Source organism: Tiliqua scincoides, chromosome 1, assembly GCF_035046505.1.
Source record: "Tiliqua scincoides isolate rTilSci1 chromosome 1, rTilSci1.hap2, whole genome shotgun sequence".
NCBI classification, from domain to species: Eukaryota; Metazoa; Chordata; class Lepidosauria; order Squamata; family Scincidae; genus Tiliqua; species Tiliqua scincoides.
Window position 1 is genome coordinate 303540489 of NC_089821.1, and position 72089 is coordinate 303612577.

Genomic DNA, 72089 nt, shown 5'->3' on the forward strand with positions numbered 1-72089 from the left:
AGTGACTGAACCCCCCAAAGAGGGTCCATATGGTGGGACGGCTGTACTTATAAATATTTCAAATGTCAATGCACAAAGCTCCAATCAGACCAAGCTGTTTACTTGACTTTGAATAATTACTAGAACAATATTTGTCATACTAGAATAACAGATACAAAGCTAACCATTAGACACCCCCCCCCATTTTTTTCTCCAACCAGTATAATTTATTAGCCTTAAAAACTCATGCATAAATACGCACAGAATTGCTGGAGAAGTCTGAGTAAATTACACCTGGGGCAGGGATTCCAGTCTACTTAACAAGGAAGGAGACTTATGTAAGTTAGCATTTTCTTTCCCCCAGGCAAGGCACACCTGGGAGGACAGGTGAAGTGTCTCTGAGTAAACAACTTTCCATAGAAGCTACTGCTCATGCCTATGGAGAAAACCATTTTACTGGGACAGGAGCCACTGATGTGGCAGAGGTAAAACTTGATGTGTGCCTTCAGCACCGACATAATTCCCAATTTCACCATGAGCACATGGAAATATTTAAATGTTAAATGCAAATTCAGGTCCTGAACATGAAACCGTTTCCTAAGTGAACACTCAAGTACACAGTACCAGCATCTTCAGATTGTTTTGCTATGGGGAGATATCAAAGAGGAACGCTTTGAAGCTATCCACCATTAAATAATAAATACCATGGCCATGCCACTTCAAAACAAAGTATTGCCCAACACTAAATACAAATCCATGTTAAAAGCCAGATATTCCGAAATACTGTTACCTATACACTTATTGATTACTGTCAGTTATCAAATATCAAAATCAGTTGGCAACACATATTAAATGCTAGGCACACATAATCTAAAAGGACATGACATAATTCAGAACAAACAAGCAATAGAATGTCAAGGAAAGAGGGTAGCAGCAGCATAGGAAATCCCTAGAAAGTAGGCAGGTCTATAGCTAACAACCCAATCCTCTTGAGTTGTTGCACTGGTGGAACATGACTTCCACCAGTGTTCGCAGTTACACAAGAACTATAAAGCACTTTGCAACAGTGCTACTACCAGGCATGCTGGCACAAAGGCCTGAGGGATGCCCACTGGCACATGACCACCGGATCAGGTAAGTCCTGTGCGGGGCTAATGGGGAAGAGATGGGGTGGGGTAAGTGGATTGGACCTGGCAGAGATTGGCGACACTGGCATGTGTCATATCCTAACCCCTTTCCCGGACCTGATAAGCCTGCATGGATCCACTCTGACTTCCCACAACAATATCGCTGGCACAGGTCTGAGTTGACCCGTTGTGGCTGCTGGGGCTTACCCTGGGGCTAACCATTACCCCTTACCCCGAGGAGACCTCCAACAGCCCAAATTCCTCCATGGACAAAGAAGTCATCAAGCTGGGGTTCTCTAAAGTAAGGTTCAGCCTCTGCCAGACCAACCAATGGAAAGAGTCACTACATTTGTGTCAGTGCAGAGGTGTGAAGTGCAGTGGTGAGAATATGGCAGCTTTGATGCCTCCCACACAGTTACAGTTATAGACTGCTTACATTACATGTTGTTGAATGTGTTTTGAGTTGCAGCAGTTCTGTTGCAGCATTTGTGGAATGAAATATTCTCTTCAACTTTCCTCAATTCCTATTTTGGTTAACCATAACCATATAGGTTAACCATGGTTAACCTATAACACTGCCTGCTTCAGAAGTTGCAGAAAGGATAACAGTTGCTGAGAAAACAGACAGATGAGGCTGGTGGAGGGGGAGGCCTTCAGCAAAATGCAGTAGGTCTGGGAGCTCAGGTGGCTATCTTGGGCAGGGATGTCACAAGTGCATGTGAGTCCACTGGCATGCCTAGGCGGGGTCAAGGGGGGTCAAATACACCAGGACACCACACATGCAGGGGCACCACCGCCTCCTTCATCCCCCCCTACTGCCTTTCTCACCCCCATCTGGAGGCCTTCAGAGAGACTTAAAATGACACTTCCAGTCAGCTGAAAACTGGAATTGAGGTTTAAATGCCCCCCAGAGGCTTTAGAAGGCCTGTGGCGAGCTAGAGGAGGTTGCACGTGGTCTCCTCCAGCCCTCAGAAGGCCCCCCCCCGATGAAACTGTAGGGGAGAGACACTCTCCTCTGTGGGGTGGGACATTATGCGGTCCTGGCTCCAGGTGGCACAGGAGCCAGGATCGCCAGTGCGAGAATATTTTCATTGGTGTGCTGTTGGAGGACGCGTTGTGGTAGGAGCTCAAAAAAATTGGTCTGATTCCAGACTATGCTTCAGTCCTGCCACTGAAGCTAAGCATGTCTGGCTCAGAGCACAGCCTGGACGGGAGACCGTCTGCAAACCATATGTAAGCCACTCAGAGGTCTTTGGAGAAGCATGGGGATACAGATGCAATCCAGAAATAATTCTCCAAAGCCCTAGTGCCAACACCAGAAGAGTGACTAAACAGCTCTTTGTATAACAGCGCAGGAGGGGGTAAGCAGATCAGCCCTAAGCTCCCCCGAAAGGTCTTGCTGGCCTATTGCTGATAATGGGCTTAGTTCCTCCTTCCCAGGGACGGTGCTCTTGTCGAAGGGTTAAACAACTCCAGGCTGATTTGCATAATTTAATCCTCCTTTGCCTCCCCCTCCTCTTGTCTGGGAGTGGAAATCGGAGGCTGCTTTTTGGAGGCAGATCAGATGTGGAGTCGTCTCAATATAGCCATTAATCAACTTGAACCCCCCCTCCCCACATTGGTCTGCTTTGGGTGACCTCTAAACGACTACCTCCATCAAAACTTCCATAGCGTTCCACTGAAAGGCTGCATCAATTGGGCCGCTCTTGGACATAATTGCTTCAGTTTCATACCTATTCACAAGATAATCCTGCTCAGGCAGTCCTTTGTGAGGTTACTGTGTAATCCAGCCTGGTAAATACGGGGAATTTCTTTCTTGGCTATCAGGCTTCTGGGCCATTTCCCTGGACCATCGTAATTGGTTCGAAAAGACCCAGATACGTTTTTTGTTGTTGTTGTTGTCATTGGACTGTTTGGGAACACAGTCAGGCTGACAACCCTTGCAAAAACAAAGCAAGAAATACTCTTTCTACCCTTAAATAGGCTTTTGTTTACACTGGGGTGATGGCTGATCCAGAGTGCGGCATTGCCGGCTCCCCTTGAGACCAGTTGCGGCTTTGCTGCCCAAACGGCTCTGCCAATCTCATTTTGCCCAGAGTAGCCAGGAATGTCAAAGGTGGGGAGAAAGAATTCTTATTCTGCATGCTCTAGCTCTTTGAAGTTAAGAGGGCTTATTGAAGGTGACTTCCACCCAAAGCCCCCACTCTTGAAAAGTAGCCTTACTAAGGGTTTTACCAATCGTCATACTCTGAGTCAGGAAGGCATTTGCTCCCATTGCATCGCAGTGAGTAGCAAGGCATCACATTTCTCATAGACTCGATGCCAGCATGAAAAGGAAGAATTCAGGGGGCATGCACAGTTTCCTAAATGTCCCCTCTTAAACCTTGCTGTGCTGGTTCACTGCTGTGCATAGCCCCAAGCAAACATCAGCTTTGGTGACTTTCTCATTAAATGGCAATCTTCTTCTGAGAATCTACGGGGTGGAACAACTCCTTTCATTAAAGTTTGGACTTCTTGCTAGTGCGTGCCCCATCTCCCAGAGACCATGGATAGTGAATGAAGAGTTCTGTGTAGGTCTCCCAGAAGCATGGGGCTTCTCCAGAAGTGTAGCTAGGGCATCTAGCACCCAGGGCCCATAAATTGTTAATACCTTCTCATATTCCCCATGCCCCCCACCTCAGAAGTCCTGGAGGCCTCCGAAAAGCACTTCTAGTTTTTAATGAAAACCAGAAGTTCCTAAGACCTCCCGGAGGCCTCCTGAGGCCCAGGGAGGCTGACCACAGCCTCCCAAGGTCTCAGAGGGTCTCTGAAACGTACCTCTTGATAGCACCTCAAGGCATGGTACCCGAGGAAATTGACCCCCCATGTCTCCCCTTAGCTATGCCAATGGGCCTCTCCATTGTATCAAACTGTGCTGCTCTTGTTATCTCCTGTAACTCCATTTGTTCTGCCAGAAGAGAGAACCATGTGCTCCAGGAGTCAATTTTGGAAAGGAGAAGATGACTGACAGCATGAACAATCCTTTGGCTTCCCTCCTCTGCCTTCTCTAATAAGAGACATCCCCCCCAGCAGCTGGCTTGGCTGTTTGAAAATGCAAATGTCACCCAATCACTATCGAATCAACAAGCCTTTGAATCTGGGCCTAAAGCACTTTGACTTCTGGCACTCCTCACCTAATTAGTGTATAAAACATCCATTTGAACAGATCCTCCACATAATTAATCTGCAATTGTTTTAATGAACATTCTCCTGATAGTGTGTCGTGCATCGCCCTGGTTGTCAGCCGACCGCACGTCCTCCACTCTGGCTTGCACATACGGAGGAGCTGGGAGGGGCTGTTGCAGACAGCGCAGCAAATCTAATTTGGAGGTGTGAGACTTAACCCATAGACATCAAACAGAGCCTTTTAGATACCATCAGTGGGGGGAAATGAGCAAGGTCAAAAAAATGTAGGGGGAACTATTGCTAAAGGTTTGTGAAAACCAAAGAGCTGCTTCGGGCAGTAGCATAGCTAGAGGGGGGGCAAAATGGTCAGTACTGCAGGTGCCGCATCACACCATGTAAATGACCCCTCCCACTCACTGTCGGAGCCTTTCCACGGCCACACACAGATGCTCGCTGAACCAAATTGTGTCTCCAGTATGTCGCGGTCGGTGCGGCACCTGCTGTATTTACTGTTCCTCCCCCCCCCCGCTACACTACTGGCCTTTTGTCTTCTACACAAAAGCAGTTGCTCCCATCTACTGTTGCAGAAGCAGAACAGCTAAATGCCAACAGACAAGGTTTTGGCTGACTAAATCAATGTGTGAAATTCACGAGCACCTCTTTGGCCCCACAGTCCTTTCTTGGCCCTCTGGTCCACAATACCTAATAGGCTTCCAGGTCCCTATGATGGAGAGTTTCAGTCCTCAGTACTGTAGCTGGACATGCACCAGGGCAGTGGCAAACTTCTCCTTCCCCGCTCCGTGAAGGCAAAGGTCCATGAAGCCGCCTTCCACGAGATGCCGCCCCCCTATCTCAAAGCTCTACAAAGCCTTGTGCAACCACAGGACCAACTGAAGAAGCATTAGAACACTTCCCCATGATCTTAAACTGCACTTCCAGAAAATCAGAAGTGCCGTTTCCGACCATGTTGGAAGGCTCACTAAGGCTTTCCGTGCCGTCCTAAGGTCGTGCAGGCTCAGCGCCTGGGGCACTTGCTCCGTTTGTCCAGTACTGGGGTCTGCTGCTGCACCAGGGGCAGTGGAGACAAAGATGTGGGGGCAGCTCAAGGAACTTAAGAATGACCTGAATGCTTTCCCTAGCATGATACTGCATCTATTGAGAAAGTACAGCTGGAGCAGATAGGCCCAGGAGGGATTTAGGAAAGTGGTGGCTGTAGTCCAGCTTGAATCACTTGCAGTTCCTTTCTTCAACTGGCAGTCCAAGTACTTACTGCAGGGAGTAAGATATTACTAACACCCCAATCCCAACTAACGGCTCCCCCACACGGCTGCAGTTGCGCTAACGGAGATCCTGTCCTTGACCCCCTTGACTGCCCTTTAACCTACCCCACTCCCCCCTGACTCTCCTCCTCCTGCTTCAAATTGTCCCACTGCCACCGTACCTGCACTGGTGTGAATCTGGGAGCTGCTGGCATGTGTCTACTTGGCAGTGGCATCGCTGGAGAGGGTGCAGGGAGTGTGGGCCGCACCGGGTGATGTGCACAGAGGTTGACACCACCACCGGCCAAAATTTTTTAAATGTTGGTATTTTTTAATAATGCCAGCATGTTATATATCATTTGATGTGTAATTTCACGCAGAATGCAATGAAGGAAACTGCATTGAAATATCTCAATTCTATCAAAGGTTATAGCCAAAAAAAAAAAACCCAGCAGGGGTGGGGCAAGCGTTCCCAGATTTTCCCTAGAGCAACATTCAAAGTGAATCTGGATCATCCTTCTCCTCGGGTAGAACACCAAAGGCTTCATGCAATTTCTCATAGTAACGATGGTTCTTTTGCACAACCTTGCTCATTGTTCTGCATCAGCAAAGCACGGAATCCGCCATTCAGGCCTTCCAAATCCAACCCTCTGCGAATGCCAGGGGACGTGACACAATTCCGACACCGCTTGGCGTGGTGTGCGAGTTCCGTTTCATTTTGCTGGAGGAAATGGCAAGTCAGCCCGAACTGAGCAGCATGATGGCAGGTGCATGGTTGGGCTCCAGCATGCTCTGTTGATGGCCATTCTCTGCTCAAGACCCCAGAAGCACACAGCTGTTGGATCCCCCACAGGCAAGTCTATTCAGAGGAAAGATCAACCCACGAATGGCTGCCCTGTAACAATGACAAATAGTTTCATGGCAAGTTGACGTTGCCAAGCTAGCAAAGGGGGGGGTGTGTGGATTGAGAAAGGCAGAGAGAAGCAGAGTTAGGAAATCCATGCAAATGAGCTCCACACAAGTGCGCTCTCCATATTTACCACTACTACCTTGGCAAGTGGCTGCCTCCTCTCAGAGCCCTGCTGCTCCCTGGAGTGGCGAGGACAGAGGCTGCAGGCTGAATTAACAGGCAGCAGTGCCATGCTGGCACGCAGGGATGGAGAAGGTGACAGACTGCGGCCTTGCCTGAATATTTACCGAGCCACTAATGAGAAGGCGTGTTGCCAAATCCAGGCAGAATGGGCTAGGGAGATGCTGGAACGGCAGGCCCCCTTCTTGGTGCTTCTGAGGGCTGCATCCCACATGATTTTTGTTTTGAATATTTGAGAGCATCCCCTTGAAATACAAAGATGTGCAACGATCTGCAAATGTATCTGAACAGAAGAACAGGAAAAAACCCTGCCGATCAGGCCAAAGGCCCATCTAGTACAGTTTCCTCAAGGAAGGAAGCCCACCTTGAGGGCCACTATCTCACAGTGGCCCACCAGATGCTCAGGGAGCACACAAGATGGCAAGACACCTGCATCCTGGTGCCCTCCCTTGCATCTGGCATTCTGACATAGCCCATTTCTAAAATCAGGAGGTTGCACATACACATCATGGCTTGTAATCCGTGATGGACCTTTCTCCCATAAATCTGTCCAATCCGCTTTTAGAGCCGTCAAGGCCAGACGCCATCACCACATCCTGTGGCAGGGAGTTCCACAGTTTAATTACATGCTGGGTGAAACCGCCACTCAGTTTTAGCGCTTCTGGTGTTGTGTGAGAGTGAAAAGAACGTCCTTCTATCTACTCTACCCATCCCCTATGTAATAATCTGGTGTAACATAATGACTGCATGCATAGTTAACAGACAGCTGCACTGCAAGTTTTTAAAATAATACTTTGGCTCAAACTTGGAAGTTAGAGGGTGGGGCAAAAGGTTTCCACAAACTGTACCCCTGCCATCAATCTTTCTGTTGCCTGTTCATGTGTTCCATATGATTTGGATTATTATGAGCCACTTGAGAACCCTTTGATGGGGCCAAAGGGAGATATAAATGTCACATAAATAAAAGGAAATTTTAAAAAAAACGGAAAGGGGAAGTGGCCTTGGGCAACTGGACTCTGCTCAGATCAGACATGAACAAGCTTGAGGTTTTCCAAATGCAATGCTTGAGACAGATCTTGGTTGTCTTTCTTCAGGATAGCCATCGTAACGAGACAGTTCAGATACGGTGTGAGCATCAACCGTAAGTTGAAGAAGAAATCATAGACTACAATGGTTTGGCCACATCTGCATGATGAACCCACACATCGATTTTGGCTGCCGACTTCTTTGGCGAGAGCGACCTCCCTACTGAAGGGTTCAGTGGGCCTCACCAAAGAAAATGTGGCTCAAATACATTGAGGAAGGATCTAAGACTACCTCTCAGCTCCAGTGCCTCTTTGGCAATACAGGGGGTGATAATGCTGAAAGGCGCCTGAGGGGGGCCATGACTGAGACATCCAGAATTGTACAGGGGATGGATAGAGTGGAAAGGAGGATGTTCTTTTCCCTGTCACATGTTACCTGAACCAGGGAACATCCACTAAAACTGAATGCTGGGAGAGTTAGGACAGACAAAAGAAAATATTTCTTTACCCAGAGTGTAATTGGTCTGTGGAACTCCTTGTCACAGGATGTTGTGATGGTGTCTGGCCTGGATGCCTTTAGAAAGAGATTAAGAGGAAAAGGAGGAAAAGTCCATCATAGGTTACAAGCCATGATGGGTATGTGCAACCTCCTGGTTTTAGAAGTAGGCTACCTCAGAATGACGGATCCAAGGGAGGGCACCAGGATGCAGGTCTCTTGTTCTCTGGTGTGCTCCCTGAAGCATCAGGTGGGCCACTGTGAGATACAGGAATCTGAACTAGATGGGCCTTTGGCCTGATCCAGTGGGGCTCTTCTTATGTTCTTATGATGTTCTTTACAAGTTCATGCTCACCAGTGACATAGATGCAACATAAATATGGTGACTGAAGAAGTAATAGCTGCTCACTTCCACTCTTTTGATAGGTCTCAGTTTGATGGCAGTGATGACACTGCCGGCTCACTTACTGCAAGAACTTTATTTATGTCTTATCTGTACATTTTGGCACTGTGGTGAATGCCATCATTCTGCCACTAAACTTTGAGAGCTGGGATGAACCCAGCACTTGTAGTCAGGAGGAGATGTTAGTGGAAAGGTATAAACTGCTGAAGCTTCAGGGTCTTCAGAATGATGCCAGAAAGGCAAAGTAGCTCCTAGAGTGCATTTCTTTAGGATCTCACCCTGGACACCAGCCCAGTAGCATCGCTAGGGTGTGTGTGGGGGGGTGCGGGCCGCACTGGGTGACGCGTACAGGGGGAAACACCACTACCGGTCAAAAAATTTTAAATCCTGTCATCTTTGAATAATACCATCATATTATATATCATTAAATGTGTAATTTCATGCACAATGAAATGAAACAAAGTGTGTTGAAATATCTTTATTCTAACAAAAGTTATAGCCAGAAAACCAGTGAAGGTGGGTACTGGTATATCACCACACACACACCCATGGCGCTGCCCTGCCTACTGCATGGGAGGAGGTTTGTCATGGGGATGATACACTGGCCTCCTGTACTGGGTGTCACAAACCCTAGTGAGGTGACTGTACCAGCCACAGCCATAAACAAATGGTTGGCAACCTTCAGTCTCAAAAGACTATGGTCTAAGCCTACAGCACCTGGTATTCCCTGGCGGTCTCCCACCCAAGTACTAACCAGGCCTGACCCTGCTTAGCTTCCAAGATCAGACGAGATCAGGCATGTGCAGGGTGCAAGTGTTGCCAAAAAAAGTGGCAGGTCAGGGCATCAGTGGAACTGGCTGCCTTCAGTTTGAATATTTTCAGAAACAAAACCTGGGAAATAACTAAATTTAGCTTTTACAGATGTTTATAACCCTCTCCTGAAAATGTAGGAAAGCATTATATGTTCTGCTCTGAGCAGCTCAGAGATGGTTGTGAGAACATAATGGGCAGATGGGCCAGTATAGGAATTCATGCCAAGATAAATTCTTCTGATTCGGTCTTTGCATTGCCCGAGGGGGGGGAGGTGAAGGGAGGCGGGGCTGCACAGCTTTTGTAAAGGGAGAACCAAATAGGCATGGAGCTAAAAGAAGCCGGAGCATGTGCAGAAAGCGCATGGCCTTGACCAATTTGCATGACTATTTGCACCAAGTGGATCGTGTATCAGAAACAAAATGGCAAACATCCACCATCATGGCTAATATTTGAATATCTTAGGAAAAAATGCAGATGTGCTTTTTGCAGAACACTTTGCTGTATGAGGAGCCCCTTCCCACAACCAGTACTGCAGCATCGAGCCAGTCCCTAAAATGGGTTACAGGCATGCGCTGCTTAACAACTGTTTACTTAACGATGGACCACATATATGACGGTGGTCAAAGCACAATAAAGAGGCTCTTATTGAGGCAGTCAGGACTTCCATAGCCTGCAGCAGAGTGTCTGTTTACACAACAGAGAGGCTCTTAATGCAAAGAAGAGGCAATCTATCTCCAGTAGCCTGTGCAGCCAGCTAGTGTCTGGCAGGGAATGTCTGTTTACAAAGGCAAGAGATTGGACTGAATATTCACTTAATGACCTAACTGCATAACAATGGGGATTGGAGAACGTATCCATCTTTAAATGGTGCTCACCTGTATTTGTTTGCTTTTATTGATTTGGCATGTAGGATAATGCTGATGTGTGCCTGCTCTTTCCATTCATTTTGCCATGCAATTGCTTTTTCTGTCTTCAATCTGTCCACTGCTTATTTCGCTCTCTTTCTACTCTCTCCCCCAGTGGCATAGCTAAAGGGGGTGCAAAGCATGACGTTTTGCCGGCACCTGAACGCGGAGTGCAAGCAGCCCCTCCCCATTTCAGGTGGTGGGCGCAAAACGGTGGCAAATGCGTGTTCAGGTGCCTGCAAAACTTAGTGCTTTGCACCCCCTTTAGCTATGCCACTGCTGTGTCTTCATGTATTTATGAATTTGCATGCCACCCTTCAGTAGAAATATTTCCAGGGCGGTTCCCAACACAAAATCAAAACAAAATCAAGACCCTGGGACAGGTTAATGCAACAGTAAAAGAGCAGATCAAAGCAGCAGCAATGAACAGTTTTTCTTCAGTCAGAAGGACCCTGTCAGATCCCATAACTATGCATGCTAATAAGCAAGGTCTTATTAATTTCTAATTTTAGAACTCCCTAATTTTAGTTCTGCCTCCGGGAAAGCAGAGTTCTCCCTTTAAAGGCAGCATTGGAAGCATATTCTCTAAATAGCACATGATATTGAATTCCAGAACCTTTTAATAATATGCATTTCATTTACAAATGGATCAATATAGAAGGGGCAAACGCACGAAACAAAGATTGTTCATGGTTTTATTACCTTTTGATTATTTTCTCCGGGAGAAATTGTTGTAATTGTTAACAACCACATTTGAACAAAAGCTGCTGTCGGAAACTTACAAAGAATAAGACTTAGCTTTCCAAGTAAACAAGCCATAAAATGCCCCCAAAAGGGGGGGGGGAACCTAGTTATGAAAGCTGATAGAAAATCAGCTTTGCAGGGGGGGGGGAGGGATGCATTCCAGGATATTGCATGAAGTGCCAAATGTATGACTCTCTGCCTGTTATGTCATAGGTGTGTTGTTATACAGTTAATTTCTGTTTAATTCAAGTTATGTAGGACGCACACACTTATACAAATACCTGCCTGGAGAGCGAAGGCCTAGACCAGTGTTTTTTCAGTCAGTGGTACAGGTACCACCAGTTGTACTTGAGGTGGTATATGATGGTTCTTGTGGGACATCTGGACCCCTGCCACCCAGCAGTGAAGCCAGTGGAAATGGAAAAGGTGCAAAAGAGAGCGACTAAGATGATTACGGGGCTGGGGCACCTTCCTTATGAGGAAAGGCTACGGCGTTTGGGCCTCTTCAGCCTAGAAAAGAGACGCCTGAGGGGGGACATGATTGAGACATACAAAATTATGCAGGGGATGGACAGAGTGGATAGAGAGATGCTCTTTACACTCTCACATAACACCAGAACCAGGGGACATCCACTAAAATTGAGTGTTGGGAGAGTTAGGAAAGACAAAAGAAAATATTTCCTTACTCAGCGTGTGGTTGGTCTGTGGAACTCTTTGCCACAGGATGTGGTGATGGTGACTGGCCTGGACGCCTTTAAAAGGGGATTGGACAAGTTTCTGGAGGAAAAATCCATTACAGGGTACAAGCAATGATGTGTATGCGCAACCTCCTGATTTTAGAAATGGGCTATATCAGAATGCCAGATGCAAGGGAGGGCACCAGGATGAGGTCTCTTGCTATCTGGTGTGCTCCCTGGGGCATTTGGTGGGCCGCTGTGAGATACAGGAAGCTGGACTAGATGGGCCTATGGCCTGATCCAGTGGGGCTGTTCTTATGTTCTTAACTACAATTCCCAGAATGCCTTGCAGGTCTTCTTGTTGTCTGGTGTGCTCCCTGGGGCATTTGGTGGGCCGCTGTGAGATACAGGAAGCTGGACTAGATGGGCCTTTGGCCTGATCCAGTGGGGCTGTTCTTATGTTCTTATGTGTGCCCTAAGACTCCTTTGAAAAGCAAAAGATTGAGAACTGCTCCTCTAAGGAGTCTCAGAAAGGCATGATTTGAAGTTCTATCAAATGTAAAAAGCTTACAGAACTACAAAGCCTCATGATGCAACATCTCAATGAGGAGATCTGAACATGTGGGAGAGGGTTGGTGCAGCGGCCCTGCAGGCTTGGCAAGGAAGCATCCTCACTGCATCCACGGGGTTTATGGTTTGGTTATGAATTAGACTGCATGGATGTGCATGGTTAAAGGGCAGTGTTTCTTAAACTGCGGGTCAGGACCCACCAACTGGATCATGAGCCAATTTCAGGTGGGTCCCCATTCATTTCAATGTGTATTTTATTTGTAATATATTAGACTAGGAGATGCCAAGGTATGTGACTGCGTCTGGTGAAATGTTACAAATGTGTACTTTTAACAAGCTACTGTATATATGTTTTTAACTATGAAAATCAATGGGGCTTACTCCCTGATAACTATGGATAGGATTGCAGCCTTTGGGATGTTTGAGGAATTTTTTTTTTTTTAACAGATCAGTAACTGCTTGGAAGGGTTAAGAAGGTTCTTCCTTTATTTTAAATAATTTTTAACAAGCTACTGTTAAAAATTTAAATAATACTGTTAAAATGTATATAATTTTTTAACAAACTAACTTATAAACTTTTAATTTACTTACTTACTTACAGCCCAATCCTAAGTCACGCTGGAATGAGAAGGCTGGCTGGCCTGCCGGATATCCGATGCAGGTGTGGGGTCGGCTGCGGCTCAGCCTGGGATAAGGGGAATTCCTTCCCCTTACCCCAGGTAATGTCACAGCAGTCCCAATGGGGCTACTCAGATCTGCACCACCTCAAGAGGTGGCACAAATTTCTGGAGGAAATCCATCATGGGTTACAAGCCATGATATGTATGTACAATCTCCTGATTTTGAAGTGGGTTACCTCAGAATGCCAGATAGAAAGGAGGGCATCAGGATGCAAATCTCTTATTGTCTTGTGTGCTCCCTGAAGCACTTGGTGGGCCACTGTGAGATACAGGAAACTGGACTTGATGGGCCTATGGTTGGATCCAGTGGGCAGTTCTTATGTTCAACTCCCCAGGCCTCAAAAGACCTCTTAGAGGCCTCTAAAAAGTACTTCTGGTTTTCACAAAAAAGCGGAAGTATCTTTCAGAGACCTCTAAGACAACCACTCAATGTGTGGAACCAGGGAAATGTACCCCTCTGCCCCCCTTAGTTATGCCACTGTGCAAAGTCAAGAATTTCATGAAGGAGCCAATGAGACAATACCATGTATTGAAAGACAATATGTGGCTGGAGGGCTGCATTTGGATTGTCTGCTCCCACACACATTTCCCACAGCACATCCTTCTCTTATGCAATATATAGATCTACAGTGCTATATAAAGAACAAGCAAGGATGTGCAGAGGAAGAGTAAACCCTTGACCATTATTTGTCAATGGTAGGGTGACCTATTTGTCAATAGGTGACCATTTTGACCAACAAAAATGCCAACAAATTAAACAAGTGTTTTGCATGGACAAGGGAATGAACAGCCAAAGCACAAGTTCTTGGATCAAACTAAAAGAGCCACAACTTTATTAATATACAAACAGAAGAATGTGGCTAGACAGGGCCTGGCGCGCCACAAATCCCATCCCAAGAGTCTGTCACATTCATTTTGCAGCAGATGCTCTATATTATAGGCCCAGTATCTCATCATAAAAAAGTATGTTCATTAAATCACAGCCCCACTGCACTGCTTCATCTTTTATTGGACTCTTTCATGCAGCAGAGAACAGAGCTATGCTCAATAAATTCAGACAGTAGAACTGCAACCCAGGTTTTGGGTGATATTTCAGAGAAGACAGATTCACTGTAAAAAGAAAAAAGGAAAAATAAAAAGGTGATTCCCCTCCAAAAATTAAAAAAAAAACAAAAACACAAAAAACAATAAACCTAACCCAACACCAGGTTAGGACTGTGTACTTGCCTTTAAGTACAGACTGTGATCTCTGTCATTTCAGTACCATAGCTTCATTTAACAACGTATTAAGAGAAATCACACACCCAAAGAAATCAGTGCAGATGCAGGGACAGCTGGAGCTTCAGCCAATAAATTATTTCATGGATTTCTGTGCGAACCAACCGTGTTTCAAGAGTGGCTTCCAAACCGAGAAATTGACACCATCGCCATGAAATCACAATGCACAAAGCAGTTCAAACAACAAGGGGAAAAAAGGGGGGGTTGGTTTTGCCAGGACTAAAGGAGGGTTGGTCAGAAGGACTATAATGTGATCTTGCAATGGAGTGATGGAGAAGAGCACATTTGCCCCTTGTGCCAAACTTCTCTATGCACTTTCAAATAACTCACAGAAGATTGGGACAGCACACTATGCTGCAGCATTTCCATGAGGTTAATTTGCTGCAGTGGCATAGCTAAGGGGGCAGGGGGGTACATTGCCCTGGGTACCACACCTTGAGGGGGTGTTTAAGAGGTATCCTCAAGGCACTTCCAGTTCTCAGCAAACACTGGTAATGTCTTTTGGATGCCTCTAAGATCTCATATGGGGGGGTGTTAAAAATTTTAGGGGAGTATTATAGATTTATGGGGTACCCCTGGGTAAAAGATTTTTGTGCCCCTGTGTAAAGGTAGCCATACCTCAGGACTCTTATCACCAAGAGTATTCAAGCCACTGAATACAGGCTGAGCATATATCTGACAATCCCAGGCTATAGATTCCACACAAAATTGATTAGAAAAGAATTTATTCCACAACTAACTACATAAGAGAGAACTAAAGGTTCTCAGTGATTAAGTATAAAGATAGGCACAGAAGCAGCAAAAAAAACCCCAAAAACATCTCCTACCAGAGTACTGCAGAACCCCAGATTATTATTTAAAAATCTACAAATTTCAACATTCAAGCGAGTAGGAAGCAAAACCAAGGGACAAACCGAAGAAAAGACCGACTCCCAGTCCCATTTATACCTCTTCTCCTGAAAAGCTTATCTTGACTCTATGACTCAGCTAATACTCCAACTGACAACCATAAGAACATAAGAACAGCACCGCTGGATCAGGCCATAGACCCATCTAGTCCAGCTTCCTGTATCTCACAGCGGCCCACCAAATGCCCCAGGGAGCACACCAGAGAACAAGAGACCTGCAAGGCTTCCTGGGAATTGTAGTTAAGAACATAAGAACAGCCCCACTGGATCAGGCCATAGGCCCATCTAGTTCAGCTTCCTATATCTCACAGTGGCCCACCAAATGCCCCAGGGAGTACACCAAATAACCTGCATCCTGGTGTCCTCCCCTGCATTACAATCTCTGCGCATGAACTGGAGGTTGTCCATGACTTTGTGTACCTTGGCTCAACGATCTCCGACACTCTTTCTCTCGATACCGAGCTAAACAAATGCATCGGTAAAGCAGCTACCACGTTTTCCAGACTCACAAAGAGAGTCTGGTCCAACAAGAAGCTGACGGAACATACCAAGATCCAGATCTACAGAGCTTGCGTCCTGAGTACACTTCTGTACTGCAGCGAGTCATGGACTCTTCGCTCACAACAGGAGAGGAAACTGAGCGCTTTCCACATGGGCTGCCTCCGACGCATCCTCAGCATCACCTGGCAGGACAAAGTTCCAAACAACACAGTCCTGGAACGTGCTGGAATCCCTAGCATGTATGCACTGCTGAAACAGAGATGCCTGCGTTGGCTCGGTCATGTCGTGAGAATGGCTGACGGCCGGATCCCAAAGGATCTCCTCTATGGAGAACTCGTGCAAGGAAAGCGCCCTACAGGTAGACCACAGCTGCGATACAAGGACATCTGCAAGAGGGATCTGAAGGCCTTAGGGATGGACCTCAACAAGTGGGAAACCCTGGCCTCTGAGCGGCCGGCTTGGAGGCAGGCTGTGCAGCATGGCCTTTCCCAGTTTGAAGAGACACTTGGCCAACAGTCTGAGGCTAAGAGGCAAAGAAGGAAGGCCCATAGCCAGGGAGACAGACCAGGGACAGACTGCACTTGCTCCCGGTGTGGAAGGGATTGTCACTCCCGGATTGGCCTTTTCAGCCACACTAGACGCTGTGCCAGAACCACCTTTCAGAGCGCGATACCATAGTCTTTCGAGACTGAAGGTTGCCAATACAAGGTGCCCTCCCCTGCATCTGACATTCTGACATAGCCCATTTAACCTGTAATGGATTTTTCCTCCAGAAATTTGTCCAATCCCCTTTTAAAGGCATCTAGGCCAGATTCCATCACCACATCCTGTGGCAAAGAGTTCCACAGACCAATCACACGCTGAGTAAAGAAATACTTTCTTTTGTCTGTCGTAATTCTCCCAACACTCAATTTTAGTGGATGTCCCTTGGTTCTGGTGTTACATGAGAGGGAAAAGAGCGTCTCTCTATCTGCTATTCTGTCCATCCCCTGCATGATTTTGTATGTCTCAATCATGTCCCCCCTCAGGCGCCTCTTTTCTAGGCTAAAGAGGCCCAAACACTGTAGCCTTTCTTCATAAGGAAGGTGCCCCAGCTCAGTAATAAACTTAGTCGCTCTCTTTTGCACCTTTTCCATTTCCACTATGTCCTTTTTGAGATGTGGCGACCAGAACTGGACACAATATTCCAGGTGTGGCCTTACCATCGATTTGTACAATGCCATTATAATATTAGCCATTTGGTTCTCAATACCTTTTCTAATGATCCCAAGCATAGAATTGACCTTCTTCACAGCTGCCGCACATTGGGTCAACACTTTCATCAACCTGTCCACCACCACCCCAAGATCTCTCTTCTTATCTGTCACAGACAGCTCAGAACCCATTAGCCTATGTGTGAAGTTTTGATTTTTTGCCCCAATGTGCATGACTTTACACTTACTTACATTGAAACACATCTGCCATTTTGTTGCCCATTCTGCCAGTTTGGAGAGATCATTCTGGAGCTCCTCACAATCACGTCTGGTCTTCACTGCTCAGAAAAGTTTGGTGTCATCTGCAAAACTTAGCCACCTTGAGCCACTGCTCAACCCTGTCTCCAGGTCATTTATGAAGAGGTTGAAAAGCACTGGTTCCAGGACAGATCCTTGGGGCACACCGCTTTTCACCTCTCTCCATTGTGAAAATTGCCCATTGACACCAACTCTCTGTTTCCTGGTCTTCAACCAGGTCTCAATCCAGGAGAGGACCTGCCCTCTAATCCCAGATTGTGGAGTTTTTTCAGAAGCCTTTGGTGAGGGACCATGTCGAAAGCCTTCTGAAAGTCCAGATATATAATGTCCATGGGTTCTCCCGCATCCACATGCCTGTTGACCTTTTCAAAGAATTCTAAAAGGTTAATGAGGCAAGACTTACCCTTACAGAAGCCATGCTGATTCTAAGCAAGGCTTGTTCGTCTATGTGTTTTAACACATAGACCTTCTAACAATTACCTTCTCTACAAAACCTTACAAAACCTTCTCTACAAAACCTTACTCTACATAGACCTTCTAACAATCACCTTCTCTACAAAAAAGCCAGACAGAAAGAGGGCACCGATTCTAGAAACTTACTGCTTTTCAATCTGCCTTATATCTTTCTACAAGATCCTACTTGACAACCTTATGCCTAATTCCTATATCTTGACACTCAGGGTGCAAGATGCCTTACAGCCCAATCCTATCCACACTTTCCTGGGAGTAAGCCCCATTGACTCTCATGGGACTTACTTCTGAGTAGACATGCAGAGGATTGGGCTGTTAGCTACGCCATTGATTTGTTGCCCCCCAGAATTGAATTTGAGATCTCCTCTCCAGCTGGGGGTTAATGCTTTGACCTGCATATCCCCAAATAGAAACTGGTTGATACATAAATAAATGCTTTAAGAAAGTTTTGTAGCATTTAGCCAAGTGATTCGTCTGTAAGAATGTGATGAGGCAACTAGCTCAGAACTCTTGCATTCATAAAACAGGCAGGTAAGGTTTCAAAGTCAGAAATTGTTTAGAAAAAAGGAAAAAAATAACCAAGTTTTAAATAAGCAAAAGTAGACATCAGAAAAGTGACCCTGCCTGGAAAATACTTACTCTGTTTGCCATTCTATTGTTTGTCTGGAGGGGCATGTCTGCAATGTGCAGTTCAACTCCACGGGTGCTGAAACCAACATGCCTATTTCAGTTCAGCCATGATAAAGAGTAAGCAAGACAGTGGCATAGCTCGAGGGGGTGCAGAGGTAAAAATTGCACAGGGCTACCGGCTGCCGGGGAGGGGGGGGAACAGTCTGGCTGCCTGCCCATGCAATTGCCCTCCCCCACACTTCTTACACAATGTGCGGGAAAAATGGCACCTTTGCGAGAGAAGCAGTGGGGATCTCAGTCTTTGGCTGCTTGCTCGCCTTATTCCAGAGGCTTGAGGGGCAACCGGGGGTTGTTCGTGGCAGGGAGGGAGGCGGCAGAGCAAGGGGAATGAGCATCCAGAGATTCCAGTCACCCCTAGTGCCTCATGGGGGGTAAGAAGGAGGGGGGCTGGGTGTGGGGGATGGTTTTTTTTTATTTTTCAATTTTGAAAACGGATGTGACATCACACCCATCATTTTTAACTTTGCCCTGGTTTCCAGGGTGGCTAGCTATGCCCCTGAAGCAAGATCAGGAAGGGCTCACTGCGGCATGCAAGGGCCTCCCCCCCGCCTTTGGAGCCATTCCAGGTGGTGGGAGCCAAACCGATGTGTGAGCCTCCATTTCACTCCTATTGCCTAGAATCGCCAGCAACTGTTACCCTGCACGTGTCTGATCTTGTCTTGTCTCGGAAGCTAAGCAGGGTCAGGCCTGGTTAGTACTTGGATGGGAGACCGCCTGGGAATACCGGGTGCTGTAGGCTTATACCATGATCTCGGAAGCTAAGCAGGGTCAGGCCTGGTTAGTACTTGGATGGGAGACCGCCTGGGAATACCGGGTGCTGTAGGCTTATACCATGATCTCGGAAGCTAAGCAGGGTCAGGCCTGGTTAGTACTTGGATGGGAGACCGCCTGGGAATACCGGGTGCTGTAGGCTTATACCATGATCTCGGAAGCTAAGCAGGGTCAGGCCTGGTTAGTACTTGGATGGGAGACCGCCTGGGAATACCGGGTGCTGTAGGCTTATACCATGATCTCGGAAGCTAAGCAGGGTCAGGCCTGGTTAGTACTTGGATGGGAGACCGCCTGGGAATACCGGGTGCTGTAGGCTTATACCATAGTCTTTCGAGACTGAAGGTCGCCAACTATTTTTTGAAGGGGGCGGGGCTCTTGCATGCCACGGTGAGGCTCCCTGCAAAATTTAGTGCTTTGCACCCCCTCTACCTACACCACTGGTGGAATGTTCAATTGTTTGAAAATAAGATGGGAGTTATTCATTTCATCTGTATTACTTCTGTCCAAACATGTTATCATTTTGGTTGAGGGGGGTGGAGGTGGAAGCACAAATAAGTTCTCAAACCGGCCAGCAAAATAAACATGTTTCCTGGTGTTGTCCAGCGAAAGACAAGAAGCGAAGGCTGAGAAGAAGAAACAGACAAAAACTTGGCAGCCAAGAACTTGCAGCAAGTCCGCTGTTTATTTTGATTTGCACATTAGCCCGGAGAGCGGCTGCCCTGATGACAGCAGCCAGCTGTTCACGGGGACAGGGTCAAACACCATGTGTGTCTCGCTTTGTCGCTCCACGGAGTGGAGAGGAAAACCAGTCAATAACAAATCCATCAAACCAATCTCAGGCACGTGCCCGCAAATGTATACACTGCCCTGAAGTCCCTACAACACAGCACGCAAGGTGTGGCTTGCTTTTGAGGGTTCTCCACTAAGATTGCATTCATTTTTGCAATGGTTCAGCGATCGGAAGCTTTGCCCTTCTGACCTGCTTCTGCTACTGTGGGGTGGCCATGCTCTCCCAAGCTGTTTTGCATTCAGCATGCATGCATGGGCATCAAAATAACCGTCACATGAAAGCAAAGGTGGCAGCTGGGGGAGGGGGGCTTCACTCTTGAGTTTTTTGTTTTGTTCCTGTCCTTCATTGTCAGAGCTCTCCGGGGATCGGACAGGTATATAGGGCTATTGCACTTATGCTTGTTCTATGTCTTGAGTTGAGTCATTTGTGTTGTTCTTTGTGGCATTTTGTTATTCTGGCATTTCTACATTGTGTAGAATTTTGTCCATGTGTAATTTATGTATTTATTCTGCTTTTCCACAGTTCAAAATTTTATGATGTTCTAATCAACCAGGTCTTGATGATTCATTGGATACATGGTCTGGCTGGGCTGATGTGCAGCAGTTCCCTCTGAAACCTCCTGGGTGGCGCTGCCGTGCAATGATAAAGCACTGGCATGGACTTGGCTGCCAGAGGCCATACTGGAACACTTCTGCCCTACAGCCCATTGTGGCTGTTGCTCCATAGGCCTTATACCTACCCTCATATATCTTTTCCAGTTACTGGCATACCTTGGGTGGGGTTGGGGTGGGCAAATTCCCAGGGGCACCATGCCTACAGGTGTGGCACCACTTTCTCCACCCCTCCCCCACTGCCTTCTTTGCCCTGTTCAGAGGGCTGGCCTCCCCAGCCCTCCGAAGGCTTTCTAAGGCCTCAGGAGGGCCTTTAAACCTCACATCCAGTTTTCAGCAAAAGCTGAAATTGAGGTTTATGGCCTGGATGCTTCAGAAGGCCTTCAGAGGGCCAGAGAACATTGCATGTGGCCTCATCCGACCCTCGGAAGGTCCCTGGACATGGGGGTGGCATTCTCCGCAGTAAGGGGTGGCAATCTGTGATCCTGGCCTAAGCAACACAGGGGGCCAGATCACCAGTATCTCCAGCAGCTTTATTCTAAAGGCATTACATGCTGTAAGGGCGTATTCATCAATTCCAGTTTTGATGAAGACCCCCAAGGGACCTGGCTAGGGACTGAATGATTTCTCTGCTTAGCAGCCCTAGCAATCAGAATATTTTGACCCTGAATATGTCCACAGTTATGTATATATGGCAGAGAACGGACTACCTGCATGCCAAATACATGCAAAATTCATCCATGAAGTGGACTACATGTGAAGGATGTGATCAATGAAGAAAAGGAAGTGGAAAGGTTGTTTTTTTAATTGACTTTGGGTCAACGAGCAGTTGTGAATCTCTTTCCAGTGCATTCGAGAACCTAGTGGGCAACCCTCAGCCACACTATAAAATATGGCCTTGCTGGCAAGTCAGAGCCAGCTCATGAGCAGGTTCAGCCCTCTGGGGAACAGGTCAATGCAGCAGTAATTTAATATCAAGACAGAAAAGCTGCCATCAGTCCCATATTTCTCATGGATAACTAGCAACTTGTTGCCTGGGGAAATGTCCTATTTTTCATGAGGCTAGTGACCCTGTTTTTTGCCGTGATTCATTTCTAATAGGAATCGTGCCAGTGACCCATGCTTAGGTGACTTAACCTTTGGTGTGGAAGCCCCACTTCCTCCCAAATGATGAAACTGGCTGACTCCATTTCTCAGTTCCGCCAATAGACCCCCACTTGCCCTTGCACCTTAGGGCATGTTCTGGGGGGGGGGGACGACTCTGCTACTGAAATGTGCACAGGGGGATGCACTCTTTCATTTTTCCTGAACTCCTTAAGAGCCATTTGAGGTCACAGAAAACATATATCTTTTAAAAAAAGTGTTTCCGTGTCAGCACTGATCCATCCTGGATATCTTGGAAGTCCAATGAGTATTTAGTCAGTGCCTGATTTGATGCTGCTGCATCAGAAGTCAATCAGGTCAGACACTGGCCAAGGACCTATGACCTGGCTAGGCCAACCCCCAAGACTTGTTCTGTGGAAGTAGTAGTAGTAGTAGTAGTAGTAGTAGTAGTAGTAGTAGTAGTAATAATAATAATAATAATAATAATAATAATAATAATAATAATAATAGTACAGGTATTTATATACTGCCTTTCTAGGTCCTCAGATTTCTCCTCAGACTTTATTCAAGGCGGTTTACATAGGCAGGCTAATTTAAATCCCCGTAGGGATTTTTACAATTGAAAGAAGGCCCTATATTTCTAGAGCTACAACAATTCAGATGTTTCGTTCTGATCTGGACTCCATCCTGGCCTCCATCCTCCCACGCTCAGAGCAGATGGAATAACTCGGCTCAGCTTGTCAGCTGCTTCAAGGTCGCACGGTGCCGGTGGCCTCGAACTGGTGACCTTCGGATGTTACTTTCAGGCAAACGGAGGCTCAACCCTCTAGACCAGACCTCCTGCACAAAGTAATAGCCCTTTGTGAATTTTCAGTGGGTGGGCTAGGGGCAGGGATGGCCCAAGACCTCCTGATGCCTAAGATGTCATTTTAAACAATGCCCCCTTACCTAGTTATGCCATCCTCTGCTCCTCCCACTCTCCAATGGTCTAGGTCAGCACTCCCCTCCCCTCCTCATTGCCTCTTTCTCTCTGTCCCCCTTTTCCTTTTCAAATCCAGGGTGTAGAAGAAAGAAGAGCAGTGGGGTAGGACAGAGATGGGTGCCCACCCCCAACATCTGCTGCCTGATGCTGCTGCTTCACTTGGGCTCATGGATGGATTGGCCCTGGCAGAGGATGCCTGGGGGGGGCCATACAGGGCTTTGACCCAAGGCTCCCAGCAAACTGGTGCTAACACTAAATCAGACTCCTAAGCACATTGGAAGGGCCCTGCTGGATAATGCCAAGGGCTCATATAGTCCAGATTCCTCTACTTCACAGTATCCACTATGCTTCTGGGAGCACACCATAGGCAGGGGGTCTGGTCTAGAGGGTAGAGCCTCCATTTGCCTGAAGATAACATCCGCAGGTCGCCAGTTCGAGGCCACCGGCACCGTGCGACCTTGAAGCAGCTGACAAGCTGAGCCGAGTTATTCCATCTGCTCTGAGCGTGGGAGGATGGAGGCCAGAAAGTGCGACCAGATCAAGAAAGAAACATCTGAATGTTGTGGTTCTTGTAAGATAGAACCTTCTTTCAATTGTAAAAATCCCTATGGGGATTTAAATAGCCTGCCTATGTAAACCGCCTTGAATAAAGACCAAGAAAGGCGGTATATAAATACCTGTATTATTATTTTTATTATTATAGAATTTGGTGGATAATGTGAACCTTGGATGACAGTTTCTTCAGGCTGCACGCTACTCCATCGGTCTGTGCATTCATCTGCATTAATGAAACCGTACACAAAAGAGCCTCGTGTGTTGATTTCCTTTAAGTGATTCCCAACCTAATGTGGCTTGTAACCAACAAGCCTAATGTTTGGAACCAAACCAGGAATAGAAGAAAGGTTGGCAAAATGTCCATTTTTGAAAACCCTCCTAACTTACCAGCAATGGCAGAGGAAGGTGGAGTTTTTGCAGGTTGTCAACTGCGCTGGTGTGCCTGGCCCACAAAATGGGGGAGCAACGTTTGCGCTATCAGCCTGGGACTTACTGTGGCAGGTTGCAAGAGGCCCAGACAGGATTGGGCTGTAAGTTTTGTTACATCAAAGCTCCACTGGAACCAGGCCAGTGATTATTTCAGTGAATGTGACAACTGTGGCCACACCGATCGAAGGGCATAAGCATTTCAGTGTGATCAAACTAGCCATCCTTACAAAGAGAAAACAACAGACCATGAATGCCAAGTGCATTATCAGTGAACTGTTGTTCCCCCCCCCCGTGGGGGCGTGTGTGTGTCCTGATTGAACCTGAACTACTCTTTGAAAAGAAAACCAGTGCAGGCAGGCGACAAGTCATGGAGATGGAGAACGAGGGTATGCGCAAAGCCATGCACGGCTGCTACATATGTTCCGTCCTTGTGTTTGCAATCTCAGGAGTCACCTGAAATTCTGCACTCGCGGTTTCCTTGGAGGTCAAGCTTTGCTGGAGATAAGCCATTTTATTAACTCCACTAAGCCCGATAGTATCAAATTACTTTTTTATTTGTGTGCCGGCAATAGGAAGAACGGGGGTGTCAATAACGGCTGATTCAAAGTGCGTTAAGAACAAGGGAAGGCTGGACATTTTTGAGTTGGGGAAAATTTGATGAAATCTGGATGTTACGACTTGAGCAAAAACTTCTCTGAAACATCCTCTCAATCTGCCTGACTCGGATGAAGTTTTTCCATTTCCTTTTTTTTTGTCCTTCTGAGCCAGCTGACTCCGGTTCTGCCACAAGGGAGTGCTTGGACAGCAGTTTCCCTTCCTGTGGTCAGTCTCACTAATGAGATATAGCGAGGAGGTTGTCTCAGATGGTGGATTGGTGTCAGTAGTGCCCCACAGCCCCCCACAGTGCTGGCAGCTGCCTTGCTATGGCATCAGTCCTTCTTTTACAAAGCATCTGAGAGGCGGTGGCAAAAACCACCATTGCTGGACGAAAAAGGGCAGTCACCCTCTTGAACTGCCTCCACTGGTACAGCTGAGTTACCTGGTACCTCCGTCTAAAGCAGTGGTTCCCAAACTTTCCAGGGTCACATCAGCCCCTCAGTCTATTTTTCTCAGCTGGGAACTGCCATCTTGCAAAATCTCATTAGATCCAGGATGGCACCCAAATCTTGCAAAATTTACAAGATCCAAGACAGCAGTGCCCACATCTCACGAGATTTGGGTGCCACCATCTTGGTCCTCGTGAGATTTTGCGAGATCCAAGATGGCAGCACCAGGAAGAACAGATAGAAGGGGCCACTGGGGACATCCCGCGACACCCTGTGAGTGCACGGCTACAGCTTAAGATGTCGCGACACACACTTTGGGAACCCCTGTTCTAAAGTGTTGCAACTGCAGCATTGTAGGGAGTTAATCAGGATTAAGTGTTATTTATAGCAACTCCACATTTATTTTATTCATTTTATGTGTTATTAACATTTTTTAAAGGGGTGTATGTGGGGGAGTACATGTGCTTTCAAGACGATAGGCTGGTGCTGCTCAGAGACCCCTGACTTCTTCACATTGGTCACGATGTGAAGTATGGGTAAACCCACACCCAGCGGTAATGTGTGAATATCATTCTAATAATATGCAGGTCAGGAACATTAAAAAAAATATATATTGATTCTGTTTTGGGTGGTTTTATTTCACCCACATGAGCCAGACACATCATCAAATGGTGTCATAATAAACATGTTGTAATAATAAAATAAAAAGTAGAGAGAATTAAACAAATAAAATGCATCATAATAAAAGACACAAGGAGCCAGACGCATAATAAAACCACAGGGTCTGCCCCCCTCTTATTCGAGATGTAAAAGTGGTTTATCGTGTCAGTAACACTACAATGAGATTTATCACCTTGAAATGGGCTAAAAGGCTACTGAGCACTCACAAAAGAGGTGTTGCCTCCTTTTCCAACCAGATCTGCAGACTCCGGGGAACATTGCACCTCCATTTCCCCCTTTTCCCCACTTTTCCATGGGCTCCAGAAAGTGAACAGAACAAGTAAGTGATGGTGGCCTCCAGCCAAGGAGCAGCCACTGCAGAATCTTCACCTTTTCCAGCTCACTCTGCAGGCTCTGAAGTAGGGTGGCATGTCCATGATCAAGCTTGTCCAGGTCAAGTTACCAAAGCAGTTGTTGGGCTGACATAGGTGGCGGGTGAGTAGGAGTACCCCCTCCACACCACACACCTGCCTGCCATCCACTCACATGAACAGTTACCCAGCCTCTGCCACTTCCAGCTAATGCCTTCTTTGTCAGCTCACTCCACCGGCTCTAGAGAATGAGTGAGAGGAGAAAGTGGCAGCAGATGAAGCCTCTATTGATCAAGAGTTGACAGCGGCCATAGAGCTGTTGCCACCTCCTTTTTAGCTTGCACTATGGGCTCTGGGACAGGTACAGACGTAAGGCTGGATTCAGTAGGTGGTTTGCTGGCATAGGCCGTGGACTTCAGGGAGTAGTGGCTGGCACTGAGTATGAGCAGGGAATTTAAAGATTTATTTCAGTCTGAATCACCACCCTGTGGATGAAACAAAGATTGCATAGCAGCTGGCATTTGAATCGCTTTCCATTTCAACCAAGAGATTGACCAATATTGATGGAACTTTTTCAAGATGGGAGAATAATTTGACCAAGCTGGAGAAACCCTTTTCAACCATCACTATGAGGAACCTGGATATGAACATAGGATGTATCCATGGGTGTGTAATAGTGTACTGGATTCTTGGAAATAAAAGAGCTTGATGGTACATGCTGAACCCAGAAACGTCAAAGGCCTCATCGGTACGAACCTTCAGAAGTGTGGGAATTGCTTCCCAGGGCTGTAATTCCATGCCAGCATGATATGTAGCTGTCCCTCACCCCGTACCGTTCCAGTAGTGAAAGAACAATATATGTGAATGGGATTAGACTCTGGGGCAGTGGTGTAGCTACCGGGAGCGCGCACGGTAAGTACTGCCGCAACATGGTGTGTCAGTGGCCCTTCTCACTCACCGTCAGAGCCACTCTGTGGAGCAATGACAATGCGCAGAAGCTCTGGGGCAATCTCAGTACCCTGTGGTTGACCCGTCCCTTAGTCCGAGAAATCTCTTTCAACATGTTGCATCGCAGCTTATCGGTCTTCCTGGCACCTCAAAGGAACTCGGTGAGATGTCATAAACACTCATTGCTGGCTTTGAAGCCTTCCCACAAAACCATCATTCTGTTTAGTGCAATGCATTTTTTCAAGTGAATAATGCTGGCCTCAAATGAATCATGTTGTCCTCTCACTCTTCGAAGAACAGAAGGAGAAACCAACAGGTTTTTTGTTTTTATTTTATTTTTTAATTAATCATCAGCCCTTTGAGGAATCTCTCATAAGCACCTCTGTGTGGTTTTGACCCAGTGGGTTATGTCTCTCTTCCAACCCATCCACTCCCTCTTCCAGGCAGGGAAAAACCGTCTGTGAAGTATGTTTAAGGACAGTGTTACCGGAACATGATTGCTGCATCATTTGTGAACATTCCCCAGGGGAGACAAAACCAGAAAGCAGCCATAAATCTTCAGATAAATTCCTCCTTAGTGGAGATCAATTGAAGGCACCTTTGCTTTTGGACGCACACTACTTTCTTCCCAGAATCAGGAGACAGGGGACTAAAAGCTATTCATGTGCAATTTTTTTTTAAGAGAATGGTTTGTCTGATGCTCGTCAAGGACAGATGGAAATTTTCTCTACTGCTGCTGCAAAGCTAAACCCAACAATCTGAGAACATTCACTAGCCTTATCACAAATTCTCTGGAAATAACATAGGTATTTCACCCACGCAGAAACTTCCCAATTCATCTCATAATGTTCATAATTTCCCAACATGATGGAATCCAAGGTGCAACTTTTGTAGAGAAGACAAGCAAGTTTCAGTTTCAGTCAGGTTGGTCTCAAACCCTCACTCAAATACGAGCTTTTTGAGAGAAGCACCCTCTGCTCCCACATGGCCAGCCCCCCAAGGGAATTGTCTGTTCCAACCACCAAGTTCAAATTAGCCATGAGGGACAAGGGTCAAGTGGGTGGCAACCTTCAGTCTCGAAAGACTATGGTATAAGCCTACAGCACCCGGTATTCCCAGGTGGTCTCCCATCCAAGTACTAACCAGGCCTGACCCTGCTTAGCTTCCAAGATCAGACAAGATCGGGCATGTGCAGGGTCAAGTGGGCCTTACCGGTGTTGTGCAATTGGGGGAGTCGGGAGGCAGAGCCTCACCTGAGCCAACAAGTAAAGAAAAAAAGTACCTTGCTTTTCCATGCTGCTCCTTTCTTCTCCAGCACAGTCGGTGAGTTAAGCAGTGTACAGGATTGTGTACAGTATACAGGCAGTGTACACACACACAAAAAAACAATACACAGGGAAGCAGCCAGCAGCCGATTAACTGCAATCACGGCTGATTTCCCATGAAAAACAGGCAGGGCAGCAGGCTTCCAGTGGGGAAAAAAGGGCAGGATGGCTTCATCAGTAAGCTCTGGGGAGGCAGCAGGCACAGTTGCCTCAGTTCTGTTCAAAGAAAGCCAAGAAAACAACAGGGATACTGAGCAAAGGGATAAAGCTCTCTAAAACATTAGGGAAAGCAGCTATTGAGCTGCCTCTGGGGGTGTGGTGCTGAGCAATCAATCCCTAGCTCTGAGTGGGGGAAGGTGAGTTTGTTTTTTAAATTTATTTCAGAGAGAGAGAGAGAGAGAGAGAGAGAGAGAGAGAGAGTTTCGAGACTGGTGAGAGATGCTGACCATTAATGGGTAGAGGGAGGATGGAAGGAAAGAGAGAGTGTGTGTGAGTATTTGTGAGGTTGCACCTCCCCAAGGCTGGACTTCAACACACATCAATAAGCCTTACAATTCCTGGAATCCTGTCTACATCTGCAGACTATACAAGGTAAAAGGAATCCATAATAACTGGATAAACGTTTGCAGAGTGTACATCCAGAGAGCCTGAGAGCATTGAGTTGGAGTCATGATGGATGTAAGTAATTTGATCTGCAGAGTGTCTCACAAATTGGTCAAAGCAGGCCATCAGGGTATCCTCAATCCCACCCTGAGGTCTCTGTGGACCCAATAGTGGCAGAGAAGGACAGAGTAGGACTAAACTGGGCTCCAGTTTGTCCTCAGCTGAATATGTCATGAGTTAACTTCCACCATTGTTTAAGTTGTCTGCCAAGAATTTCATTGCAGGTAGCTCTTAAGTAAACAAGAGAGAACTTTGCTCTACAACTAGACAGGGGATGGTCAGAAGCAAGAATGTCTCTAACCCTGGTCATTTCCCCATTCCAGAGGTCTACCAAAGCCTTGGCAATATAGCCAGCTCTAGCCCCAGTCAGAATTAAGTACAATCAGCTGTATCTCTAATGCTGCACGAAGAATGACACAGTCAGAAAGAAAGGGTCTGGCTGTTCAGCGTGACTGAAAGACTATCATTATGTATTGCCTCACATTTAAAATCTATTGTTGAGGTAATTGTTAAATGTATTTTAGATTATATGCAAAATTAAACAACCTAATGAATTAAACAAATTTGATGACACTCTGAATTCCTTCTGCCTATACCCCACACAGTGAAGGAGATGTACCAGTATTCATGGAGTTATGTATTTATGTATAAATGTTATAGGCCAGCGGTTCTCAAACCTTTCAGCACCGGTACCCATTTTTTAAGAATGACAATATGTTGCAACCCACTGGAAGTGAAGTCATTAAGTGATGTCACAGCTGGAATGACATCATCGATGTAGGCTTCAAACCTACATGATCACGATCAACTGTGGACGCAATCCTAACCCACTTTTCGGCACCGACATAAGGGCAATGTAGCTCTGAGGTGAGGGAACAAACGTTCCCTTACTTTGAGGAGGCCTCCATGAGTGACACCCAACTGCAGGATGCAGCACACGGCCCATTGGCGCTGCAATGCCAGCACTGGAAAGGTTAGGATTTGGGCCTAAAGGTCCAATTACACAGTGCATTTGTTCTGTTATTTTGCATAGCTCAAAATTCAAACATCTCAGCTTAGAAGTCAAAGCAGAACACAGACTTGATCCTTCTCTATACACGGTGGCCCGGATCACACAGAGTTGGAGCTGAATGGGAAAGCTAACTCAGATGGAGAGGCAGTGACCTGAAAGGCAACAGGCAAAAGATACTGTTGACCAGAAGTCTGGTAAGAAGATTAGAATCCTATTGTGTACATCAGACCTGCCCATTTCAGAGGCTTAATGCCACCTGCCTGTTGCAGGAGCCAATATTGCAAATTCCTATGTTTCTTTTTGTGAAAACAGCTCTCACAGTTCCAGTATCTCAAGGCTGCTTGCTGTTGGTTTCCCTATCAATTACATGTACAAAGTTTCAAAAATATTATAATATATACTATTATAATAAATGGGGTGGTTTAAGCTATTTGATCCAATAGTCACACAGGATTTGGCCTGCTAGCTGTTCCCTCTGGTTCCAGTTAATGTGAGTGCCACTCTGCTAGATTCTCCACAGGCCCTGGCCCTGAGGACTTGGGCCTCCTGTTCTCTGTGAGCCTGACTCACTAGTACTACCATTCCATGCACACATTCCTGGGAGTAAATCTCATTGACCACATTAAGACTACTGGGTAAACATGCAAACATTTGTGCTGTCTTTAGCAAAACATCTTTATTCATCACTTTATGGTCTTTTCATAAGAACATAAGAACAGGCCCACTGGATCAGGCCATAGGCCCATCTAGTCCAGCTTCCTGTATCTCACAGCGGCCCACCAAATGCCCCAGGGAGCACACCAGATAACAAGAGACCTCATCCTGGTGCCCTCCCTTGCATCTGGCCTTCTGACATAGCCCATTTCTAAAATCAGGAGGTTGCGCATACACATCATGGCTTGTACCCCGTAATGGATTTTTCCTCCAGAAACTTGTCCAATCCCCTTTTAAAGGCATCCAGGCTAGACGCCATCACCACATCCCGTGGCAAGGAGTTCCACAGACCAACCACATGCTGAGTAAAGAAATATTTTCTTTTGTCTGTCCTAACTCTCCCAACACTCAATTTTAGTGGATGTCCCCTGGTTCTGGTGTTATGTGAGAGTGTAAAGAGCATCTCCCTATCCACTCTGTCCATCCCCTGCATAATTTTGTATGTCTCAATCATGTCCCCCCTGAGGCGTCTCTTTTCTAGGCTGAAGAGGCCCAAACGCCATAACCTTTCCTCATAAGGAAGGTGCCCCAGCCCCGTAATCATCTTAGTCGCTCTCTTTTGCACCTTTTCCATTTCCACTATGTCTTTTTTGAGATGCGGTGACCAGAACTGGACACAATACTCCAGGTGTGGCCTTACCATAGATTTGTACAACGGCATTATAATATTAGCCGTTTTGTTCTCAATACCCTTCCTAATGATCCCAAGCATAGAATTGGCCTTCTTCACTGCCGCCGCACATTGGGTCGATACTTTCATCGACCTGTCCACCACCACCCCAAGATCTCTCTCCCGATCTATCACAGACAGCTCAGAACCCATCAGCCTATATCTAAAGTTTTGATTTTTTGCCCCAATGTGCATGAATTTACACTTACTGACATTGAAGCGCATCTGCCATTTTGCTGCCCATTCTGCCAGTCTGGAGAGATCCTTCTGGAGCTCCTCACAATCACTTCTGGTTTTCACCACTTGGAAAAGTTTGGTGTCGTCTGCAAACTCTGCAACCTCACTGCTCACCCCTGTCTCCAGGTCATTTATGAAGAGGTTGAAAAGCACCGGTCCCAGGACAGATCCTTGGGGCACACCGCTTTTCACCTCTCTCCATTGTGAAAATTGCCCATTGACACCCACTCTCTGCTTCCTGGCCTCCAACCAGTTCTCAATCCATGAGAGGACCTGTCCTCTAATTCCCTGACTGTGGAGATTTTTCAGTAGCCTTTGGTGAGGGACCGTGTCAAACGCCTTCTGAAAGTCCAGATATATAATGTCCATGGGTTCTCCCGCATCCACATGCCTGTTGACCTTTTCAAAGAATTCTATAAGGTTCGTGAGGCAAGACTTATCCTTACAGAAGCCATGCTGATTCTCCCTCAGCAAGGCCTGTTCATCTATGTAACATGCAAAAGATTGTGCTGTCTTTAGCAAAACATCTTTATTCTTCACTTTATGGTCTTTTCATCCTATAGAACAGGAGTTCCCAAAGTGTGGTCACATGGTGGCCTGTTCTTCCTGGCTCTTCCAGGTGCCCCCATCTTGGACTGAGTAACACCTCACGTGAATCTCATGAGATCTTGCTTGATGTGATAAGAACAAAAGAACAGCCCAGCTGGATCAGGCCATAGGCCCATCTAGTCCAGCTTCCTGTATTTCACAGTGGCCCACCAATGCCCCAGGGAGCACACAAGAGACCTGCATCCTGGATCAGGTTAAAGGCACATCTAATCCAGCTTCCTGTATCTCACAGTGGCCCACCAAATGCCTCAGGGAGCACACATAATATCTGCATCCTGTTGCCCTCCTTTGCATCTGGCATTTAGAAGTAACCCACTTCTAAAATCAGGAGGTTGCACGTACACATCATGGTTTGTAAGCTGTGATGGACTTTTCCTCCAGAAGTTTGTCCAATCCCTTTTAAAGGCATATAGGCCAGATGCAAGATGGCGTCATCTTGCAGATGATGCAAGATGGGAGAGTCTGGGAGAATTGGGAAGAAGAAGAGACATCCCAAAGCACCCCTGTGAGTTCAGATGGAGCACACAGTACACAATTTGGGAACAAATGCTAAAGAAGATTGTCCCTGAAACATCAACCCATGAACTTAAGAACATAAGAACATAAGAACAGCCCCACTGGATCAGGCCATAGGCCCATCTAGTCCAGCTTCCTGTATCTCACAGCAGCCCACCAAATGCCCCAGGGAGGCACAACAGATAACAAGAGACCTCATCCTGGTGCCCTCCCTTGCAACTTTTTTAGGTCCTGCTCATGGAAGACAGAACGAAGAGTCAGTCCATTTACATAATTTCATAAATGCAGTGATAATTATGTACTGCACTCAAAAAAAGCTTTGTCTTTGTCTAAAAGATGCTATAATAGCCAGAGAAACAAGAAAGCGTTACATAAAGGAGATGCTTTATTTCCGCTTTGCTAATGAGCAACAAGCCAAGGGTTCAAAGTCGCTCCAATTGAATTCCATTATTGGTTGGCAGGGGAAAGGGTATGTCCTTGAACGGAAACAAGCATTATCTTTTGAGCGAAAAACAAACACGAGAAAATTGCAACCTCTTTAAACAACGGAAAATAATTATGAAAATTGAAGGCGCTGAAACACCTTATGCAGTAGCGTCAAGAAAGCAAAAAGGCTGAATAGCAGAGTGCATGGAGGTTTTAATATTGGCAACGCAGTATGGTTCCTTGATGTAATTCTGAAAGAAAGTGGATAACCTGTGATTTACTGGAGCCTCTCGGGTTCGCGGTTCTGCTGGGGGTTTCCCAGAACACCACCTTAAGTCCATTTGTATGCTGGCTGGAACATATTTCTGCCATCCTCTTGCTCTACTGTGAGATTCAGATATATATTTTAGTCTTTGGCTTTTGAAATAAGGCCCATTTGGGACTCAGTGAGAGTTGCATTGAACTCCGAAGGTACTGCGTGACTGACAGAAATGTAGTAAAGAAAATATCTGTTGTTATTCAAGGGGTTATGGTGGAAAAGACCTATTATCCAATGTGCACCAAATTCTAGAATTCTGAGGCACTGTTCAGTTTCGCTTCTGCAAGAGCATCCTTTGGTCCTAACCCTGCAAATACTTCAGTTCTAAAGGCTGTGATCCTATACATACTTACCAGGAAGTAGGTCCAACTGAACTCAAAGGGGCTTATGTCTAAGTAAACATGCATAGGAATGGGCATGAGGGAGAATCAGTAGCGGAGATGGGGATGGAGCTATAAATCCAGTACGGCAATGAAACTTGTGGAAGCTACCCCTCCCCTTCGCTCTCAGAGCCTGTTCAGGGGTGAAAGCAATGTGGAGGAGATGCGTCCGTGTCACTTTCGCTCCTTGGAATGGCCCTGAGAGTGAGAGGGAGGGGCGGTTTACTTGGCGAGTTTCAGAGCCAAACATAACTTACAGCTCTGCTCCCCCCAGCTCCGCTACTGGGGAGCATGCCTTAAAAGTAGGCATTATTTATCCCTTTTGTTGTCCACAATGATTGTGGGCTGCTTTTTGGCAAAGCCCCCCAAAGTGGTAATTAAAATGCTCTAATGCAGGGGTGTCAAACTCATTTCATACCGAGGGCCGAATAGCATTCATGATGCCTGCTGAGAGCCAAAAGTGATGTCATTAGGCAGGAAGTGATGTCATTAAACAGATCATGAACAAAAATAAGCACTTTTTCTCACTTAGGAACTCACTAGCTGCAAATAATAGAAGAGAAAATACACAAATCTTGATCATCTTTCAAGATATGGGAAAGCCCAATTTTCATGTGGGCTGCCCTTTCAGCAGTAACACCTCAGCACTGCTCAGCAGCTAAGAGGGCCAGATAAAAAGCTTCCACGGGCTGCATCAGGCTCCTGGGCCTTTTGTTTGACACCCCTGCTCTAATGAATTTTTTTTAAAATAGAAAAATCATGAAAAACAAAAGTGACAACAATTTAGAGCAGCAGAATCAAACACGAATTATTATTCTGGGGACAAAAAGTTAATCATAAGAACATAAGAACAGCCCCACTGGATCAGGCCATAGGCCCATCTAGTCCAGCTTCCTATATCTCACAGCAGCCCACCAAATGCCCCAGGGAGCACACCAGATAACAAGAGACCTCATCCTGGTGCCCTCCCTTGCATCTGGCATTCTGACATAACCCATTTCTAAAATCAGGAGGTTGCACATACACATCATGGCTTGTACCCCGTAATGGATTTTTCCTCTAGAAACTTGTCCAATCCCCTTTTAAAGGCGTCCAGGCCAGTCTCCATCACCACATTCTGTGGCAAGGAGTTCCACAGACCAACCACACGCTGAGTAAAGAAATATTTTCTTTTGTCTGTTCTAACTCTCCCAACACTCAATTTTAGTGGATGTCCCCTGGTTCTGGTGTTATGTGAGAGTGTAAAGAGCATCTCCCTATCCACTCTGTCCATCCCCTGCATAATTTTTTATGTCTCAATCATGTCCCCCCTCAGGCGTCTCTTTTCTAGGCTGAAGAGGCCCAAACGCCATAGCCTTTCTTCATAAGGAAGGTGCCCCAGCCCCGTAATCATCTTAGTCGCTCTCTTTTGCACCTTTTCCATTTCCACTGTCTTTTTTGAGATGCGGCGACCAGAACTGGACACAATACTCCAGGTGTGGCCTTACCATAGATAATCAAAACTGACCATCTAAACAATGCACTATTTAAAAGCTGATGAAAAGCTAAAAGGTGCTAGATGAGACACTTGAGGCAAGGGAGCTCTAGAGTGTGGGTGATTGAGAGGGTCTCCCACCAACTGCACTTCAGTTGCTAGTGGAGCAGGGGGCACAGTAGATGTTAATGGGCAAGCAGGTTCATGAGGGATTCGGCAGTCCTTAAGTACAGCAATACTTCCAGAGTCTTGGGGGATATTCCGCAAAAGTTGAGCATTATGCGAAACAGTGCTATAGGATACATGCATAATCTGATCAGCAGGAAATGGGTGCTGATTAGACTAGAATGTCTGGCTCCCATCAGCTGCCAATCATTCCTGGACAAAAGATACTGTAATGAATTAGTGCTAAAGGCAGCTACAGTATCAGGTATTACTGCATTCTAAATATCCTGGTCCATAAGTATTCCTTTAAAGGTGTTTATCAGCATTTCAAACTGGGCTCAGAATCACACCAGGAGCCAAGGCAGATGAAAGAGCAATAGAGACAAAGGGGTTCGGGTACATGCAAGTTTTCTGATAAATGTTCTTTGCCTTCTTTTTTCTTACTTTTTTCGCTTCTCTGATCTGTGCTCTGATTTGTGCCTTGCAGTGCCTGACACCTCTGATGATTTAGGGTGTAATCGTATCAGCACAATTGTATCAGCGTATTAGACCCCAGGGGCTTACCCCAGAGCAAAGAAACAAATGTTGCCTTTCCCATTGGTGGACTCCAGGGGCCAACAAAATTTCCCACAGTGGGCACCATGTTGGTGCTGCATCATTCCACCTGGAGTTACGGTGGATTGGGCTGCCTGATGTAGATAAAGTTACTAATTGCCATGGAAGAATGTTGATACAGACGTACTGTATATTTAATTGTGATGGAATGTTGGCTGTATTTGGCAAATAGCTCGGCGATCTACCCAACCTGTTCCGCTGAAAGATCTGCTAGAAGTTATTCTAGAAGGATATTTTATGTTTTTGTTATCTGCTGTTAATACTTGAAGTGCTGGCTTTGAGAATCTGTACTGGGATTGAATAATTTGTACTCCATTTGATGATACTTTGTGGCAAGGTCTCAGTTCTTGTTTATAGGTCATGTTGTGGGCTTTTGTGGCAAAGACGTTGCATATAACCCTACGTCTAAACGAGCGGCGATCAAAGTTGCGACCACTGTGCACCCAGAATGCGGTCCCTGTCCAGGCCTCATCTGAGCATTCCACTCAGGCACCATGCAAAGTCATCCTCGTTCAGGACAGGCATGCTCTGGGCAGTTGTGTCTGCTGCTCAACATCCCAGAAAGGCACGTTGAACAGGATGCCCGGGCAGATGCGTCCTCCAAATGAGAAGGACGTCGTGTGGTGCCCGGGTGGAACTGAAACGTCTGCTCACCAGGCAGACAGATCCACCTGAATTCTGGATCCATCCCCTGGGCCGGGGTTTGAGTGGCCCTGATCTAAACAAACAAAAATAAATTAACCTGTTGATCTACTCTACTTGAAAGGAAGGATGAAATCTGTGATCAGGATACATCTGCACGAATCAAGGAGATGATGAGTTCACTGGGCCAAACATGTTTCAGGAAGTCTCCAAGCTTTAACCACCAGGTTCCCTTTCTTTATATTAAAGGTGCCTCCTCAGCTTTCCAACATATGAGAATGAATTCCCAGTTTGTTACATGCAGTTTTTAATTTTCATTGTTCTTTTACTCAGGGAATTCAGTGGTTAAAACAAGATTTTCTCATATCGATTCATCTTGGCTTTGTGTTAATGCATTAAATCCCACAGTCACAGAGTGTGATTTCACAATATGCCATACTTTGATTTTTAACCAATGCTGTGCTGATTTTTTTGTGAGGCTTTCATTTCAAAGTTGCCATTTCAGGGGGCAGGGAGGGACTGTGAAAAAAAAAAAAAATCCTACCTCTCATTCATTCATGCAGGTTTTCACATGTTTGTTTGATAATGTTCTAATTATCTTCTAATTGTTTGATAATGCACAATGGTAAATGCCAAACTATTGTAATTGGATGCTCAAGAAATGTTGAAAACAGCCCACAGAGTTTGTTCCTAAAAGATGTACTACTACTACCAAGTTTTATGCAAATTGTAACAAAATCTATTTACCCTTTAGGAATCCTTCCTGGAGGTTTTTCCCTGAATTGATTGCAATATGTTACGTATATTCAAATGAAGGTGCCTCTTCTACACCTCTCTCCTGATACATTTTGCTTTAACTGGAGCAGGTTTCATCCTTTGTTTGTATCACAATCCTGTTATACTATTCAGCTTACAGCCACCCTTGACACGAAAACTAACATAGAGACATTTGGCTGGAGAGACACTGTTCTTTGAAGCACTGAAGCTGACATTTTTGCATCAAGCGAAATTATATGGAAATGTGGACGTTCCAAAGTAGCCTCCTGACCAGAATTCAATAGGATTAGAGACGGTTTTCAACAGGAGTTTGCACATACTACATGATAAATTCTTCACTTAAAGGTGAGTGATGAATCATCTAAAAAATTCCATAATCACAGAATGTTCGAGTTGGAAGGTGCCATGGAGGTCATTTGCGCTAGCCCTCTTTCTCAGGGCAATTGCTACAGCACCCTGACAAGTGGGCCTCTGCTTGAAAACCTCTGATGAGAGCACCCGCTGTGGCATGAGATGGACTGTCCTAGTGTCAGACAGCTCTTCCATTTCTTAGGAAATTTTTGCTCATGTCTAGGCTAAATATACATCCCTGTAGTTTCAACCAGCTGATCTTAATCTTGCCAACAGGAGCCACTAGGAGTAAGTCCTCCCTTGACAGTACTTTGGATACTTGAAAATGGCCATCATGTCTCCTGGGTGCCTTCCTTTCTCCAAAATGTATTACTAACTTGGAACAGGCAGGCCGGCAGGCCTGTGCTGTATCCAGTTCAAGTTTGGGGCTGGCTGAAGCTAGGCCTGCATCAAGGGGGAAAATTCCCCTTACCCCAGAGAGAGCTCAGTGGCTCCAATGGGTCTACTCGGATCTAAAGAGGTGGTGCAGATCCAGGGAATGGGGCTAGGATCTGGCATAACTGCCGGCCCATGGCACAGTTAGGATTGCGTGCTTAAGCTCTTTTAACCATTCCTCAAAGGACTTATGGTCTATCACCCTCCCTTGCCACCAGTACTAGGTGTTCCAGGAGTGCAGCAGGGTGTGTTTTCTTAAATAACCCTATGGAAGCAGAAGAGCCTCTGCAGGGAGGTGCCATGTGTGGCAACAGGGTTTGGAACAGTGGCTGCCGCCAGTTAGCAGTGAGGCAGGGGTGGGAGGGGATAGGGCAGGGAGGGGCAGGGAGGGAGTAAAACTGGGCAGGGAGGAAGAGGAATGGGAGACAGAGATGCTGCAGACAGGGTGACCAGAAACAATGGAGGACAGAGTGCCTGTTCCTTTAACCATGGTATGAAAGAGGAAATTTTGGCAGGTGCGGCTTTTTAACTTCACCTGTCAAAATTCTCTCTTCTATACCATGGTTAAAAGTAGGTGCTCTGTCCTCCATTATATCTGGTCACCCTGGCTGTGGGAGGAGATGGAACCAGCAGTGATGGCGCATGCCGGATCCTATCCCCTCTGCTAACAGCCTTCCTGCCCCCTTTCTTCTTTCATAGGATTGAACTGTTAGTTTCTAGAGCTCTCATCATCTTTGTTACCCTCTTCTGGACCCATTCCAACCTGATAGTAGTGTACACATGAGCACTGAGTGCAAGTTAAAATGCAGCATTCTAAAGGCAATCGCAGCAGGTTCTTCACCAGTAATGCGTGTCCAATACATGACTTGTGCTCCAAGATAGATGTATCAGCATGTTAAACGCTGTATTTGCAAATTAAGTGTGGGGTTGCCGCCAAAATATGTCAACACACAGTCTTGCCTCACCTTGTGCATCAGTTAGGCTATCTTCTTTTTTTTCTTTCTTTTTTTAAACATTTTAAAGCAACGGGTAAGTCTATGGGCGCAATCTTGACCTTCACTTGGACCAGCGCAAGTCCTTTGCGCCGGCCCAAAAGTGTCACAAAAGTGCAATAAGTCGCTTTTGCGTCACTTTCCAGGGAACTAGGCCAGCACATGGACATGCACTGGTCTCCCCATGCCGACACAGGCCCTGAAGGAAGGGTGAGTTGCGTCGGCCAAACTTGGCCGACGCAGGGTCTGGAGGGGGTGTTGCGGGGGCGGGGAGGAGGCAGGAGAGAGGCGTTTCGTGACAGGAGGAGGGTGGGCAGCAGGCATTCCCTGGGGGCAGGTGGGTGGTGCCAGGATTCAGTGGTTATGCTGGATCCTGAACCTGTTCCTGGATGGCCCAGGGAGGTTCCAGGCTGCTTGCATTTGTGCCACCTTGCCAGGTGGTGTAGATCTGAGTGAACCCATCGGGGGCCACTGCAGTGTGACCATATAAACAAAATTCACAAACGTTTTGAAATCACTTGCTGAACTGTTCTGGGGATTGGCTAATATGCCCTCCACCACAGCTACAACCTACCTTTCTGAAAGCTGGTGTGTTCTCCCCCCCCCCCCAGCATTTGTTTGAATATCATTAACTTCAAACCGCTCCCCACACACACACACACTTTTAAAACAGTACTTCTATCATTGTGCCAAAATAGATGGGACAAATATATGGAAGGGAAGATGGGGTAAGAGTAGAAGGATGGGGTAAGGAAAGATCAGTTTGTCTTATGAAAGCACCAAGTTTAATTCCTGGGAAGCATGAACTAGTAGCTCTGCAATAACACAGACAACCATCCTTGATTTCTCAGCTCAAATGCAACATCACTGGGGAAAAAATATATTCTTGCAAATCGCTACATTCATATCAGGGTACCATGTAATCCCCAAAGCTCTTCTGGCTAATGACGGCAGTTTATGATACCAGTTATGGACCAATTACTGCCACTCATTTTACACTGAGAAGATTATCAGCTTTTGCTCTTAGAATAACAAAAACCTAATTTCACAGGAACTGGGGAGGTGTAGAAATGTTATCTCCTACTTGGTGTTTACCCAGCGATAGCATTGTGCAAATGCTCCTGATCCCGTCCGCATCTGGTGCTGCAGCTGGCCTGGCCATCCCACCAGTCTTTATTTAGCTGGATATTATGGCAGTAACATTTCATTATAGTTGTGCTCGGAAGAAGTCATAGTCCATTGGTTTTATTGGAGCCTACTTCTCGTTCGCTTCCATGTCGGCTGAAAGGACAGCTGTTTTAATATGTACTTGGTGCAACACCTAAAGGCTTTTTAGTGTTAATTAAGTTGGGAGGAAGTGTCTTTAACAAGCACCTTTTCTATTTTGTAAATGCCAAGTTGTTCAATCATGTCTCGGTGTTGATATTAAGCTGGAAATTAACAAGACCAAACACAGGGAAGGTTTGACACCCATGTTGTCGTAACAAGGTGGTCTTGTTTGAAGCTTTGGACAGAAACAAAATATGAGGATATGACCTGTTTTCTATGTGAGACGCTCCCCAGTGTCACAGCCTTGTTCCTCATGGATTTCATGGCTTTGAACCCTCTATTTATGGTATTTCTGCTCCAGTCTCCATTCTCTTGTAAAGAAAGACTGTTTTCCAAAAGCAGGGCTTTTTTTTTTATAGTGGCCCAGGAGACTTGCCATCCCTGGCCAGTTTGTGAAAAAGACGGGCAGTTTGTGAAAAAAGCCGGGGCAGCATCAGTGACTTGCACAACATAAGCACATTGCAGCGGCTAGAAGGAGAGAAGCCCCGGTGGGAGAGCAGAAGGAGCTGTAGATGGTGAGCTCGCTGCATGATAGTGAGGAAGCATTACTGGGTGGGGGGAAGAGTGGTGGTAAGACAGAGAGGAGCAAAATTGGGCAGGGGAGGGTGGCCTGGGTACGGTTCAGGTCTGAGAGGGGAGTGGGGCAGTTCAGGACTGGAAGGAGGGAGAGGCAGTGGCATAGATGCTACCAGATTCTATCTTCCCTGCCACACCTGTAAGCCCTACGTGGGTTGCTGAGATCTGCACCAGTGATTTCGAGTAGACCAGGGGTACCCAAACACCGGCCCTGGGGCCACTTGTGGCCCTCGAGGACTCCCAATGCGGCCCTCAGGGAGCCCCCAGTCTCCAATGAGCTTCTGGCCCTCCAGAGATTTGTCAGAGCCCACACTGGCCCGACGCAACTGTTCCTAGCGTGAGGGTGACTGTTTGACCTCTTACATGAGCTGTGGATGAGGGCTCCCTCCACTGCTTGCTGTTTCACATCTGTGATGCAGTAATGGCAGCAAAGGAAAGGCCAGCCTTGCTTTGTGCAAGGACTTTTATAGACCTTGAGCTATTGCAAGACCCTCATTCATTCATATAAGTTCATCTTTAATATATAAATTTATGTAAACGTATGTAAATTTATTCAAATTTTAAATGTATATTAATTCTTTTTTCCCCCGGCCCCCAAACACAGTGTCAGAGAGATGATGTGGCCCTCCTGCCAAAATCCTTGGACACCCCTGGAGTAGACACATAGGGGCTCCAGGGTGCTACACAGGGTAAGATGTTCCCTTACCCGAGGAGACTTCCAGCTGCTTCTCCTGCCCTGCATAGCATAGGATTGGACCCTAAGGCTGCAATTCAAACATGCAGACATGCAAGTGGAAGGTGCTTCTTGTGCATGGAGGGCATTGAGAAGATTTCTTGAATATCTCATGGGAGGGGCAATTTCATACCTGACATTTCCACCTGCCACAACATTTGAAGAGAATTTCAGTGGTTCTGCTTATGCCAAACATCTGAGTCAAACATTTTGAGTCAACGAGACTCTCACAAGCCTGGCAAATGCTTGTGGGAAATGGGTTGGGATGACTTTCACATAATCTTTATTAAAAGTAGTGACATGAACATCAAAAATGCAATAAGAGGTCTTCAGAGGACCTGAACTCTGCCCAAAAATACTTCAAAGAGATCATTTTTGAAGGACATGTCCATCAGGACATTCACACACCATATTGGATGATCCAATGCTTAGTGTTCTTTTTGGAAGTAGCTTTGCTTATTTGGTTAAGGTGTGATTAGAGTTTGGTGAGGAAATGGAACCTTTGCCGCCCTCCACCCTGGAGGTCTCCAGCTACTTTCAGAATGGGCTTGGAACTCATTGGAATATGACAGATCCAGACAAGTTTCCACTCAAGGATTAGGACAGACCTCTGTGCCATCTCAAATTCTAATCATCAAGATGATTAACAGGAGACTCTCCTGTTTAAACTGTCTCTGCACATAATTTTTTGATGCGCACAGAGTCTTGATTATTTGGGGATACTAGTGATGCTTCAGAACTACCAAAAAATGTGTATGACATAGCTGAGGTTGGCATTCTAAGTGGATAAATATTCCCAGAAAGCCTTGCTGTTGCTTGCATGTTATGATATGACCTTGGTCTTTTGCTATAATTTTTTTTATTATCATATAAACTAGGATGATATAAAGCTTGTCGAAGGTCTTTGAGCACAACCCATCAAACAGATGTGGCCGTCTTCTCCACGCATTAAAACTCGCCATGATTAATTTCATCTGTAATGAAGTTTTATAAGAAACTTACCAGCCAAGCTGGTTTATCGCCGGCATTATCAAATCTTTGTTAGTGTCACTGAAGGAGTTTCAGGGTATAAATCTTCTGAGAAAGAGATAAAACAAACAAATCATAATAGCATGGGATTAGGCAAGGATCCCAGCTCCAGGGTATGGAAAGTCATCTCATAGATAAACACGGGAGCCTAATATAAATATGTCACACAATTTATTGGAAAAGTTATAAGGGATGAGCAAAACTGATTGGGTTCTTTGACCCACAAGATCTTGAACAATGTTCAAACTCACACTCTTTGGAGGTTCATCGGAATCATCTTAGACTTTTCTATGGGAAGATCAGAAATGCTTTTACAACATAATTTACTACTACAACTACTTCTACTCCTCCTCCTCCTCCTGCTCCACCAATATATGTGTTGCTTTATAGAATAAGTGGGGGGGGGGGGAGATAAAAAACCAACAGAAAGAGAGGGAAGGAATGGGTGAATCTGCCTTGAACCGAGTCTGGCCATAGGACCACTTAGGTCAGTCCTCTCTACTTTGACTGGAAACAGCCTCCAAGCATTCAGAGACCTTTCTAACCCTGTTACCCATGATGTGGAGAACTGCATTTAGGGCATTGTGCATGCTATGATAACTACAGGGTTCCAATGCCACAGTTATGGGTTCTCAAATAAGGGCTTATAGCCCTGATTCACCATAGCTGGTCCATAGACTATTTCCGGCCTATGACCTCTCCTTTGACCACACTCCTTTATTTCCCCTAACTTGTCCCCAGTGGTATTTCCCCAACACTTTTCTTTGCTTCTGGACTTGGTTGCCTGCTCTACTTTTCATGATGTCTTGTGCTTTGCTTTTCATGATGAAACATGCTGCTCGGGAGTGATATTGGTAGTCATCAGTCGTGGGGCAACATGGTGTCAGATCGGTTTCTTCTCTCCTCCACTGCACATAAGAACATAAGAACAGCCCCACTGGATCAGGCCATAGGCCCATCTAGTCCAGCTTCCTGTATCTCACAGTGGCCCGCAAAATGCCCCAGGGAGCACACCAGATCAGTCCCCTTACAGATCTATCAAAGTCTCTGAGAACAGGGATCAACTTGACCTCTATCTTGGAGGTATGGGGCATCCGTTAACAGTGATGGAATGGCAGGAGAGCCAAGCTCTCATCACTGCAAGAGAGCAAACTGTATTTATGGCCCACCAAAGGGCTCATTCCTATAGCCTGGTTCAGGCTATAGAGCACACACTCAGCCTTCACAATGCAACTGGAACCTCTGGTGTTTTCCTGTTTCTCCTCTTTCCACCAGTCCTTTCCTTAACCTTTCCTGCTACTGCTCGAAAACTACAATCCTATACACAGTTACCTGGGAGAAAGCCCCACTGACTATAATGGAACTTCTGAGAAGACATGCATAGGATTGGGCTCTGAGTCCCTTTGGGGAAAAGGTATAGTAAAAATGCTGTAAATAAATAAAATAAATACCCCCCCCCCCTTCTTCAGCCCCTGTTTCTTCTGGCTAGTCCCCCTGATTTCACTAAGCGCCAAGAATAACGGCAGTAATAAACTCAGGCTTTTGTTCTAGTGAACTAAAAAGAACAAAATTGTCCTCTATAAAATATACAAGTTAGGTTCAAATTTACAAAGAGTTGGGCAGATTTGGCGTGGCCATCGGTTTTCAGAGCAGAAAAAAAATTATTCTCTCCTCACCTCCATTCTGGAAGGCCACCAGTGACCTTGGGTCTAATTCAAAAAGTACTTTCATCATAAAACCATACGGCAGAGAGGGGAATGATTTCAAAATGTGCACACATGCACCAGTCACCTCAGCACTTACGCAGTACATTTAAATAAGCATTTTGTCAGGCCTGCTATTAAATTTTATGACTATCCAACTGAATCCTGCAGCCAGTTGGGCTGCTCTGAATGGCAATTGGCAAATAAACATCTGATTGAGATGGACAGGGGGAAAAAATGAATAGGAGGATGTGTGCCAGGAAAAAGGGTGCTCAATGAATTACATGGAGGCCTGCACTGAAATACTTTCGGGGGAGGGAGAGAAATCTTAAAGGCTTTATTTAAATCCCTTATTAAATAGGGATTTTTACAATTTGAAAGAAGGTTCCTTCTTTCAAGAACCACTACATTCAAGGTGTTTCATTCTAATCTGGCTTCACATTCTGGCCTCCATCCTCCCACGCTCAGAGCAGATGGAATAACTCGACTCAGCTTGTCAGCTGCTTCAAGGTCGCACGGTGCCGGTGGCCTCGAACTGGCGACCTTGTGGATGTTATCTTCCATTAGATCCATTTCTGAGGAGATCCATTAGATCCATTTCTGAGGAGGATCCATTTCTGAGGAGATCCATTAGGAGATCCAGAGGTGTCTCTCCTGATCCACATCTTGGTGCAAGAGGGGTGGAGGGAAAAAAGGTTTGGACTGAAAGTTGTCTTCACCTGTTGCTGGAAAGCAAACCAAGCAGGTACCAATTGCGTAAACCTGGAAAGAATATTCTACAAACAGGGTGCCAGCCCTGAGAAGGCGCTGCTGCCATTCACTGCCTAACCTCTGAAATTGTGGAATATATAAAGCGGGTTTTCACTGAACCAGAGCATTGATCCATATAGCCTGGTGCTAGATGGCAGTGGTTCTCCAAAAATAATTCAAAAGGCATATCAGTGGCCGCTGCCTTAAATGGCTTTAACAAAAGCTAGACAAATTCATGTTAAGAGACAGTATACCTTAAAGTATACCACTTTCTGGGTGGGGGAGACCTACAGTAGACTTCCTAGAACAGGGGTGTCAAACTCATTTAACACAGCAGCACCCACAATATTGATTTACGCCATCAATGTCTATATCCATTCCTGGAAAACTTTCATGGTTCAGATACAGACTTGGTCCGGTACTTGTTGGACGGGAGAAATGAGTGCCGCTCATCAAATGTAGCAAAATATTTATTTAAGGCACTGTTGAGGCGTAAATTCCTTTGTATTTCTTTACCTGATCAATGATTGGTGGCTACCTTGAATGTTTTAATTTTGTTTTCTTGTTGAATTGTTTATAACAATAAAGGTGGAATGAATGAATTTCATACAGCAGGCCAAATAGCATTCATTCTGCCTGCTGTGGACCAGAAAGGGATGTCATTAAGCAGGAGGATGTCATTAAGCAGGTCATGAATAGAAGTAAGCTCTTCTTCTCACTTAGGAACTAACTTTCAAATGACTTACAAAGGAACTAACTTACAAACTGTCTCATAGCAAATGACAGAAGAGAATCTTGATCATATTTTCAAGGTATGGGAGAGCCCGATTATCATGCTGGCTGTCCTTTCAGCAGTGATAGCATAGCTCAGCAGCTGAGCTGTGAGTCTTTCGAGACTGAAGGTTGCCAACAACAATGTCCTTTCAGCAGTGATAGCACAGCTCAGCAGCTGAGAGCAGCTGATGGTGGTGCTGGGAGAACATGAGAGCTAAATAAAGAACTTCCAGGGGGTGCATCTGGCCCGTGGGCCTGAGGTTTGACACCCCTCTGTCCTAGAAGTATCTGTTTGATGACTGTTGAAAACATGATGTTGGACTAGATGCCCTTTGGTGTGATCAAACACTTCTCAATTTACAGCAATTTGTGGAAAAAGAGATAAAAGCAGCTGAAATGTTCACAAAAGTCTCCCTTTAAAAAGAAAACCAAAAACAACAACTTCCATTTAATTTTGCTTCTGCAAAAAAGCTACACGGCAGCTTCCAAGTATGAAGCACTCCTGATAAGACAAGCCAAATGCTTTTTTTCAGATTTTTGAAAAGGAACACTGGAGCCTAACTGATTTATCTGGGCATGGAGAGGATGGCGGGCACTCAGTTGCCGAATAAACAGATATTTAAGTGGTTGAGCTCATTTCTATAGCACAGATGCCAGGTTTGTTTTTTGGAGTTAACCAGCGTATTTGTCTTGTTCAGGCACTATTCAAAACCAAGAAAAAGAAGCACAGCTGAGATTTGGCTCCAGAACATTCTCCTTCAAAGTTACTGTGATGTCCATGGCGGGCGGAGACCCCGCCCCTTGGTGTGCGACCGAGCGCGGGGGGCTTACCCTGTCAATGAGAGTTGGTTGTCAGCGGAAAGAAGGATGGGAGGCAGACACAGCTGTTTTGCACAGACGGTTTACTCGCATCAATCTCTTGACATTCATGGGGCCTGTTACATCACAGGCCCTGTTGCCTCACACAGACTCATGGCGTCGGCGCACGATAGGCTCATTCCCCGCTCCTTCCCGACCCCTTGAGGTTTCAGGCAGAGCTCTCCGGCTGGTTCCTGTCAGCCAGGGGTATGGGTTCCCGAGGGCTGCAGTGCTGTTGTCTGGGGTCAGCTTAGCTGTCCTTAGGAGGGCCCCCTGTACCTCCGGGCTTGCATCCAATCAGCTGGCTGGCCTCCAATGGAGGTAGTTGATACCGGGTCCTTGGTTCTGCAACCTCGCCTCTCCGGCTCTCAACCCTGGGGTTCGGGCAGGCCTAGGATCGGGGAGTTCCCAGCCTGTGGCCCCTCTCTCCAGGGCCGAGGTAAGCAAAGTTGCCTTCGGGGCCTGGGTCGTCTCAATAAGGCTGGGTGGCTACCCCCTCTGGCCTTCCCTTCGACCCTGCTCCCAACTGGAGAGGAGTGACCTCTCTCTAGGCTGTCCAGCCTCCTTATGAAGCCAGCCTTGGGCTGGGCCAGCCCCACCCCTTCTGCCCAGGTGGCTGCTGGCTGCTCCCAGGAGGCACTAGGTCCTACTCCCAGGGAGGTGTCTAGCCTGGGACCCCAGTCCTGACAGTGCTTAGGTTTTACTCCCGAGGAGGCCCCTACCCCTGAGGAGACCCCTGCTCCTGGGGAATTCCTGGCTGCCTAGGCTGGGCCTAGGTGACAGTCACCTTTGAGAATGTGGATGTCGGATGCCCTCCAGGCTCTGAACGCTCCAATATTTGCTGGCTGTAACTGAATGTTTGATACTTGGTTGTGATCCCTTATGGTACGTGATGTTAGTGGTTGATAGAGATCGTCTAAGCCCCCTCCCCATTTGCCACTTTATTCGCAGACTCTAAAGGCAGGGGGACATTTTGGCAATTTGCAAGTGGGTAGAAGTGTGACAAAAGCCTCCAGCTCCCAACAGTTCTCTCCACTGTTGCTGGGAGCTGGGTTCCCACTCCCCCGAGGTTCCTCTCATTTCTTCTTCTGTAGACAGGAAACATCCCCCTGATATGGAAAGGGCTGGAGCAGGCTAACTGCAGTGCACTATCACTGGCTGAAAAAGACACCATAACGGTCTCTGCAATGATTCAAGATTCTCCCCAAGATTGGATGTCCACCCAGGCTCCTCAGCATCATCCGATCCTTCCACAAGGACATGAAGGGCACTGTTGTCTTCGATGGCTCCACATCAGACCCCTTTGACATCCAAAGCGGCGTGAAGCAGGGCTGTGTTCTTGCACCAACCTTGTTTGGGATTTTCTTCGCTGTCCTGCTGAAGCGTGCCTTTGGAACGGCAACAGAAGGCATCTATCTCCAGACCAGATCAGACGGAAAGCTCTTCAACCTCTCCAGACTGAGAGCAAAGTCCAAAGTCCAGCTGAAATGTCTGCGTGACTTCCTCTTTGCCGACGATGCAGCTGTCACTACCCACTCTGCCAAAGATCTCCAGCAGCTCATGGATCATTTTAGCAAGGCCTGCCATGATTTTGGACTGACGATCAGCCTGAAGAAAACACAGGTCATGGTTCAGGATGTGGACTCACCTGCCTGCATTACAATCTCTGCGCATGAACTGGAGGTTGTCCATAACTTTGTGTACCTTGGCTCAATGATCTCTGACACTCTTTCTCTCGATACCGAGCTAAACAAGCGCATCGGTAAAGCAGCTACCACGTTTTCCAGACTCACAAAGAGAGTCTGGTCCAACAAGAAGCTGACGGAACATACCAAGATCCAGGTCTACAGAGCTTGCGTCCTGAGTACACTTCTGTACTGCAGCGAGTCATAGACTCTTCGCTCACAACAGGAGAGGAAACTGAACGCTTTCCACATGCGCTGCCTCCAACGCATTCTTGGCATCACCTGGCAGGACAAAGTTCCAAACAACGCAGTCCTGGAACGTGCTGGAATCCCTAGCATGTATGCACTGCTGAAACAGAGACGCCTGCGTTGGTTCGGTCATATCGTAAGAATGGCTGATGGCCGGATCCCTAAGGATCTCCTCTATGGAGAACTCGTGCAAGGAAAGCGCCCTACAGGTAGACCACAGCTGCGATACAAGGACATCTGCAAGAGGGATCTGAAGGCCTTAGGAGTGGACCTCAACAGGTGGGAAACCCTGGCCTCTGAGCAGTCCACTTGGAGGCAGGCTGTGCAGCATGGCCTTTCCCAGTTTGAAGAGACACTTGGCCAACAGTCTGAGGCTAAGAGGCAAAGAAGGAAGGCCCATAGCCAGGGAGACAGACCAGGGACAGACTGCACTTGCTCCCGGAGTGGAAGGGTTTGTCACTCCCAGATTGGCCTTTTCAGCCACACTAGACGCTGTTCCAGAACCACCTTTCAGAGCGCGATACCATAGTCTCTCGAGACTGAAGGTTGCCAACAACATGTCAGTATAGGTGCCGCCCGGGGCGGGGGCCACCCTTCCATGCTGCACGACACCCCACACCTGGAGGGAGGCACAGCACCCAGAAGTGAGTCAGCGATGGTGCACTGCCAAATCACTTCCGGGGTGGCCATTCCAGCCATGCAGAGCATCAGAGAGGGCAGGAGGGCCAATCTGCTGCCAAACATGACACAGGCTTCTGCTTGGTGGAGGCTTGGGTGGTGCACTCACCCCAGGGTGGACCACCTCCACCCCCCTGCTTGCTACACCACCGCTGCTATGAAACCGCTTGGCTAAGATAAATTTAGAATAGTAGGATTCACAGATGTGCTCGGAGCAGACGAGATCTTCATCTTCAAGGAGAATTCTAGAAATCCCTTCATATGGAATGTCCTTCAATAATCAGGCATCTCTTTGTGTGTTTAAGGTGCCTGAAAGGAAGGAAGATTCTGCTTAGAAAGGCTTCACTCTGAGGCAGCAACCCCCTCCCTTCACCCAGAGTGCAGGGCTGGGAAAAAGTGCAAAGGGATTATCTTTCTTTCACATGCTCAGGGGGAAGAGAGGGGTCACTCGCCTTGGAGTGAAGCTGTCCTAAGTGCCTAGAGAGAGAATGATTCATGGATTGTAATCTCTCTCACATTAATGAGTCTATTGTTAAATGACCTTTTTCCTTTAATTTGCCCTTCTCAACATGTTGATAATGGGTGAAAAATTAGTGGATAGTTAGGTTATACCTGCATAAGTAACTGTATACCTGTTACCTGTCTTCTCTATTTTGGAGGCTGCTATCTGAGATGAGCAGACATAGCCTTTTGCTAATGAAATAAAACTGCTGTTAGCTTCACTCTGTCCAGCTTATGGCTGGACAGTGGGCAGCTCCTGTGAGACACCCCATGGGAGATTTCACGACACCCTTCCCACCCAAAAAAATGTGAGCCCAAAAGGTTATTTTGAGAACTTTTGGTTTCATTTTTGAGAAGAGAATGCCGATGTTGCAAAGATATTAGAGCAGTGGTTCTCAAACCACAGTTTGTGTGACGCTTCCCCCCCGTCCCTTTCACCGAGATTTCACAGCTTGTCTCCAGAGACATTCTGACCATGAGAAGCTGGTCACTGAAATCGAGCGTCTCCTAACATGCTTTAAGCCCCTAATCTTTGAAAGTACCACAATGGGGCCTTTCTATTTTATTTGCACACTTTACATTGGAGTGTGACCTCCAATAGAGCAGTGTAGGATGTCTCCGTTTGCAGCTGGCTAAGGTGGAGTCATCAGGATTTGACCTCACTGAAAACTCCAAACTGAGCTTCATTTCTTCTGTGTTTGAGTGTTGCGAGAGTTAGGACAGACAAAAGAAAATATTTCTTTACCCAACATGCAATTAGTCTGTGGAACTCCTTGCCACAGGATGTGGTGATGGCATCTGGCCTGGATGCCTTTCGAAGGGGATTGGACAAATTTCTGGAGAAAAAGTCCATCACAGGTTACAAGCCATGATGGGTATGTACAACCTCCTGATTCTAGAAGTGGGCTACGTCAGAATGCCAGATGCAAGGGAGGGCACCAGGATGCAGGTCTCTTGTTGTCTTGTGTGCTCCCTGAGGCATCTCACTGAAAACTCCAAACTGAGCTTCATTTCTTCTGTGTTTGAGTGTTGGGAGATTAGGACAGACAAAAGAAAATATTTCTTTACTCAGCATGTAGTTAGTCTGCGGAACTCCTTGCCACAGGAAGTAGTGATGGCATCTTGCCCAGATGCTGCTTGCCGTAACACACAGTAAGTAAAAGCACCCTCCTCGCCCCCCCCCTTGGCGATGCGTTCTTGGGGATTGTGTTGCTGCCATCATCCCTCCCCTACAAAGACTTACTTTGGCTGTTAAGCTCCCCAAAAGTTTGAGAACTACTGTATGTAGAGAATCTCTTTTTAGACTGCAGCTGGGGATATCACAATTTGAATGCTCCCCCCGATGAAATCTCCCTGTCTGTAAGAAAACTAACTTCTCAGAAGGCTCTAGCCTGGTTGCTAGCTTTGTATTTGGGGGAATTTTTTTACCCCACATCATGGATCATTCCAACAGACTATCCTTCACCTGCCGGTTAAAATGGTACATTCTCTGGAGCTCACTGTCACACAATTTATCTGCATGGGTAGATCAGGCTTAATTGCCCTGGCTTTAAATTCTTGTTCCCGCTGGTTGATTCGATCCATCTCCTAAAAGTTTTATTTTTTCCTAACCTGGGTATCCCCAGTCAGTGCAGAATTATCAGTGTACCCCCCCTTCTACAATTCATGAGGCAGCAAAAATTGCTTTGATTATAGATGGCCCTCTGGATGTTTGATTAAGCATCTGCTCTGCTGTGAAGCGAAATGATACAATGTAGGGGTTGAATGGCTCTTTCCAGTCAGGGTCTGGGGTGGCTGTAATCCCTTTTTATTCCTCTGAAACTGCAACCAGCCATGTGTTCTGAGTTACGAGTACAGGCAAATCCATCTGTGTGAATGGTACAGAGAGGAATCATGCGAGTCTTTCCTTAAGTCTTTCTGCGTCTTTTAAAAACTCAGTTGAATTGCATTTGTCATGGGAAAGACAGGGTGACTGCAGATTGCTTTGGCGACACCATATTTTTTACCAACGTCACAGCCCAATCCGACGGGCTCTTTGCTCTGGCGGAATGGCAGGGGGCTGGAGAGAGGGCTTCTTCAGAATGCCACATGCCAGGGAATGGCACCAGGATGCAGATATCTTGTTGTCTTGTGTGCTTCTTGGGGTGTTGGTGGGCCACTGGGAGATATGAGATATGCTCACTAGATGAGCATGGATAGAGTGGATAGAGAGATGCTGTTTTCCCTTCACATAATTCTAGAACCAGGGGACATCCACTAAAATTGATTGTTGGGAGAGTTAGGACAGACAAAAGAAAATATTTCTTTACTCAGCATGTAGTTAGTCTGCAGAACTCCTTGCCACAGGAAGTAGTGTTGGCATCTTGCCCAGATGCCTTTAAGAGGGGATTGGACAAATTTCTGGAGGAAAAGTTCATCACGGGTTACAAGACATGGTAGGTATCTGCAAGCTCTTGGTTTTAGAGGTAGGATACCTCAGATTGCCAGATGCAGGGGAGGGCACCAGGACGCAGGTTATCTTGTATGCTCCCTAAAGCATTTGGTGGGCCACTGTGAGATACAGGAAGCTGGACTAAATGGGCCTTTGGCCTGATCCAGTGGGGCTGTTCTTATGTTCTTAAACTACAATTCCCAGGAGGCCTTGCAGGTCTTCTTGTTATCTGGTGTGCTCCCTGGGGCATTTGGTGGGCCGCTGTGAGATACAGGAAGCTGGACTAGATGGGCCTTTGGCCTGATCCAGCAGGGCTCTTCTTAGGTTCTTATGGCCTGATCCAGTGGGGCTCTTCTTATGTTTTAGCACACAAGGGTTTAGCACAAGAGTAAGGGTTTCAAGTTTCTGTTGTTGTCGTTGTAGCGCAAAGGCAGCAAACGCAAGATGGCATCAGGTCAGGTTCTGGATCGAACCAGCTCTGGTTGGAAGCCATAATTGCCTACCTCGCAACACTTAATTTAAAGGTACAGTGTAGATCTCCAGCTTGTAACCTGGCAACCCGTCCACAACCGAGATTCTGGGGGGAAAAACAGCTTCCAAATGGTGATGATTTTCCCTTAAGAATTCAAGCTGGCACTTAACGCATACCGTCAGGCACGTAAGGAACCTATTATGAAGGCAGATAAGGGGCAAAAACACACAGCTGTTTGAGTTCATTCCTCTCTCCCTCAGGCTGCATTGCATCTTCTACAACTTTCCACGCTTTAGGGAATGGGAAACGTAACCCCACTCGACAAGTGCTCTTAGCAAATTAAGAGCTATATGTGATAATTAAGGTTTATTTCATGCTTTCACATTTTAATTTGTGGACTTTTAAAAATCAGCTTTTCTCTCCCCTTTCTTCCAAATAAGCATGTGTTATAAGCAGATTGAAGGGTCTTTTATTCTTTCTCCTCTTTCTAGAAGTGTTAATTCATATGCAAGCTAATTTGTTCTGGCTATTATCACAATTTATTTCCGTCGCCATGCCGCAGCCCATAACTTTAATAAAGAAGGCGCCAGCGACCCAATCTTACCCAGTTAATAAACCGCATTGAAATGCCCAGAATGAATGGGCTCTCGTGCGCTACAAATACAGGGAATTACCATGCCACCGTGTTATCGTGACGACGCAGGTACAATTAAAACGCCTGTTATGTGTGGGGTGGCGGGGTCATTACGGCTGACGACAAACACAATGAGAAAGGTCGCATTGTGCCGAGCCCGGCTGACAAAAATCAGCCTGTTTGTATGCACCTTGCCATGAATTGCTTGCCGCTTTGCAAAACATTGAACCACTCGGTGATTAGGAGCCCAAGGAAACAGCTAGGCAAACAAAGGGTTGCAGCCTTCCAGAAGACAGTATGAATAGTGGCGGAGTTAAGGATAGGCTCTTCAAAGCAAGATGGATTCCCTTCTTTCAGCAATGTGGTTCATTAAAATATTGATTTTATTGGGTACACAGATTGGAGGCTCCATCCATTGTGCACTGTGTTTTTCTAGTGAAGCTGCATCTGGGTTTACATCTCAATTTAACAGGTTATCTTCTCCTGTCTTTTGCCCAGGCCCATCTTTTATCTTGAAAGTCGAGCTGAAGTGAAACTCTCTTACCATGTCCACTCACAGTTTCAGCGGTGTGGAGAAACATCTTGTCATCCACAATTTTCAACAATTTTTTGTTTTGTTTAAATTGCCTGCATTCCCAATTGCCCTTATTTGCCCTCTGTGATGTCATTTCAACCAACAGTCTATAAGAAGAGCCCTGCTGGATCAGGCCAAAAGCCCATCTAGTTCAGCTTCCTGTATTGCACAGTGGCCCACCAGATGCCTCAGGGAGCACACAAGACAACAAGATACCTGCATCCTGGTGCCCTCCCTTGCATCTGGCGTTCTGATGTAGCCCACTTCTAGAATCAGGAGGTTGTACATACCCATCATGGCTTGTAACCTGTGATGGACTTTTCTTCCAGAAATTTGTCCAATCCCCTTCGAAAGGCATCCAGGCCAGATGCCATTACCACATGGCACATCCTGTGGCAAGGTGTTCCACAGACTAAATGCATGTTAGGTAAAGAAATATTTTCTTTTGTCTGTCCTAACTCTCGCAACACTCAAACACAGAAGAAATGAAGCTCAGTTTGGAGTTTTCAGTGAGGTCAAATCCTGATGACTGCAGCTTAGCCAGCTGCAAACAAAGACATCCTACATTGCTCCATTGGAGGTCGCACTCCAATGCAAAGTGTGCAAATAAAATAGAAAGGCCCCATTGTGGTACTTTCAAAGATTAGGGGCTTAAAGCATGTTAGGAGATGCTTGATTTCAGTGACCAGCTTCTCATGGTCAGAATGTCTCTGGAGACAAGCTGCGAAATCTCGGTCACCATGCTGAGTCCAGCTTAGGTCAGTAGTTCCCAAAAGTCATTATTCTCCGAGAACTGTTTGTTACCCCTTGGGGAAATGAGCTGGTCTATTGTCACATCCCAGCAGACACAAAGGCCCATGTCACATGCCTTCCCCCTCAACAGGAGATAATTGTCAGTGTCAGATGAGGGCAGGAGGTTTCCCATGGATGTCAAAGTTGAAGCACATTGAAAGGAAGGGCAAGAGAATGCTGAGCGGCTGCTAAAGTGGACCTCACCATGCTTGTCAATCAAACTGCAAATGAATAAATAAAAAAGGGGCAAGCATGAAGGCTCCTGGCTGGTGTGCATGCAAAGTACTTGAAGACTGCAGAATTCCTCTACACAGATTGTGAGTGACCCAGCAAGCCAGATGCAGCCCACCAGCCAGGCTTTGGGCTTGAAAACTACTCAACACCCTCTGCATTTCTGCCATTTCAAACAGACCAAAAGAGAAGTTTACCAGATCCCTTAGATGTCACCCCATGTCAATGTCAAACAATGTCAGCTGGCAGTGTCACTACATTGTTGGTGTTTAGCTTGTTGGGTGACTGGGTGTGCAGGTCTACTCTACAGCCACAGTGCTGCATGTGACATGGGGGAGAGGTGGTGCCCAAGCCATTCCCCCATGGCTGTCTCCCATGCTGCACTGGTACAATGTGGATGTTTGGACAATGTGGGTTACTCAGACCACATCTTTACTATCCACACCAACGCCGGCAGAATTGTTCCAAACCACAACCTCCCAGTACTATCTCTTGAGCTAAGCAGGAGAACACAGGCATAACTTACTGCCCCGGAGACCAGGGTAGTGACATCACAACATCAAGTGACATTGTGACATCACTTCTGGGTTTTCCCTGGAGCAGAGAGTGCTGGAGAGTCTTTCTCCTATGGAGACTGCCCTTTAAAGGAGGAGGAACAAAGTGCAAAATCACCAGCGCTTCCTCCATAACTAGGGCAGATCCTGAGGGGCAGTCATGCGCCCCCAGTGTGCAATAGTATCCGGGGCAAGTGCACCTCAGACTCCACACAAGTTATGTCTCCAGAGGACATCACAAAATGACTGAGAAAACTAAGGATCTAATTTAGAGTCCACAGGCATGCAGTTGTACTACAGCTACTAGCACAAAATTCAGGTGATTGATATCACCCCCCCCCCATTGACCACTCAGTAGCCACCCTCCTGAATAAGAACATAAGAAGAGTCCTGCAGGATCAGGCCAGGGCCCACCTAGTCCAGCTTCCTGTATCTCAGGGAGGACACACAAGACCACAAGATACTTGCGAGGAGGAGGATAGAATACTGGCACAGATTGTGCGCACCTGAACATACCCCTTCCCACCTTGAAGTGAATTTCCACAGCGTGGTGGGCTATAAATATTTTAAACACACGTATCAATAAATATTTTTTCTTTGTAAATCATAAGCATTTATCTTAAGCCTGGAAGGTCTTAGGGGCTGATTACAAGTAGGTCTCCTGTGGAAATCACTATGCCAAGTGGCATTTCAAATGTGTGTGAGTGGGAGCTCAGGCCTCCTTTATAGGCAATTCGCAAATGTAGCCAACGACGCTCACTGGAGAACATTGTTAAAGTGATGTTCGGGCTGGGGAGGCCTGTTACTGGGTTATGATGGAAGAGAAACATAATGAGCTCCCAAGGCGTAATTAAGCTTTCTCAGTAAATGATGCTATTAAATTTGGTAATGTTTTTTTCCCTCTGATTTCTGGCCAGGCTGCTCTGGGTCTCTTGAAGACAGGCTGGATGATATAAACATCCTCCTAAATGGGTGATGGTCGTGCAGCGTTACATGATGACACTCTCAGGTCATATAACTGGAGCACAGGACTGAATGATGGGAGGATGATTGCCGTGTTTGTGTATTTATGATCTGGATGTAATGATGCCTGAATGGTTCCGTGTCAAAAGTGGCATGTGAGCTAATCCTAATTTCTGCTAAAATGTCCATTGAAGCTGTGATGCTGCCTCTCAAAGTGACAGCAAAATGATCCAATGATGTGTGAGTGTGTGTGTTTGGGGAGGTCCTTTGGCTGCTAAGATCAATGTGTCCTTGCCAGTGGCTTAGCTAAGGGGTGGCAGGAGGGTACATTGCCCTGGGTACCACGCCTTGAGGGGGTGTCTTAGAGGCCTCCAAAAGTCACTTCTGGTTTTCCGTGAAAACCGAAAGTGCCTTTTGGAGGCCTCTGAGACACCCCCTCAAGGCGTGGTACCCAGGACCTCAGAAGGTACCCAGTACCCCCCAGAGCTCAGAAGGCCTCCTGGAGGCCTCTGAAAGGCACGTCCAGTTTGAACCAAAAACCAGACGTGCCTTTTGGAGGCCTCTAAGAAGTTATATGAGGGTGTTAAGATTTTTGGGGGGAGTGTTATGGGGTATGGCAGTGTTAAAAATGTTTGTGCCTCCAGGTGCTAGACGTGTTTCTGCCTATTTGCTGGTAGAATTAGTTGGCTGTTTCTAATCCTATGCTCTTCTCTCAAGATACATACTTTACATGCAGCCAGAAACCCACAATCCCCACCTTGTCTCTCTCTCTCTCTATCTATCTCTCCCTCACACACACACAAACAAAATCTCTTTGCCCTTCACAGACTGCAGTTGTCTTTGCAAGCAAAAGGCCAAGATGCTGAGCAAATAAAATATTCAAGAGGACTTTTCCGTGACCTCCACTGTTAAGACTTTCTCCTGGGTCAAACTATAACAAGTAGGGAGCCGTGAACCAGTAAGCTCACACTTAGGCAGGAAAGCCTTTTAAGGGGATACAGATAGACTGTACTAGGAAAACAAAAGAAGACTGGCCTTGCTGTGATCCAGTGGCCATGCGCACCTCCGAAGCCTGCAACTTGAAAACAAATTTACACCTGCACAGAAGATGCGCAGTGGAGGTATTATAGAGATGCCTAGCTGGTGACAGCTGTTAACGTTTAAGTAGGTCCCATGTGGCTGGGAGAATGTTTAGAGAGTGCTGGTGTGAGCATTTGCTCAAAAAAGCAAACACTCCTATTTTTATGCTCATGAGTGGGACTAAGGAGCGCATGGCTGCTTGCTGCATGGGTGTAGACCTGTGCCCATCTCAATCCTGAGAGCGGTGGGCAACTCCTCCTTCCCCAACATGCCTGGATGCCGACACAGAAAACTAGCAGGTACGGAACAAGAGTAGGCTAGGACTGCCTTGCTCTCAGTGTTAAGCTGCTTTTAGTCCTTTCGTGCCTGCATTTGGTGCATGTGATGCCCTTTAAACTCTCCCCCATTGAGTGGTGGTTGAGGATGGTGCAGAGATCCCTTAAGACATCATATTCACTTGCAGTGTTCAGTGGCACAGTCCAGGCACTGGCTCTCCTCACACACACACACACACACACACACACACACACACACACACACACACACACACACACGCCATTTGCACAGACTGGCCCGAGAGCTCTTGTTCAATAACGATGCGCTTGAGAACTGTGTGGCTATTGAACACGAGAGGCGTCCATTTTAATTGACTGCAGCAACGTTGTGTCAGCTGGGAGAGGGTCCCCGGCCCGCAAGCACCTCTTATTCCTGACAGCAGCTGGGGGCAAGGCCTCCACCTGAGTCTGGAGCTGTCAGCAAAGCCCACTTTTCCCATCTTAATAGCCAGGCTGCTTAACACACTTATTTTACCATGTCAGCTGCCGTGAGCATTTTAATCTGTTAAGAGGGCTCCCCTCCCTCCCCACCCCCAGCCCTTTAACACCAAACCCATGTTTTATTTATCAGCCTTTGATTTAGAAATGCTTAGAAGGCACACCACGTCCTCCTTTAGACGGCCGAGTTCTGGTGGACCCTGTTTTTTATTATTATTACCATTATGATTATTATTTTGTTGCTGGTGGTCCAACGGCTGGGGGGATGCATCTTTATAGAGAAATACAAGCCACGGCACCAGGGCTGAGGAATGAAGAAAGCACTCAGCCAGACCTATAAAGTTGTCTATAAAAACCTGATCGAAAGGCTGCAGTGGCATACGGGGGGTTTCTGCACATATACTCACAGACCCCGACTTTTCACAGGGGCCTTGGTTCCTGCCCTGATGACTACAGAAGAATGGAAGCATAAAGAAAAGGCAGGGAAAGTTTATTCTACCCCTTCTCATGGGGAGCTTTAAAGTCTCTCTTTAAAAAGCTGGATTGATGATCTGGTGGCTGCAGAGCATCTTAAAGGCCAAGAAAGAAAAATAAAAACCTTTATGCCATATAAAACCATTACACACACACACACACACACACACACACACACACAGAGAGAGAGAGAGAGAGAGAGAGAGAGAGAGAGAGAGATTCTTACATTCGAAAGGGGGTGAGCTGCAACAAATTGGGGACGGAAATCAACAACGTAATTATAATTTTCTTGCAAACATTCAAATTATTTTTCTTCTAATTTATCCTGACTATGGTGCCGAGGAAAGAGGGGTTATCCCTTTTTCAGTGTACTGTTGTCCACTGACATTTCTGGATGCGGGGGGGGGGGGGGAATGCGAAATTTTGCAGGCTCCTGAACGCCTGTGGAAAACAGCCCCTCCCTCTCATGTTCAGAGCCAAAGCTTTTGCAGCCATGACTGACTCTGAAGGCAAATAGGAGGGGCTGCTTTACACCTGCATTTGGGAGCCTGCAAAATTTAGCGTAACCCCCCTCCAGGAACACCAATACTGCTGTCCTTGTGCTGTACCTGCACTTTTTCCCTTGGGGGGGGGCAGGCAAAGAACAACTTGGGTTGGGTCCAGTTTAGGCCAAGAAAATGGCACAGGGAGCCAAAAGTTAAACTCCCCCTGACCCAGCACCATGATCCCCCAAAATTTCATTACCCACTCACCCATTGTGGCTGCTTTAAAGAACACATTTTTAAAAGGTGGAGGGATTTAAATATGTAGCAAAAAAAATTCTCCACTTAGACACTGATGGAGTCTGAGCTGCTGGTGACAAACCAGGAAAGAGATCTTGGGATCATGGTGGATAATTATCTAAGGCTATGGTTTTCAAACTCTCAGGGAGTTTGAAAACTGCAGTTAGTCCTTGCAGGGAAGAGGTGGGAGGCAGCAGGGGCGGGGGGAAGGCAGCGACACGATCCCCAGGATCACGTCGCTCAGGGGGGCTGCAAGGACTGGGATGTTCTCACCAGTCCCTGCAGCAGCCTCCCGGGGTGTTCTTCTTCCTGCCCTGTCCAAATTTGGTACTGGTGGCTTGGCAGCAGTAGCTCCTCTTCCTGCTTCTCTTATTGGCACATGGACTTCCTTCGGAGGCTCCCACACATTGAACTATTATTTTATTTGTCATGTCTTGGGGGGGGGGAGGGCTTTGGAACAAAGGCATGGAAATATTTTGATTCATTTACTCATTCAAGCATCAGTTTTCATTCATTCATCAATAAGTTTCAAGCTAAACCATGAAAAGGGAATGGTGAAGAGCCATAGGTCAGTGGTGGAGCTCATGTAGAGCTGGTTCCAGGTTTGAGGGCACCCTGGGGAAAGAACTATCTGGTGAGTCCCCTCTGACCTGAGTGGGTCTCTTAACATAAGAACATAAGAACAGCCCCACTGGATCAGGCCATAGGCCCATCTAGTCCAGCTTCCTGTATCTCACAGCGGCCCACCAAATGCCCCAGGGAGCACACCAGATAACAAGAGACCTCATCCTGGTGCCCTCCCTTGCATCTGGCCTTCTGACATAGCCCATTTCTAAAATCAGGAGGTTGTGCATACACATCATGGCTTGTAGTGGTGGAATTCTTTCACTCTTGACAGGCTGGCAGCAGCAACAAGAGCATTCTACCTGATGTCTCCTGCCTGACATGTCCCCCCTCCTGCAGTGTCCCACTTAGCATCCAACACCACTTGGGGCAGCATAGAAGAAGAAAAAAAAAAAACATATGGTGGGCATAGGAGCTACCCTCTCGAACGCTGTGGTTGATGCCACTGAGAATGAACGAAACCTACATCTACCACCATAGAGGTGAACCCACCGAGCTGATGACTACTAGTTGTTGGCCAGGCCCAATCCTCTCCAGGGAATCACACCTGGGGCCACTCTGGGGGTGTTGGGCCACTCCGGGGGTGCTGGGGCCTTGGCAACTGGCCTTGAACATTGGTGTTGGGCTGATGCTGGGCTTGAGCAGAAGCTTGGCATGTAAGAGGTCACAAATTCAATCTCAGGTGTCTTCAGGTAGGGCTGGACAAGACCCCAGCTGAAACCCTGGAGAAGTACTGCCAGACAGCACTGGCATATCTGGAGGGGGTGGTGTCAGTGAGGGCAAATGCCCCAGGGCACCACCTTGAGGGTGCTGTTGCAACTCCCACCTCCATGGTTTTTAAAGGTCTTTGCTGCAAACATCACTTTTGGTTCCTGAAAACATCACTTCCAGTTTTTAGGCCTTCTGGAGGCCTCAGAAGGCCTTCTGGGGGCTGGGGAGACCATGGGCGGCCTCTCTGGCCCTCAGAAGACCTCTGGATATGCCCGGTGGAGGCGACGGCATGGGGGGCAGCATTTTGTGTTCCTGGTGGGCACTGGGGCCAGAATTGCAATTGCCAGTGTATTCAATACTGGGTTTGTTGGACCAGAGTCTCACTCTCGGTAAGGCAGTTTCCGGTGTTCCCACGTAGGAAGACTTCTGCGCAGGACTTGGGAAGGCTGGCTGTTAATATGAAACTGGACTTGAATTGTTCATTGGATGCCATTTGAGCCTGCCCATTTATAGGCTATTTAAGGAAATAACCAGGACCCAGTAATCATCCTCATCCCTCGGCGACACGAGATGAATGCCTTCCACGGCGACAATTTCTCTCCACTCTGCTTCGCCACCAGGCAGCGCACGCAACGCCGACCAAATAAATGGCATTTCTGCATATGAGAACTAAGAGTTAGAAAGTGCCACACAGCGTGGGGGCTACGGGGAGCCTGGCAGGCAACACAAATTGCTCAGCATGTGCATCCATTATATCTGTCATCTAGTTCTCCTTGCGCTGTATAGAGCGGGCTGCAGATATGAAGAGATGGAAAAGGGTGGGAAGGGGAGTGCAATGTCCTCTCATTTACGATGGCCCAGTAATTGTGTTGACTTTGGTGGAGTGTGTCTGATTTCCAACCCGTGCACGCTGGAGGGAGAAAAAAAAAAAAAAAGCTCTAGCCTGACTGCCAGCCTGCCTTGCTGTCACTCACAACATATCTATTTAACACACAAAACAGTACATTTCTTATTATGCTGGGAGTCGCCAGATGGCGAGGTCACACCTAGTCTTACACATTTTTTTCCCCCCCGAAGTATGCAAGCATGTGTTCAGGCTTTGAAAGAAAGGGGAGCGGAGGAGGGAATGAGCAGATTGTCAGGAGATATCTGTATTAATTACTAGAAGGCACATCTGCAAACAGACTCGGCTACAAAGCTCCCCCGATATCCAAAGTATTCATCCTAATTGTCAGGGAAGTGGACCCTGTGTCATCCCTCGATTCTGAGTCAATACTGGGCCTGAGTCAATACTGTGGCCTCCGGCCTGCTAAAAATGAACAGGAAAGGGTTCGACATCTACAGCAGACTCAGGGTTAAAAGAACCACCTTTTGGCGTGGAGTTGGTTGATTTGAAAACATAAGAAGAGCCCTGCTGGATCAGGCCAAAGGCCCATCTAGTCCAGTTTCCTGTATCTCACAGTGGCCCACCGAATGCCTAAGGGATGCCTCAGACAAGACAAGAGACCTGCATCATGGTGACCTCCCTTGCATCTGTCATTCTATAGCCCATTTCTAAAATCAGGAGGTTGCACATACACATCATGGCTTGTAACGTGTGATGGACTTTTCCTCCACAAATTTGTCCAATCCCCTTTTAAATGCATCTAGGCCAGATACCATCACCACATACTGTGGCAAGGAGTTCCACAGACTAACCACACACTGAGTAAAGAAATATTTTCTTTTGTCTGTCCTAACTCTTCCAACACCCAATTGGAGTGGATGCCTCCTGGTTCTGTTGTTGAGCGAGAGAGAAAAGAGCATCTCTCTACAGCTAGGGGGTGTGGGGAGTGCAGGCCACACTGTGTGACACGCACTGGGGGGGGTGACGCACACTGGGGGGGTGACATGCTAAAATTGCGGTGGTTAGGAGTAACCCCATCACATTATATACCGTTGGATGCAGAATTTTGAGTGAAATGCAATGCAAAAAACTAGAATGAAATGTCTCCTTTCTATCAAAAGTTATGGCCAAAAACCTGGAGAACAAAAAATGCATGTATCCCTATGGAAAGTGAAAGTGAGCCATATCGCGTGTTCACTCACGAGTAGGCAAACATGCCTTAGTCCGTCAGAAAGGGCAGGCCGAGAAGAATCCCAAGACACCAGAATGGTCCTGATCCAATGAATGCAGCCCCAAAAACACCTGAGAAGGAAGTCCCTCCCTCCAAGCAGATGAATGTATTGAGCCCTATGGAAAGCGAAACTAAGCCTCATAAGAACATAAGAACATAAGAACAGCCCCACTGGATCAGGCCATAGGCCCATCTAGTCCAGCTTCCTGTATCTCACAGCGGCCCACCAAATGCCCCAGGGAGCACACCAGATAACAAGAGACCTCATCCTGGTGCTCTCCCCTACATCTGGCATTCTGACTTAACCCATTCCTAAAATCAGGAGGTTGCGCATACACATCATGGCTTGTACCCCATAATGGATTTTTCCTCCAGAAACTCGTCCAATCCCCTTTTAAAGGCGTCTAGGCTAGACGCCAGCACCACATCCTGTGGCAAGGAGTTCCACAGACCGACCACGCGCTGAGTAAAGAAATATTTTCTTTTGTCTGTCCTAACCCGCCCAACACTCAATTTTAGTGGATGTCCCCTGGTTCTGGTATTATGTGAGAGTGTAAAGAGCATCTCCCTATCCACTCTGTCCATCCCCTGCATAATTTTGTATGTCTCAATCATGTCCCCCCTCAAGCGTCTCTTTTCTAGGCTGAAGAGGCCCAAACGCCGTAGCCTTTCCTCATAAGGAAGGTGCCCCAGCCCCGTAATCATCTTAGTCGCTCTCTTTTGCACCTTTTCCATTTCCACTATGTCTTTTTTGAGATGCGGCGACCAGAACTGGACACAATACTCCAGGTGTGGCCTTACCATCGATTTGTACAACGGCATTATAATACTAACCGTTTTGTTCTCAATACCCTTCCTAATGATCCCAAGCATAGAATTGGCCTTCTTCACTGCCGCCGCACATTGTGTCGACACTTTCATCGACCTGTCCACCACCACCCCAAGATCTCTCTCCTGATCTGTCACAGACAGCTCAGAACCCATCAGCCTATATCTAAAGTTTTGATTTTTTGCCCCAATGTGCATGACTTTACACTTACTGACATTGAAGCGCATCTGCCATTTTGCTGCCCATTCTGCCAGTCTGGAGAGATCCTTCTGGAGCTCCTCACAATCGCTTCTGGTCTTTACCACTCTGAAAAGTTTGGTGTCGTCTGCAAACTTAGCCACTTCACTGCTCAACCCTGTCTCCAGGTCATTTATGAAGAGGTTGAAAAGCACCGGTCCCAGGACAGATCCTTGGGGCACACCGCTTTTCACCTCTCTCCATTGTGAAAATTGCCCATTGACACCCACTCTCTGCTTCCTGGCCTCCAACCAGTTCTCAATCCACGAGAGGACCTGTCCTCTAATTCCCTGACTGTGGAGTTTTTTCAGTAGCCTTTGGTGAGGGACCGTGTCAAACGCCTTCTGAAAGTCCAGATATATAATGTCCACGGGTTCTCCCGCATCCACATGCCTGTTGACCTTTTCAAAGAATTCTATAAGGTTCGTGAGGCAAGACTTACCCTTACAGAAGCCATGCTGACTCTCCCTCAGCAAGGCCTGTTCGTCTATGTGTTTTGAGATCCTATCTTTGATGAGGCATTCCACCATCTTACCCGGTATGGATGTTAGGCTGACCGGCCTATAGTTTCCCGGGTCCCCCCTCTTTCCCTTTTTAAAAATAGGCGTGACATTTGCTATCCTCCAATCTTCTGGCACTGTGGCCGTTTTGAGGGACAAGTTGCATACCTTAGTCAAGAGATCTGCAACTTCATTCTTCAATTCCTTAATAACCCTTGGGTGTATGCCATCAGGGCCCGGTGACTTATTGATCTTTAATTTATCAATGAGGTCTGAAACATCTTCTCTTTTAACCTCTATCTGACTTAACTCCTCGGTCAGGAGGGGCCGTTCGGGCAGCGGTATCTGCCCGAGGTCTTCTGCCGTGAAGACAGATGCAAAGAACTCATTTAATTTCTCTGCCATCTCTAAGTCTCCTTTTATCTCCCCTTTCCCTCCCTCACCATCCAGAGGGCCAACCGCTTCTCTGGCGGGTTTCCTGCTTCTAACATATTTGAAGAAGCTTTTATTATTCCCCTTAATGTTGCTGGCCATGCGTTCCTCATAGTCTCGCTTGGCCTCCCCTATCACCTTCTTACATTTCTTTTGCCACAGTTTATGTTCCTTTTTATTCTCTTCATCAGGGCAAGACTTCCATTTACGGAAGGAAGCTTCCTTGCCCTTCACAGCCTCTCTAACTTGGCTGGTTAGCCATGCGGGCACTCTCCTGGATTTAGTGGAACCCTTCTTTCTTTGCGGTATACACCTCTGCTGGGCCTCTATTACTGTTGTTTTAAGCAGCCTCCATGCATTCTGGAGAGACTGGACTCTTTTTACCCTCCCTTTCAACCTCCTTCTAACCAGCCTCCTCATTTGAGGGAAGTCCGCCCGTCGGAAGTCAAGGGTTTTTGTTAGAGATTTGCCTGGTATTCTTCCCCCAACGTGCACGTCAAAACGGATCGCAGCATGATCACTGTTCCCCAATGGCTCAGTAACGTTTACATCTCTAACCAGTTCCTGCGTACCGCACAAAATTAAATCCAGAGTCACCTGTCCTCTGGTGGGCTCCGTGACTAGCTGATCTAAGCCACAGTCATTCAGCACGTCAAGAAATCCGGTTTCCTTATCGTGACTAGAACACAAATTGACCCAGTCAATATGAGGATAATTGAAGTCCCCCATGATTACAACCCTGTCCTTCCTTGTCACCTCCCTGATCTGTTTCCTCATTTCAAGGTCCCCATCAGATTTCTGGTCTGGAGGACGATAGCACGCCCCCAGTATTACATCGCTGCACAAGCCTGGTAATTTAACCCACAGAGATTCTACGGTGGAGTCGGACCCACCTTCAATCTCTACTTTGCTGGATTCTATCCCTTCCTTAACATAAAGGGCCACCCCACCTCCAACACGCCCCTGCCTGTCCCTCCTGTAGAGTTTATAGCCCGGGATTGCGGTATCCCACTGATTCTCCGCATTCCACCAGGTTTCCGTTATGCCCACTATGTCAATATTTTCCCTTGTCACCAGACATTCCAGTTCTCCCACCTTTGCTCGTAGACTTCGGGCATTCACATAAAAGCATTTATACACGGAATGCCCCAGGATGGGCTGCTTATTCGCTCCTTTGTCCCCGCATCCTCTCATTGTGCCAAACCGTCTATCACATCCCATCTCCCTAACTTTCCCAATTTCTTCTCCTACCCTGCCTTTGTCTTGTTGTTCTCTAACCTCCCCATCCTCGTCCCATAGGGATGAGGAGTCCCGAACCGGATGCCCCTCGGCTCCTGTCGGCCTTCCCCCAGGGATCAGTTTAAAAGCTGCTCTGCCACCTTTTTAATGTTATGCGCCAGCAGTCTGGTTCCATTCTGGTTCAAATGGAGCCCGTCCCTCTTGTACAGGCCCCGCTTGTCCCAAAACGTTCCCCAGTGCCTAACGAATCTAAACCCCTCCTCCCTACACCACCGTCTCATCCACGCATTGAGACCCCTGATCTCCGCCTGCCTAGCTGGCCCTGCGCGTGGAACAGGTAGCACTTCAGAGAACGCTACCTTTGAGGTCCTGGCTTTCAGCTTCCTGCCTAAAAGCCTAAATTTGGCCTCCAGGACCTCCCAGCTACACTTGCCCACATCGTTGGTGCCGACATGCACCACAGCCGCTACCTCTCCCCCAGCACTGTCTACCAGCCTGTCTAGACGAGAAGTGATGTCCGCAACCTTCGCACCAGGCAGGCAAGTCACCATGCGGTCCTCACATCCGTAGCAAACCCCCCTCTCTATGTTTCTAATAATCGAATCCCCCACTACAAGAAGCCCCCGACCCCCCTCCCGCCGAGGAGTATCCCGAGTGCGCTCGGATACGGGCCCATCCCCTGGAGAAGGGATCCCCCCTAGGGGATTGTTTCCCTCCTCTCCAGGATGACGTCCTCCAGTCCCGAGACTTCCCACCCGGGCAGCCGAGGAGCTGCACGCCTGAGGTTGGGACGAAGCCTGATTGTCCCCGGAAGTCTCCCCACGGTCCTCCTCTGGCTGCCTGCGCTTCTCCAGGTCGGCCACCAAGGCTTCAAGGGAGCGGACGCGTTCCCTGAGAGCCTGGAGCTCCTTGCAGCGAGGACACACCCATGACTTATGCCCCAGAGGCATATAATCATACATGTGGCACTCGATGCAGAACACTGGATAGCCCCCACCCTGCTGCTGGCTGTCTGACTGCGTAGCTTTTTTGTTATTGTTTTGTTGTTTTATTTAGGGGTCCTTTAAAAAACCGTACACTGGATAGCAGCCCTCTTCTCAAGGGAAGAGGAAGGGCAGTGTATGGGGCCCTGGCCTCCTCGCCCTGCTGCTGAACTCGCCCAGATGCTAAACTCTTGTGCCTTACCTGGCACTTGGTTCCCAGAGGCCACACGCGTCTGCAGAGAGCCTCACGCGATGGCCCGCCTAGCTTTATACTCCTGGCTGGCTCCTCCTCCCTCCTTCCTTCCTGATTGAAAGGGGGCTGGCCTTCCCAGGTGAGTTTACAAAAGCTCAGGAAGGCAAATGGCTGCTGATGGGCGTGACCTACTCTGCAGGCTCCTGAATGGACTGCTTGGATTAGCCTAATGGGGCTCTTAATGGGTTGGGAATTGGCCCTTCCCCTCCTAGTTCTGTTCTCTTAGGCTGGACTGTTTTTGTAACCTCAAGCTAGTTTTTATTTGGGTTTGTTTAATTATTTATTGCTCTCTAGATCCTGTGTCCCAATTTACTGACCTGTTTAGGTTAAGTTCTAACTTAGATTAGGTTTAACCTGGGTTAAGTATAGGTTTAATTTAAACAAGTAGAAAACCTGCTTTTCACTTTATCCTCCTCCCTTCCTTCGATTAAGTGCTACCTTAGGTGCAGCTAACTTTCAATTTTGATTTAAATGCCTGACCCTTGGGCACTTACTCACGAGTAGGACGCTGCTCTTACTCACGAGTAGGACTCTGCTCCTGCTCAGAGTAGCCCTATGTACCTCCCTTAGGTGCTAACTTTCAATTTTGATTTAAGGTTGCTTTAAAGGTAAGGTTAAGGTTAGAAGACAGGGAGTTAGAAAGACAAAGCGTTAGAATGAGTACACTTACCTCCTCCTCCTCCTGCTCCTCCTCCTCTCCTTCTCCAAAACTCAGAGATCTCCTTGCCTTCTCCTCGCCCAGATGCTAAACTCTTGTGCCTTACCTGGCACTTGGTTCCCAGAGGCCACACGCGTCTGCAGACTCATGGTCACGTTTACTCATGAGTAAGCAATTGTGCCTTGGCTGGTGTAGAAGATTAGGTGAGGGAGAGTGCAAGGCTACCAGAATGGTCCTGATCCTATGTACCTGATCCTATGTACCTGGAGCTAAACAAGTGCTTTAGAAGGCAGCCTCCCCCCCCCCCCCCACTAAAAAGAATCAAAACAGAGGCTTCAGCTGATAAGGTGAACCTTTCTGAGACTTGCAAAGCCAGGTGGATCCTGACAGTGATCTGGTTTAAACAGAAGTTCTTATTTGAGTTAGGCACTGGGTAGGGCTGAAAACCTTACTGATGGGGGGGGGGATATTGCAGGCAGGCCACAGAGGAAATTCACTTGGTGGAAGAGGGCTGGCTTCTGCTTATTTAATTATTTGTTTTACTTTAATTATTTATACTTATTTTAATTTGCCTGATGATGACACTTCCACCGTGACATCACTTCTGGTGGGTCTTGGACAGACTGTCATTCTAAAAAGTGGGTCCCAGTGCTAAAAGTTTGAGAACTGCTGCAAGAAGGTGTTAATAAGTTGACACCCGGGGAGGGGTGACACTGCTAGTGACCAAAATCACTAAAATCATAATTTGGAAGAATAATACCATCATGTTATATCAATCAATGTGTAAATTCATGCAGAATGTGTTCTATTAAAAGGTAAAGCCAAAAAACCAGTGGGGGCGGAGTGATGGTACATCACCACGCCCACCACCTAGGGTGTTGCCCCGCCCACTGCATGGGGGGGTGACGCGCTGGCATCCCGCATCCGTGACATGAACCCTAGTGATGCCACTGTCTCTCTATCCACTTTGTCCTTCCCATGCATAATTTTCTATTTCTCAGCGTATGTCTGATTCACATTTGGAAAAACAGCAAGCAAAAAAGATCTGGGTTCTTCCAAACAAAAGGGCAAGGGTGTGATAAGGGTTTTTAATGTTCAAGTATATTTTAAGTAAAATTTAACGGTATATCGCAATGATTCCCAAATTGTGAGTTGTGGCTTCCTGGCTTCCCGTGAGCTGCAGCAACCAGCCAGGGGAGCTGTGGAACCCTCATGAAAAACCTGCTGCCCTATACAGTGTTTAGGACTGTAGCTCTATTGGGGAGCTGTGGCTAATGGCCCAGTAGGTCAAGGGAGCTACCAGTGGAAAAAGTTTGGGAACTACAAGTGTATTGTAATAACAAGTGCTATAGCAAGTGGATGTGGAGAAAGGACCGCTAGCGGGTCCCCCTGGTTTCCACCACAAAGCATCATGGGAGGGACTGCCAGGCAGGGTCTAGCCACTTTCTTCAAACACTTAGAAGTAGCAGGTGTGGTGTTGGGATCTAGCTGCTGCCCCCTGTTCCTTCTCATTTGGAGGCTCAAGCCTCCAAAGGAAGGGGGACAGCAGCAAAATAGTGATGCTGCATCTCCCATCACTGTTGTCTTTAAGTGATATGAAAAAGCTGCTTGGCTGCAATAGCCTGGCCCCTGTGCTGCCTGGGGCCAGGACTGCAGAATGCTGCCTAACCAGTTGAGTACCCCCCCTACTGGGGCCTTGCAGAGGAGGTTGTACATTTTAAGGCCCTTAGTAGACTTTTTGAGGGCCAGGGAGACTTTGCTGAAAAACTGAAATGGATATTAAAGGCCCTCAGAATGCTTCTGGAGGGCCATGGAGACATGCGTGGCCTTCTTGGCCCTCTGAACGGGGCTAGGAAGGAGGCAGTGGCAGTGAGGGGCGAAGAAGGTGCCGCCACCTCCGCAGGTGTGGCACCTGGGGCTTTTGACCCCCTTGCCCCCTAGATATGCCACTGCTCAGCTGAGCTGCTAACTTGGTGGTGACATCGTCATCATGAATACCTGTATACCACTTTTCAACAGGAGTAGTTCACAAAGTGGTTTTACATAGGAAAATAATCAATAATTGCTTCCCTGTGCCAAAGGGCTCCCAATTTCAAAATATATATGGAAGAGACACTAGCAACAGTGACTGGGAAAGATGCCATGCTGAGGTGAAGAGGGATAGTTGCTCTCCTCCTGCTAAGTAAGAGGACAGCACTTTAAAAGGTGCCTCTTTGCCTAGCTGATGTTATCGTATCACTGCCAATTACTTCTGCGTCTGTGTGCTTGAGGGGTGATGCCAGGAGTCACTACCAGGTAGCAGAACCAGGTAGTTCTTGTAACTACCGCCACTGGTAACAACTGGTAAATACGCCACTGGTAACAACTGTCTTAAGTATGGTTTTATTGATTTTTTTGTAAGCTGCTTTGGGTGCCCTTCAGGGAGAAGAGTGGGACAGAAATTGGGTGTAAAACAATTAAATTCACATCATCATCATCATCATCATCATCATCATCATCATCATCATACTGCTTTTGGACAAGAAGTAGTTCATGAAGCAGTTTATTTAGCAAAATAAATCAATAAATCAGGAACTTGAGATGAGGATTATGAGAAGAAGAAGAAGAAGAAGAAGAAGAAGAAGAAGAAGAAGAAGAAGAAGAAGAAGAAGGAGGAGGAGGAGGAAGAGGAGGAGGAGGAGGAGGAGGAGAAGAAGAAGAAGAGCAGCTGACCAGGGGTGTAACTAGAGGGGATGCAAAGCTCTAAGTTTTGCGGGGACCCTCACTATGGCATGCAAATACCCCCTTCTGAGCCTTTTTAGATGGGGGGGGGAGCAAAATGAAGGTAAGCAACTCTATTTTGCTCCCCTCACCCAGAATGGCTCTAAAAGGGAGGGGGAGGGGCCCTTTGCATGCCACAGTGAGGCTCCCTGCAAAACTTAGTGCTTTGCACCCCCTCTAGCTATGCCACTGGAGCTGACATCACCTACAGGGAAAGCTGCTGATGAGGGAGAAAAGCCTGCTTCCTTGGCAAAGCCATGCGCAGAGGCAGTCGCTCGGCAGGAACAAGGCTCATTGCGAAAGATGAGGTAAGTGTTATTTCACACTTCCTTCAAAGCGCACGAAAGCTGCCATGAACACACAACCACGCACTGGCTGCCACTCCTCGTTGCAATACGTGTCAGATCAAAACAGGCTCTTCATGCTTTGGTCTTGCCATCACAGGAGTTAAAGCAAAGGGATCAAAGACTTTTGAAGGCCAGAATCACAATGACAAGCGCAACTCCATTTTGTTTTACAAGACTCTCCCCCCCCCCCCCAATACTTTCAGGAGAGGCATTTCTTAAGCAGGAAACAAAGCCATCCCGCACCAGAAGGAGAGGACGGTCTTCTTTGGGTGCCACCTCGCTTGCAAGTCGGGCGCACTGTGCTCTGCCAGCGTCTGTCTTGCCCGAGGCTCCATCAGATGGTCAGGGAAGGTGATGGGGTGTCTAGACGGCTTTGGAGCCTGTGAGCTGTTTGCCTTTGAATCCCAGCTCTTTGTGAGGGAGCTGCGCTTATTTGCTCGTTTAAGCTCTATGCAAAGCCCTTGCTCAAGCGGCATTTGTTGGGTGTTAGCTCTGCCTTCTGTAGCAAAGTGACGTTTCCCCTCCGGAGCTGTGGCTGGCATTCAACGCCGACTGTGCCATGATGTAATCCTGCCAACTGGGTGCCAATCATCGGTGCAGCCCAGTGCCAAGGCAGCATTAGCGAGACAAGGGAGGCATCGAGAAATCTTCTTAATGGGTTTTGCACCATCTGAGGACACTTCTGGATGAAGTTCACTGCAGGGATGGGGAAAAGCTCCTTCGGCACTTCTAATCCCTGCTCTCGAGATTTTCATGGTGCATCAGATTGTGCAGGTCCCGCTGGGCAACACAACTACAACTGACAGGGGCAGACAGTGCCATTCACACAGCTTGGTTTCCAGACTGAGCTCTGGCCTTCCCTGGGGGAAGACAATCGATCTGTTTTTCCCGAC

The 72089-nt window shown here is 47.0% G+C and overlaps 2 pseudogenes; both read right to left on the minus strand.

Moving 5' to 3' along the window:
- Positions 1–9249: 9249 nt before the first annotated feature.
- LOC136638309 (5S ribosomal RNA) lies at positions 9250–9371 on the minus strand (annotated as a pseudogene).
- Positions 9372–27653: 18282 nt separating this feature from the next.
- LOC136637682 (5S ribosomal RNA) lies at positions 27654–27772 on the minus strand (annotated as a pseudogene).
- Between the last annotated feature and the right edge of the window lie 44317 nt (positions 27773–72089).